This window comes from Canis aureus, chromosome 7 (genome assembly GCF_053574225.1).
Source record: "Canis aureus isolate CA01 chromosome 7, VMU_Caureus_v.1.0, whole genome shotgun sequence".
NCBI lineage: Eukaryota > Metazoa > Chordata > Mammalia > Carnivora > Canidae > Canis > Canis aureus.
The window spans coordinates 19231205-19303293 of NC_135617.1; the positions used below are offsets into that span (position 1 = coordinate 19231205).

At 33.6% G+C, this 72089-nt stretch overlaps 1 long non-coding RNA gene and 1 pseudogene across 1 annotated transcript; both read left to right on the top strand.

Annotated features, from left to right (window-relative positions):
* The first annotated feature begins 1435 nt into the window (after window positions 1–1435).
* On the top strand, window positions 1436–34801 carry LOC144316777 (uncharacterized). The gene is made up of 4 exons (XR_013382628.1): window positions 1436–1638; window positions 28573–28629; window positions 31599–31680; window positions 34583–34801. It is a non-coding gene; the product is annotated as an uncharacterized LOC144316777 (long non-coding RNA).
* LOC144317895 (5S ribosomal RNA) lies at window positions 34285–34391 on the top strand (annotated as a pseudogene).
* Window positions 34802–72089: the final 37288 nt, after the last annotated feature.

Sequence of the window (72089 nt, forward strand, 5' to 3'; positions counted from 1 at the left end):
ATACTTAGTAGTACAATTGTTGGGTTGTAGGGTAGCCCTATTTTTAACTTTTTGAGGAACCTCAATATCATGTTCTATAGTGTATTCAGCAGTTTGTATTCCCATCAGAAGAATAAGAGGGTTCCCCTTTCTCCCCATCCTCACCAACATCTGTTATTTTCTGTATTTAGTCATTCTGACCAGTGTGAAGTGGTATCTCATTGTGGTTTTGATTTGCATTTCCCTGGTAATGAGTGATGTTGAGCATTTTTTCATATATCTGTTAGCCATTTGTATGTCTTCTTTGGAGAAATGTCTACTCATATCTTCTGCCCATTTCTTGACTGGCTTTTTTGTTTGGGGGTATTGAGTGGAAGATTCATTTTAAAAATTGTACTAGAATTACCCTATATTCATAGTGTAAGCTATTCCTATTTTTAAAAAAGGAACAAAACTGATTTTCCCTAATCTGTGTTCTCCCTCCCTCCCTCCCTCCCTCCCTCCCTCCTTTCTTCTCTCTCTCTCTCTCTTTCTTTTTTTGTGATTTTTGCTTTTTCTAGCATAATAAAAAATAAATGTGGATTTATTAAATAAACAGAAAAGGGTACTGGTGTTCACTAACAGTAAAATTTTGAGAAGGAGACATCTTCTCAGAATCAGCTCTTCTAGGGCACCTCGGTGGTTCAGCTGGTTAAGTATCTGCCTTCAGTTCAGGTCATGATCCCAGGGGCCTGAGATCAAGTCCCACATCAGGCTCCTAGCTCAGCAGGGAGCCTGATTCCCTTTTCCCTGCTTGTGTGCTGTCAAATAAATAAATATATTTTTTAAATCAGCTATTCTCTATGTTTTAAATGAGGAAATAATATCTGTCCCTTTAATTATTGCAAAGATTGAGAAAATGCTCTATTTCTTTTGCCACAAAGAATCTTCGCAATAAGTTTAGTACTTATGAATAGCCTTTTCTTGTTTCTACTTCGGGAATAATCTTTGCTTTCTCCTTGTAGTATTTCTGCATGCCAAACTAAAATTAGCCACTTTTCACAAAGGTTCTTAAGAATATTGAAATTTGGATACTGTGGAAAACCAGGAAATGCCCTAAGAATCTGATTTTATTGTAAGAAATTGATTTTCAAACACTGCTTCCCTAGAGGACTGTAGATTAAAAAAAAAAGAAAAGAAAGAAAGAAAGAAAGAAAGAAAGAAAGAAAGAAAGAAAGAAAGAAAGAAGGAAATTCTTGGAAAACCTCTATGCTTATTTGTAAATGCACACACTTCACAGTTTTTTTTAAATCATTGTGACATATAAGCATACTAACATATGAAATACTCCTTTTGGCTATCTTTCATTGGTGGACACTGTGTCCAGTGATGCAAGAATTGTCATTATTACTTCCTCCTATACACCCTTTCAGGGAAGGAGTGATGTAATTACCTCCTATACACCCCTTCAGGGAAGGAGTGATGCCCACTCTGGGATTATAGAAATGGCCAGAAACATGATATCTGACATTGGATAGATAAGATACACAGAGGTTTATGAGTCACATACACTCACAGCTCAGGAAAGGAGGACACTGCACTCCAGGCAGGACCACACAAGGGTGGCAATCTGGAACATAATGAAGAACCAGGGGCTGTGGGAAGCAGACTCACAAGAGGGTAAGGTGTCTCCTGATTCCCAAAGGAGGATGTGTTGGACTTGTTTAAACTATTCTGTGGGTCGGCATGGAACTGAAGCTTGCTACTTAATTATAAGCAGAGATTTTAGCTGGTCTATTTGATGATGAAGTGGTTATTGTTGTTTGGTCTAGGGGATATTACACACAGGAGCAGAGAGAAGACATTAAGCTTTTGGTTAGGTCATTTGAGGCTTTCCTAATTTCACCAGTCAAGACTGTACATAATATTGGACCTTAATTTCAGACATTACACCTAATTTGAGAGAAAGAAAGTCTAGGGATTAATATGGTAAATCTCCATTAAGCCAAAAGTCTAAAACAGAGTTGTGTAATTCAAATAATCAGAACAGGCTCCTCTAATGCACATAAAAATGAAGGGGAGTTATTTCCTAAGATTTAAAACAGAAATCTATATTCCTGATGGTATTTGCTAGATTCAAGACACTTCAATTAATTTTGAGTGTTTTTTAATTTTTAAAATATTGGAAATTCATTATCCTTTTGTTAAAGGATTTTACACTCGACAAAGTTATACTTTTCTAAGTCATTCTCATATACCCTAAACAAGTAGTCTTTCTAGTTTAAAAAGAATATTGTAACAAATTTGTCATTTTGTCCACTTGTTCTTTCTATTGCCAGAAAATTAACAATGACTTTTAGTAAGTTTCTATCAATAAAATTAGCTTTTTTAAAATATTTTTTTAAACAAAAAGGTTCATTTTCTGTCGTCTCAAAAATAATTTAGATATACTGTTAGTGATTTGGGGTTAGTTTCAACCTCTTTGTACTTTCTCTTTCCAAGCACATATGCTAATAAGTTCCTAGCAATATTGTAAAGATAAACTGAAAGCACTTTGCATAAATGAAATGGTATATAAATGCAAATTAATAGCACTAATGTATGTTATAATTATATATAGAATCTTCCAATATGAAGCACTGTCTTAGTTAGGATACATTCCCTGGGGTAAGATAAGGATGAAAGAGTTCACAAAAGGACACGTAAGATGATTAAAGTAGAATGAAACTTACACATATACAAAAGGAAAAGTGGGGAAGTTAAGATTATTTAGCCTGGAAATGTGAAGAGATAGAGTGAATATAATTGAGTTAAGATTTTGAAGTGTATAGTAAAATTGATAAGATCCTTTTTTATATTCTATTCCATAATATAAGAAGGAGAGATCATTCAAAAACTAATGGAAGGTTAATTTAAAAGGAAGTAAAGGAAATGCTTAATCTTCAAGTAGTGTAAAGCCAAACCACGTAATTCAATACTTTAGGAGATTATGGATTAAAACACAGAGGCTACACTTTAAAAATAGAAAAAAATGGACATATTTTAGCCAAAGCAATTTTCTATATTAAATGGAGAAAAATCAAAATGTATGTCCAATGTAATTAAATGATGACCATCAGTATTAGTAATATGGTTATTCCAACCCACAATTTAGGAATGAAATTAGCAATGGACAAAACAGAATGCTGAATTTTTATCACTCTTGAATCATTTGTAATTTTATTTTCAAGGAAGAAATCATTGAACTTGTCAATGTCTCTACACCTCATCATGGCCACACTTCATCTTCATTGCACCTTCTTTTTTTCCCCCTGGTAATGACCTAGATTCCTTTTATTAATTTACAGTATTATCAATGCACATGATATAAGTAACAGATAAATTATTGGAATCACTGCCACAGAATCAAATGTTATATATTAAAGTTTGCATTTTGTAAAGATTTTATATTATATTGAAAGTTATAGAAATGAATCCAGTAAGCAGATATACTGATTTTATCATTTTCAATATTTTATACTGTTTTAATTATACGCACCAATACTTTATATACATTTCAACATGGATATTTGGAAAAGGAGGAAATATTTTAAGCTTCCATGCACTTTTATGGAAGGCAAATTTGTAAGAAATTGTTTTTTTTTAAATGTTAGAGCCTATTATTAAAAAATGAGGAAATCAAAGTAAATATATGAAGTTGAATGTAAAAAGATATTTTTAGGTACAAGTAAGGATATATATTTATTTTCTTCGATATAAGAAGTTTAAAATAGATAAACTTAATTTAACATACAAAATCTGATAAATGTGATATTAACAACTGTTTACTGTTAATGTCATTTTTATTACGAAATATAGCTTCTAAAATGTTTTGAATATAAAAGGCAGTTATATTTTTATGGGAAGAAAGACTATAATTTTACTAGAACAAACATTTGCTTTGGAAAAAAACCAATAAACAGTCACATTGACTCGTCTTTCCTACCGGAGACTGACAGCACAAGGATTTTTATTTGGTTTCCAGCTTCTTTTCTGGGAAGTCTCCTGATGTTGGAGAATTATAGGATCCAGGAACAATCCAATAGACCCTGCTTTAGTTGAAAGTTGATTTTATTTTAAAGGCTCAATATTTAGTGACTAAGGATTTTGCCTAAATGGGAATTTGAATAAATTTTCTATTGGGCAGATATTTTAGGATTTCCACACACAGTGTATGGTAGTATATGATAGCTGTGACTTATCATATATTCCAATAAGTAAAGCCAAAAGAATGAGAAACTTTGAGAATAAACTGGATGCGAATATTGAGCCCTACTTATGAAAAATGTGGGAGGAAGTTAGAAGATAAGTGAATTGGTATATATTAAGAAAGGAAGAGTATGGGCAGCCCTGATGGCCCAGCGGTTGGTGCCTGCCTTCAGCCCAGGGTATGATTCTGGAGACCTGTTATCGAGTCCAACGTCAGGCTCCCTACATGGAGCCTACTTCTCCCTCTGCCTGTGTCTCTGCCTCTCTCTCTCTCTCTGTATGTGTCTGTCATGAATAAATAAATAAAATCTTTTAAAAAAAAGGAAGAGTAAAAGTTGTTTTGCTTTTTTTGTTAAGTTTTTGCATGCTTGTTAAGTGCATGTTTTAATTATTTTTACATACTGGAGGTATTTTTTTTTTTCAAGTTAGGAAAAAGATCATTCTCATGAGGAAAATTTGTAAAAGTATGGCTATATAACCCATTTTCAAAGATTAAACCATTTTTATAGTAGATCAAGGAAGCCCTAAGCTGTGAATATGTGCTTCAACTATATTGCTAAATGTTAATATAATGAGGTTATAAAAGAAATTTAAATTTCCCAGAGCACTTCTTTACATACTGAAACTTAATTGCTCCCCCATAATATGATTAATGCCATCATATTATGATTTATATGCCAACTTATGGTTGCTTTTGTCTTATAATGATCTGAATGTTATTCAAATACATTGATGATACCCTTAGAATTTATACTAAGAAAGAAATTATATTAATTCAAGTAACTTTAATTCTAATTATTTCCTTTCTGTTAGGAATATTTTGATCAGGTCTATAAAAAATGAAAATGATAAATGATTTAATTGATAATGCTTTAAAAGTAGGGCATGATGAATACATATCCCTTTGATACAATGAATCTTTATATATTTTTTGAATAGCCACGACTTTTTAATAAGATATTCTTATTATATTTTTAAAATAACATATAAAGTGTTTATGATATAAATCACCTCAATCTTCAACCTTTGAAAGAGCATTTACACAGTGGTTATACCAATTTACATCCCCACCAAGAGTGCATGAAGTTTCCTTTTTCTCTAGATCTTTGCCAACATTTGTTGTTCCTTCTTTTTGATTCTAGTCATTTTGACAAAGGTAAAATGATAACTCATTGTGGCTTTGATTTGCATTTCTCTGATTAGTGATGCTGAGCATCTTTTCATGTATCTGTTGGCCTTCTGTATGTCTTCTTTGGAAAAATGTCAATTCAGGTCTTCTGCCCATTTTTAATTAGATAATTTGCCTTTTGTTTTGTTGTGATTTGGTGTTGAGTTGAATAAGTTCTTTTATATTTTGGATATTAATGCTTTATTGGACACATCATTTGTAAATATCTTCTCTCATTTAATAGGTTGGCACTTTGTTTTGTTGATGGTTTCATTCATGGAAAACAGTATGGAGGTTCCTCAAAAATAAAAATAGAAATACTATAGGATTCAATAATTCTGATGCTCAGTATTTACCCAAAGAAAATAAAAACAAAAATTCAAAAGATATATGCACTCCTATGTTAATAGCAGCATTATATATATTAGCCAAGATATGGAAGCAACCTAAGTGTCCATTGATAGATGAATAGATAAGGAAGATGTGAGAAATATATATAGAATAATATAGTAATAATAATATGGAATATTACATACCCATAAAAACACAAAAGGATGCGATCATGCCACGTACAATAACATGGATGGACCTAGAGAGTATTATGCTAAGTGAAATAAGTCAGACAAGGAAAGACAAATAGCATATAATTTCATTTATATGTGGAATCTAACAACAAATGAATAAACTACAAAAAGCAGAATCAGACCTATAAATACAGAGAACAAACTGATGGTTGCCAGAGGGGAGGGTGATAGGGGGATGGGCAAAGGTGAGTGGGTGATACAGGTTTCCAGTTATGGAATGAATAAGTCATGGGAATAAAAGACACAAAATAGGGAATATAGCCAATGCTATTGTAATAGGGTTGCATGATGACAGATAATATATTTGTGGTGAGCATAGTATACTGTACAGAGTTATTGAATTACTTTTTTGTATACCTGAAACTAATGTAACATTGTGGATCAACTATTCTCTCTGTCTCTCTTTCTATATATGATTTTTTTTAAAAAGAGAACATTTGTAGATCAGAAAACTGAGGCTTAGAGAATAATAATAATTATACACTTTTCCAAAAAAGCACAAATTATCTCACCATTTTTATATCTTACATACCCGTTTGAAGTAGGAAGTAATGATAATATAAATGTCAAACATCGAAAGAGGCTATTGGTAGAGATTATTATGACACACGAAAACTACAGAGATAAGTTAAAATGATACATCAAAACCAACTGTTATCTGTAATGAGAGATTCATTAGTGATTATAAGTCTAATTAGACAGCAACTGAGTAGCTAGATATCGTACAATACAACATATTGATTTATTTTTATTTTTTTATATTTTAAGGTTTTCTTGGTAATGTACATTTTCTTGTAACATAAAGAAGTAAATACTAATGTCAAAAAATTGCATTACACAGAATTAAAAAGGTAAGGGAGACTTTATTCAAGACTGTTGTAATAAGGGACAGGGTTTGAGCTCAATTCCCCAAAACAAGAAGCAGTAAGGATAAGCTAGTAGAAAAGTTCTAGAGGATATATTCAGGAGGAGATTTATAGGTATAAGATTAGGTAGGTTATCTATTTGCCAATCGATACTTGTCAAAGCAAGGTTCTATCTTCTCCCAGAGACTGGGAGGTAAAGAAGCTTTCTTCCTTTATGATTATATTTCAAATGGATGGCTCCCAGGTCCTTGAGAAAGACATGTGTGGACTGTAAAACTACAAAGAGGCTTAGAGAGAAATACATCTCAAAGGGGCAGAGAAAGAATTTACAATTGCAATTTTTCTAAAGTAAATGTTCTAGGAAAAGGGAAGTTGAAAATTATAGAAAGAAAAAAGCTCTCTAAAGATTACTCAAGCTGAGGAAAATGTAAAGGCCATCTTGGTCACTACTAAATCACTCTATTAGTTTTCCATATTTCACTAAATAAAGGAGAAGATTTGATATATATATATATATATATATTCTTAGATAGGATAACATATATGTTTATGTGTGTGTGGTGTGTGTGTGTGTGTATGATCTCCCAAATATAGGAGAATATATATAGGATTATAGAAAAATAGCTGTTGTAATTATAGTATCACAATGGCACATACAATAGTGGCAGGCTTGGAAAGTTTGAATCCACATTCCCTAGGTTCCCTGGGCCAGAAGTCATCTTGGAGAATCTTGGAGAATTAGCATATCCAATTCTCACATTTAAACAGAACTTAAGTTTATGCAGAGAAAAAAGACACATTCTCCTGCAGAATCAAAATTATGATATGAAGAATCCACTGTTATGCCTTTAACATATATAAAATATTATTTATATCATTTTGTATTTACTATCTTGCTATTTTTGGTAGTGATGTTGTTGCTCACATTAAAGGTTCACTCATGTTATTGGTCTTCTTAAATTAATTTTACTTCAGGCATTATATTTCTCAGCCAAGTTCTCTACCGATTGTATAAAACAAGCTAAACATCAAAGTTGTGAGAGACTAGTATATTTCTAATTTATGTTAATTTATCTATTTATTGATCTCTTATGTTAATGGTGTAATATTTTAAACTTATAATAAACTTTACCAAAATGATTCACTAGCATATTATTTAGTTTTCAAAAATTACTCATCTCCCTTTTAGAACTACAGTGTATCCCAAAGTTTTGTACAGTGACCATCTGCATTAGAATCACCGGAGATATTTGCAAAACTCCATTTCTTTTAGGATTTCTGCAGACCTACTATATCAGAATCTCTTAGATATACCTCAGGGATTTGTAGAACTCCCTGGACTGATATTTGAGGAATCATGAAAAGAAATGGAGAGAGGTAGATGAAAGAAAAAGAAAAAGGGAAAGAAAGGAAATACATAAAATATAGATATAAAGTAAAAAAGTGAACAAGAAAAAATATGTGGGATGGGAAATTTGCATTGTAATTAAAGTACTACAAGAGTACATGTACATAATGAAAATAGAGTGTGTATATATGATTATATGTATATATACAAACTGGAGTGCCATATTATAGCATTAAAAATAGTTTTTATTTTTTATTTATTTTTTTAGACAAATTATTATTTTTTTAATTTTTTTATGTATTTATTTATGATAGTCACAGAGAGAGAGAGAGAGAGAGAGAGAGAGGCAGAGACACAGGCCGAGGGAGAAGCAGGCTCCATGCACCGGGAGCCCGATGTGGGATTCGATCCCGGGTCTCCAGGATCGCGCCCTGGGCCAAAGGCAGGCGCTAAACCGCTGCGCCACCCAGGGATCCCTAAAAATAGTTTTTAAAGATATATAGATTGATTGGTTTTAAGAGAGAGAGAAAGCCTGTGTGAATGGAGGGAGAGGTAGAAGGAAAGGGAGAAAGGGCCTAAAGCAAACTCCCTGCTGAGTGTAGAGCCGGAATGCAGAGCTCAGTCTCACAACCCTGAAATCATAACCTCAACCAAAATCAATAATTGGATGCTCAACTGATTGAGCCATTCAGGCACCCCAGCATTACAAATATTTTTATTATGTTTTTAAAATTTGAATTTATTTTAGAATTCAGTTCAGCAAATGTATCTTCCATGTCTATTACAACTTAGCAATATGCTATATCCCAATAATACAAAGAATAAGAGAAATAGTTCTAATTCTTTTCATCAAAAGATAAATATGGTTCATAAAATATAAGGCTATGATATTTATATGCAAATATTACTGATAAAATAGTAAGGCTAGGATATGTATGTCCCCAGGGATCATTTTAACAAAATGTATAGACTTATACTCTATTTGGTACTGATGTAATACAATAAGATGAAAGTAATTAGAAGGTGGTGATAAAAATTCTATGAATTCTTTCCATTTACAATTGTTTTGGTTAGTATTCCTTACATTACGTGAGATACTTTTACATGAAAAATCATGAGCATTTTGATATACTTACTACTTACTTAGGTGTACTCATCAGAATATAAAAGTTATAATTTCATGGATATTTTTGCTTAGGAGGAGACTCCTGTAGGAATGTTTTAAAATTCCCGCTTGTTCTTATCACCTGAATTATAGAACTGGTGGTTAGGTATGTCTATGAGAGCTTCAAAACTGTTTCAACTTAATCTTCCCACATAACTATTCAGATGCTGGGCTTACAGAAATGAGGGAAGCTCAATTACATTCTTGTCTCTGAATTTCTATGCATACAGTTGTAATCTATAGGATCACATGTAGAAATAAGATATTAGTGATACATAGATATGGCAAAAACCATGATGAGCAATAATTTGATAAACACTGCATTCAACATCTGGTAGAGTCCACCATAAGTAATGTGGTCAGAGTATTTTCAATAATAAAATCTAGGAAACACTGTAGTATTTTTAAGTCTTATATATTATTTAACTAATTTATTTAACAAGAGATTCAAATCATCAAGAATTAATATTATCCAATATCACTGAACGACAATTAAAAATGTAGACAAGTTCAAAAAATGGAAATATACAAAGTAATTGTTCTTCACATAGAATTTTCTAATTGAGAACAAATAGACTGAAGGTGGAGGTATTATTTAAAAGCAAATGGGATTTTAAAATATCAAAAATATTTTTATCACTAAAGCCCTGAAAGAGCAAAAGTAGAATTTTAAAAATAATGTCTTAAGCAATTAAAAATTATTAATGAATGGGGGATCCCTGGGTGGCCCAGTGGTTTGGTGCCTGCCTTCAGCCCAGGGCGTGGTCCTGGAGTCTCCGGATCGAGTTCCACGTCTGGCTCCCTGCATGGAGCCTGCTTCTCTCTCTGCCTATGTCTCTGCCTCTCTCTCTCTCTCTCTCTCTCTGTGTCTCGTGAATAAATGAATAAAATCTTTAAAAAAATATTAATGAAATAATTTGCTAATCTTAGTGAAAACCAGGCACAGAAATTCTGACAGGTAAAAGCAACTCTGATAGAGGTGAATTGTCGATGAATGTGAAATGAGGAAGCAAAAACAAAACAAAACAAACTTTAAGAGTTTTTATACAGTATTTTGCTGTGTATTTTAGGATCTTACACAGGGATTTGGGATGAAATGCAGGGAAAACTAAGCCTCTTCGAAAGGTTAGAGACAGACATTCCATGCTCAGGGGTTGGAAGAATAAATATTGTTAAATGTCTATCTACAGATTTAATGCAATCCCTATCAAAATACCAACAGCATTTTTCACAGAACAAACAATCTTAAAATGTGTCTGAAACCAAAAAACAGATGCTGAATAGCCAAAAACAGTCTAGAAACAAACAAACAAACAAACAACAATAACTGGAGGAATCATAATCCCAGGCTTCAAGTTCTATTACAAAGCTGTAGTAATCAAAACAGTATGGCACTGACGCTGCTATCAAAATAGACACATAGATCAAGAGAACACCCAAAAATAAATGCACAATTATATGGTCAATTAATCTTCCACAAAGGAGGAAAGAAGACAATCTCTTCAACACATGGTGCTGGGAAAACGGGCCCACTACATGAAAAAGAATGAAACTGGATTAAAAACATAAATGTGAGACCTGGAACCATGAAAGTCTTAGGAAAGAGCACAGGCAGTAATGTCTCTGACCTCAACGATAGCAGCATTTTTCTAGATGTGTTTCCTCCAGCAAGGGAAATAAAAGCAAAAAATAAAGTATTGGGATGACATAAAAATAAAAAGCTTCTGCCAGCAAAGAAAGCAGTCAACAAAACTAAAAGGCAACCTGAATGGGAGAAATTATTTGCAAATGGCATATCTGATAAAAGGTTAGTGTACAAAATATATAAATAATTTATACAACTCAACACCAAAAAACCTCACAAATAACCCAATTAAAAGATAAACAAAAGACATGAACAGACATTTCTCCAAATAAGACATATACAGCCAACAGACACATGAAAAGATGTAGGCAAATGTATATCAAAACCACAATGAGATATTAACTTATGCCTGTCAGAATGGCTAAAATCAAAAGAACAAGAACAAACAAGTGTTGGTGAGGATGTAGAGAAAAAGGAACCCTTGTACACTGTTGGTGGGAATGAAAACTGGTGCAGTCACTGTAGAAAACAGCATAGAGGTCCTCAAAAAGTTGTAAGTAGAACTACCCAACTCCAGTAATTGCACTACTAGGTATTTATCAAAAAATACCAGAACACTAATTCAAAGGGGTACCTGCAGCCATATGTTTATTGCAGGATTATTTATAATAGTCAAATTATGGAAGCAGCTCAAGTGTCCATTAGTAGATGAATAGATAATGAGGTGGCATAAATAGAGGAATATCTTTCAGTCATAAAATAGAATGAAATCTACATTTGCAATGACACGGATGGAGCTAGAAAGCATAATGCTGAGCAAAATAAGTCAGTCAGAGAAAGACCAAATACCATATGATTTCACTCATATGTGGAATTTAAGAAACAAAACAAAGAAGGAAAAGAAAAGAAAAGAAGAAAAGGAGAAAAAAGAAAAGAAAGAAAAGAAAAGAAAAAGAAAAAAAGAAGAAAAAAGAAAAGAGACAAAATAAGAAACAGATTCAACTATAGAGAACAAACTGATAATAGAGGGGGGGTGGGTGAAATAGGTGATGGGGATTAAGGAGTACACTTATCATGATGAATACTGAGTAATGTACAGGACTGCTGAATCACTATATTGTACACCTGAAACTAAAATAACACTGTATGCTAACTATACTGAAATTAAAACTTAAAAATGTAAAAAAAATCCCTCACCTAAAAAAGGTTTATGGACAGGCTTAAATAATTAGTGGACTAAATTAAATTAAGTTAAATCAATATAAAAAAGTATTATAGTATTAATGCCATGGAACTTATTTATAAGAAACCTACAAAGAAAAAGTGTTGCAACATGTAATTTTTCCTTGCTTATAAATATTTTACTTTTGTGAAAGAGGGTCTTAAAAACAAATATTTTAAAGTAATTTTGCAAAACTGAACAAGTAATCATTTTACTTGTACCAGTAATTAAAACTTAATTGTGCTGTTTATGTCTATAAAAGTAATTCTGTGAATGCAATATAAAAATTGTAAGTAATTATTTTATTTTACACCAATAATTCTTCAAGTGCTGAAGCATGAGATATGAATGCTTTTCTATTAGTTTGCATAACTATAAAATGATAGTGGGTTATAAAACTTACCAGCAAATTTAAGTGTACCTTTTTAAAAATACACTATTGCATTTAGCTGTGTGCTCACTTATAGCTGTTTACTTTCACATTATAGCTGTATATGCAATTTAACAGCTCTAAAATTATTGATAATTTTTAAAATTAGGAGTAAAGAAACTTACATTTTATTACATTTAATTATTGATTGAATTCATGTGGACAATAGCAATTAGCTTTTGAAATATAGTCTTCCAACCCATAGTCTCCTATTTGTAGAATATGATCCAATTACAAGCAACTAGGACATTTTCTATATATAGATTATGCTTTGAGATGCATATACACATATAGTTCTTAAGTACAACACATAGTTTGTAATATTTTTTTATTTCACAACCAGTATATTTTCAATATTATTAGCTAGAAGTCAATGAATGATGCATTTAAGTGCAAAAAGCCTAAAGAAAAACTCTTTATCATTGTCATTATTAAAAGAGAAATAAAAAGTTTAAATGTGTATATAAGTATTATATTTATATTTGCATACAAACTCAAATCCAGTACTTGTATGCATATTTGGATTATCAGGATTAATCTAGTAATGTCTTCATTTTTTATTTTTATTTTTATTTTTTTTTCTAGTAATGTTTTTAATAACATGTTTTAAATCAATGCACTTGGGATGCCTGGGTGGCTCAGTGGTTGAGGGTCTGCCTTCGGCTCAGGGCATGATCTTGGGGTCCTGGGGTCAAGTCCCATATCAGGCTTCCTGCGAGATCCTGTTTCTCCTTCTGCCTATATCTCTGCCTTCTCTCTCTCTCATGAATAAATAAATAAAATCTTAAAAAAGTAATAAATAAATAAATATATGCTGTTTATGCTTGCCTTCCAATCACTGTATGTGAAGACCAAATGCAAGTTTTCATGAACAAGTTTCCCTTGCATTTCTTAAGAGATCATACAACAATTAAAAGAAAAAAAACCTCAAAACCTCAAAAGTGAAATAGATATATAACTTCTATATTTTAGAAAATAAGTGTGCACTGTTCAAAGATATTATCATCTATGCTATAAGACAATCATTATATTATAATTAAATATATTTATTATTAATAGTAAGATAAATATTATTTTTTTAAGAAAAGAGAGATCATGCACCTTATTACATAGTTTGTGGCAAAGATATGCTTTGAAAGAAGAAACCAAATCCACAAGTTAGGCCGCATTATTTTCACTAGACAGTGTTTTATAAAGGAAAGCCAGAGTTAAAATAAAATTTTAAAAATAAAATACCAAACATTGACATAGAAGCTCACCTACTTGAACTTTCATTCATTAACAGTAGGAATGCAAAATGGTATGGTCTCTCTAGAAAAAAGCTTGGCAATTTCCTATAAAGTTAAACTGATGTCGACTGTATTATTAAAAATAAAATTTTGTTCATATAAAACCCTGTATGAAAATGTTTATCGTAGCTTTATTTATAATTGCTGAAAATTAAAAAAAAATGTCTAACTGGTGATTGGGTAACAAACTGTGATACATCCAGATAGTGGACTACACAAGCATAAGTCACAATTAAATTTCCTTTTCTTTTTTACAAGGAATGAGAAGTTATCCCAAATAAAAACATGTAGTTATTAGTACTTCAAAGAGCAAGCTCTAATAATCTTCTCAATATGGATAAAAAATAACCTATTAAAATTTTATTGATATAATACACATGTGATATCTACTACATGTGATATTTAAATACCCATATAGACTCACATGGATTGTTATCTTGGTGCAACAATCTGTCAACTAACCTGAAATCTTAATTTTTATAGCAAAATAACTGCTTATTGAGCCTTTTGATTGTATTTTGTATCTACTATAATTTTATCATTTTTAATTTCTTTTGCCAAAAATATTTTATATCAAAAGAACAGGAAAAATTACTTTTGTTAAAGTCACTGAAGTGATAGAAAATGTATATCTACCAATTACTTATCATTTGTCTGTAAAAGTAACTCTCCAAATAGCATTTATATCATTGTAAGCTGATACAAAACCTTCCCTTCTTTAAAAATTTATTCCTTTTACTTTGAAAATATTAGCACAAACTTTTTTTTTTTTTAAGGATTTGATTTATATATTTTGACAGCGTGAGAAAGGGCAAGAAGAGGGCAGGGAGAGGGCCAAGTAGAGGGAGAGGGAGAAGCAGGCTCCCTGTGGAGTCAGATGCCAGGCTCAATCCCAGGACCCTGGGATCATAATCTAAACCGAAGGCAGATGTTTAAAATATAAAATATAACACATTAATTACGCTAAAATCAATGTTTCATTAGTCACAATCATCCCTTCTAAAGGACAACCACAAGCAATGTCCAGTTATTCTGTGACATTCAGTCTTTTATTTATTTATTTATTTAAATATTTTATGTATTTATTCATGAGAGACACACACACACAGAGGCAGGCAGAGGGAAAAGCAGGCTCTCTGCAGGGAGTCTGATGTGTGACTTAATCCCAGATCTCTGGGATCATGACTTGAGCCAAAGGCAGATGCTCAACCACTGAGCCACCCAGGTGCCCCAAGTCCAGTCTTTTATATCTGGTGTTTGGTAATCCTTGATATCAGATACAATTGTGGGTCTTCATATTTGTAACACAGAAACTAAAATTCCATTTTCCTGCCCATAAGATACTAGTTACATAATGGGAAATGAGAATAACTTAAAAAACTCTGAGTTAGTAAATTGGAAAATGAAGATTGCACAGCATTCACTACTTCAGACAAGTAATAAATTTTGCTTTTACAGAAATAGAGAGAACTGATGCCCACTTGGTGGTTTTCGTTTAGTAAGTATGAATGGCACATAATTCACACTTAAAGATAAGTGGATTTGTCATAAAACTCATGTCCAATCAATACATATTTGAAGAATGAATAAGTGAATGAGTAAGTAGGAAGGCATTTTTGGTTGGCTTGTTTTTGGTTGGACAGGAGAAGAAAAGTTTAGATTTCAATTGTATACTGCATAAAATTGGGTTTTAAAATAAAAAGCAGGCTTGTGGCAATTTAATATTTACTATTAAGTGACAATTTACAGCACATTTAGCAATTGGTAAATTAGTTTTAGACTTTTCATCTGAGATGATTTCTCTGATAATGTAAATGAAATCTTTTATGAAATAGTTTGGGACACAAAAAGCTGAAATCAAATACATTGAACAATCATTTGTGTTATATTTAAAAAGCATACATATATTCTTCATAACTGTTAGTACTATGACTCCTTTGATTCAAATAGTTACAAACTATTGTAAATATTTTTACACTCAGAGCAATAAACGTTTTTTTCTTTGGTGGAGAAAGTCAATAATCCACTAGTCATAAGTATGAATTCCACCTACCATATTTCTCTCATATAATTGCTGTGTAGTATGAACTCTAGCTTACTGTATACACTCTTAATATATATCTTTTGATAGTCTCCCCATAATGTTCTTAATATCTTTGAACATCCTTATATATTTTCATCTTTGGGTCTCTCACTCCACTCTCCCAAACTTATCAAGTAGAAAAGGAAATGAAGATATACAGACATTGTTTGCACTTTCACAAGTTGACGAATATTGCCTATTAAATAATCTATGGTTTCTTAACAGTGGAAAATTAAGTGATACATTAGATATGAAGAGCAAAGTTTCTAATTTGGTTAATTTTCTGGATAGCATTCATATCCCTAATCTTCTTTGCTGGTCATTACAGGTAGGTATTGTTTTTATTTTACTCAGCTACTTTTCTCTCCCCTTTCTATAGTTGATATCAGGAAAAATACCCATATTTCACATATATGTTGTGGTTATAGATATGTTTGTATATTAATGTGTGTCTATGTGTGTGTGTGTATTCACAAGAAAGGGAGAGACAGAGAGACCTTCCAATTTCAGCATAATTTTATATTCCTTTAGTGTGTGTTTTCTAAAACTTCACCTTTGCAAATATTTGCTAAAATTGCTTAACATTTCACCATAAGCAAATAATAAACAAAAATGCCAAATGATCATTGAAATATTATTTATTCTAGAGTAAACAACTAATATTTATCAATTATATTGGCTTTTTTTTTTGCTGTGGGTAATCTGATTCCACAGCTTCTCTAAATGCAGTTAAAGTATGATGGATTATATATTGTTTTAAAGAAAAACGTATTTGTAAGTTCTTGAGTGCTTTAAATATAATCAGCAGACAGTCTTGTCATGTGTTATTTATAATGAATAAATCCCATAGCAGTCAGGATGAACATATCTTGTAAATATAATTTCTCAAAGCAAGAATCACTCTAATGGCATTCTTTTAAAAAATTTCAAGTTATAAAAGTGGCTCAAATTTAAGCAGGAGAACTGACAACAAAAATGAAATATTCTTCTTTAATCCACAAATTCAACCTCCAAAATGTTGATAAATATAAAAATAAGAAATGGGTTTAAAGTTCCCTTATTTAGAATTACTAGAAAACATGTTAATCTGTTATTATTTAGAATTTAATATCTTCGGAATTATTCAGGTTTTAAAAATAGCTTGGAAGATGAACAATTTGCACAAATGGCCAGAACGCAGACTGATATGATCAGCAGTATCTCTCACAAATATGGAAAATAAGATAAAATAAAATAAATGTGATATGAAATAGCTTACATGCAAATATTTACTCCACACATATTTCCTTCAATGCTTTGTAGGATAATATTATGAATCAACCAATTTACAGAACCACCATGTTTATATTTTAAACACCAGACCCTGAGGATATTGAGGATTGATATTCCAACTCCAGAGAATAGTTAAGTGCTTGGAGCTTTGTAAGCATTTGCTGAGGGTTAGAGTTCTTTATTGATGAATGTTCAGTGACAGAATGTCATTTTTAAACAAAAATTTCTCATTCCTTGTGTATAGTTGTGTTTCTCATTTTAAGGTTAAGACACCACTAGCATGTTATTAATATTTTGTTTTCCAGGACACACTTGTTGGTTTCTTTAGACAATGCTTCTCAAATATAGTTACAAGAACTATCATTATGTTGGTCCACTCTCTATATGGTTGTTTGTCAATATTTATTGCCAATATTGTCACCTAAAACAAAGTATCATATTTTAGATGTTGGGGATTTTCATAGAGGAAATCACCTCGAGTATCAATGGGATAGAAATAATAATGTTTATGATTGAGACACTCTACTATTTCACTTATCTGAGAGTCACTTATTTGGAAACCTCAAATATTCACAGGAGAGACAAAAAACAGGGTGTCTCTCCAGGCTTGTCAGGGCAGCCGGGAATCCTGGCAGTCAGTTAGAGCACATGGTGTAGGCCAGGCCTTGGCAGAGTCTTATCCCAAGACATTTGGATTTAAGAATGTAGGGATGGACCAAACACAAGTCAAGTACAGGTTGGCCAGCTGAATGTATTAGAATGAACACAGAGAAGGAGGAGCATTAAGGGTGATTCTTTATGAGCTGCTATTGCTGCTTTGTTCAATCTTAAAATAATTCTCTGAATTTAAGGAAAGACAAACAGTGTTTCTAATCCTTGAAAAGAGCAGACTTAAAGGGATCTTGTTGTATTAAAGTGGAGTTGAATTCTATTCCTGAAAGACAGTATGTTTAGTTGTGTAGGCATCCATTCCTATATTTTTATGCTATTAGCTTATGCCCAGAAATCAGCATAGATTTCAAAATGTAACATGTATCTTTATGTTCTTTGATAGTGTAAATATGAGAAAATGTTAAATCATCTAATACTTCACTGAAGAGACAATAATCTGTTTCAAACTAGAAGAAAAATTTAGGTGGGATGGATTTTTTTGTGGGATGGTATATAAAAATGCAATACATGAATTCATAAAGTATTTTTTAAGATTTTGTTTATTAATCAGAAAGAGAGAGAGAGAGAGAGAGAGAGGGAGCACAAGCAGGGGGAGTAACAAGCAGAGAGAGAAGTGGGCTCCTCGCTAAGCTAGGAGCCTAATGTGGGATTCAATCCCAGGACCCTTGGATCATGACCTGAGCCAAAGTCAGATGCCTAACCAACTGAGCCACCCAGTCACCCTGATAAAGTATTTTCAAGAATAATTTTTTTATATGAGATTTTCTTTAACACTGAATTAAGAATAGAACTCCCATCTTTAATTCTACTACTATAGAATATTCAAGGAGCATAAACACACATCTAAATTGATGAATATTCAAGTTTGAAATTATGGCTTTTTTCTGTGTCTCTGAATGAAACTCAGGAGGAAAAAAGTACAGAAGATAAATATCTTTCTTATCAAAAAGACTGACTAGAACTTCTTAGTGGCCTTAGAGATTTAGCCTAGATTTTGACAGTATCCTCATCATTGATAGAGGATTATATAAACAACCACAGATTAGTCAAAATAAAAGTTACATAGTTTTGATAATATGTGTTGAATTCTTAAATAATCTATAATTAATTTAATTAGATAATTTGTTTACTTATTTATTTCTTCATTCCAATAACTTCCAGTGTTGATGAATATGTAATATGTATCATGCACAGTTCTTGACATTTTGAGAACTACAAGGAATCAGATAGCTAAATCACTTCCTTTAAGGATTCTTAACATTTTATTTTAGGAAGTAAGACAACAAACTCAACATAACCAAAGACAAATAAATAAAAAACAGTTTCAGATAAGAGTAAAATACTTGAACAAAATAAGGAGTTAGAATCTACGATCCAAGGAGGTAAATCTGGAATTTACACGAGACATGAGTGGTAACTCAACATCATGATTATTTGACCCATTAAGATAGCAAATTATAAAGTGAAATGATGGAGGGGCCTATTGTCTAACAGGGATAAGAGAAATATTCAGAGCCATATTTCCTCTAATTTCCACTGGGTGATTTATTGCTTTTACTACATACAAAGTAAAAGGGAAAAGGAAAGCTAATACATTTGGTTATCTCAGGTTTCCCCGCCCCCTTTCTTTTCTTCTAGTACCGCTGACAATTTCCCACTATAAACAGACCCATATTAGAATCATTAGCATCCTATGCTAAAAAAACACATTATATTATCTAATATTGGAGAAAGCCACATTATATAAATAATACAAATAACCAAATAAAATAAAATAATAAAATATAATCTACAAAATAAACAAGATAAAAAAAGAGTAACTAGAAAATCTGTGCTCTTTTTCCAGAAAAAAAGTATGGTGAAAAATCATAACTTTAAATGATTCCAAGTTAATTCTTTCAAAATGCAATGTTTTGGTTGGAGACTGTCTTCAGATTACCTTTTCTTAATTCGAGCTCAAAGATAAGTAGCCTTTATATTTTTGGTGACCACATATGAAGAAAAATAACTAACAAATCATCAATGTATTGATAAATATACAAAAACTTGAAATTTATTTGTCATTAATGAAGAGAAATACAAAAATTTCTAAAACCAATAATTTTTGGACAGTTTCTAAAATGCTATTGGATTTGGAGAGAGAGAGAGAGAGAGAGAGGTAAGAGAGTGCAGTAGGGGGAGTGGCAAAGGGATAGGGTGATACATTCTCAAGCTGACTTCCTGCTGAATTCAGAGCCTATCCTGGGGCTTGATCTCAGAACACTGAGATTGTGACCTGAGCAGAAATCAAGAGTCTGATGCTTAACTGATTGAGCCACCCAGGTGCTCCAATTCAGTTTCTTTTAAAAGAAACTTGATATTACAATGAGATATATTTGGAATATATTAAGAAAACACGAAGTTTGTACCCCTATAGCTTTGTTTCATGACTGGGTTTCTTCCACTTTTCTATGAATGTTTCTAACTTTTACCTGAAGCATCATAATCTGTCATCATGGAAATAGTAACATATGCCAGCATCCCACTGCTTGTGTTCAATTTGCAAACAGTATGTGAAAGTTTGTCAAATTCATGTGTTTCCAGCATGCTACTTTGTCACCGTCTAACAGGTTAAAGTGCTACCACATCTACTGCTGCAGTTTTCCCAGCAGAAAACAGGTGTGTATTGATTACATCGTCAGCAGGGAAACAACAGTTTTGTCTCTCCTGTACCATGTCATTATAATGTAAAGTAGCAGGTAAATTATGGCAACAAGCTGATATGTAGTGAACTGTAGGTAAAGTTTCCAGGTGTTTGAGAAGTTCTCAATGTGAATGGGCATAGAGGCTTGATTTTCCTCATTTAATGATAGCATTTTGGTTATTGCCTCTTTTAGGAGTGTCTACATTTTTAAAAAATATATATATTATACAGAAAAGCAGTAAAATATATTAGCAGTGGTTGGGACATGGGCATGGGATTACAGCTAATCGTTTCCCCTTTATTCATTTTTATAATACTATTTCTTCACTAAACGTATTTGAGTTGTAATTATGAGAAGGATATTAACAGCAACATAGGCTTTTTAAACATGGACACTTAGGATGCATGCTAAAGCTAACAGGAATATGTCTGTAGAATAACATACTATCTCAAAATAATTTTCTATTATTTCCTTTCCTTATGATGTGTGATGGACTTTAAGTGTATTACATATCTTACCAATTGAAAATATTATTGTACTGTGTGGTTTATTAAACATAAAATGATTCCCTATTATCAGTTGTCAAGAAAATGATTTTCTGACGAAAGATTAATTTGTAAAAAATAAATTAGAAATCTACTACATTTAGAAACATTAGATATTGGAACAATTTAAATATTTTGTATAAAACAAAATAAATTAAAACACTTATTAACCTCCATATATCAAAATTGGGAGGAATAATTAAAAGTATAAGGTGCATTAAAATTGGACAGCAACAAGCAAAAGTATGAAACTGGACCACTTTCTTATACCGTGCACAAAAAAAATTCCAAAATGGATTCAAGACCTAAATGTGAGACATGAAATCATCAAAATCCTAGAGATCACAGGCAGGAACTTCTTTGACGTTGGCCATAGCAACTTCTTTCTATATATGTCTCTGGAGGCAAGGGAAACAAAAGCAAAAATAAACTACTGGGACCTCACCAAAATAAAACAATTCTGTACTGTCAAGCAAACAATCAACAAAACTGAAAGGCAACCAATGGAATGGGAGAAGATATCTACAAATGACATATCTGATAAAGGGTTAATATCCAAAATATATAAGTAACTTATAAAACTTGACACTCCTCGGGATCCCTGGGTGGCGCAGCGGTTTGGCGCCTGCCTTTGCCCCAGGGCGCGATCCTGGAGACCCGGGATCGAATCCCACATCGGGCTCCCGGTGCGTGGAGCCTGCTTCTCCCTCTGCCTGTGTCTCTGCCTCTCTCTCTCTCTCTGTGACTATCATAAATAAATTAAAAAAAAAAAAACTTGACACCCCTCAAAATGAATAATCCAATAAAAAATAAGCAGAAGACATAAATAGATATTTTTTCTTAAGAAGACATACAGATGACTAGCAGAGACACATGAAAAGATCCTCAACATCACTGATCATTAGGGAAATACAAATCAGAAATACAATGAAATATCACCTCACACCTCTCAGAATGGCTAAAATCAACAACATGGAAATAACAGATGTTGTAAGGATGTGGAAAAATGGGAACCCTCTTGCACTGTTGGTGGGAATGGCAACTGGTACAGTCACTCTGGAAAACAGTATGGAGGTTCCAAAATTTAAAGGTAGAACTATCCTATGATCCAGCAATTGCAAGACTAAGGTATTTAACTAAAGGATGCAAAAATACTAGTTCAAAGGGACACAAGCATCTGGATATTTACAGCAACATTATCTACAATAGCCAAATTATGGAAACAGCCCAGGATCCATCACCTGATGAATGGATGAAGAAAAAGGGGTATGTTTATGTGTGTGCGTTATGCTAATATTATGCTAATATGCTAACATTATGCTAAGTGAAATAAGTCAAAGAAAGACAAATACCATAAGATTTCACTCTAAGAATCTAAGAAACAAAACAAATGAGCAAAGGGGAAAAATAATAGAAAGAAGGAGGTATACCAAGAACACACTCTTAACTATAGAGAACAAACTGGTGGATACCAGCAGGAAGGTGGTGGTAAGGGATGGGTGAAATAGATGGTGGGGATTAAGAAGTGCACTTGTGATGAGCACTGGGTATTGTATGGAAGTACTGAATCACTATATTGTATGACTGAAACTGATATTATACTTATGTTAACTAGAATTTAAATAAAAACTTAAGAGATTTTTAAGAACATAGAAATTTATATCTCAAAGTCCTTAGTGTATGCAAATTTAAAAATAAGTCATTTTAGGTAGTTAGGGATCCAGGATGGAATCCACACTAAACAAAGATTACAATTGTGTTATAAATGCACAAAATAACCTCACTGATGTAGTTAAGAGAAAGGATATTCACCTACACAGTTTTGAAAATGTCTAAAACCATTAAATGAAAGGCAAAAAAGTTGGATGTGAGCATTGTACTTTAGTTGATAAAATTGTCTTTCATGGTGTACAGGTAAACAATTCTGAAAACCACTCTACATGTATACTGACTTCAACAATTAAGTAAATAGGTAATGGATGATGGGTGCCAGGTTTCTTACAGTTGGACTGAGAAATTATAGATATGCAAGAGAAAGAGGCTATAATTATCTATATGGTAATGGATTATCATTGGAGACATTAATATGAACTCATATTTAGCTTAGCAGAGACATAGATGGTTATATGCAGACATATTAATAATAGGTATATACACATGAGTACATATACACACAAGTATCTCCTTTCTCTATCAGCTGAGATGGCCCAGAATGAGCACCTCAGTAGGAATAAACATACCTGCATCCAGATCTTGGTTTTTACTACAAAACTCCTTAAGTGAACGGGGCCAAGTTTCCTTGGAAAAATGGCAGATTATAGGAGTGAGGCAGGAAATGCAATCTAGTAATTCTCCTACTCGGTATTTAGTCAATAAAAATAATGTAATAAAAAGATAATAATATAATAACAAATGGCCAAATAATAATCTGCACATAAATGTTTATAGCAGATTAACTTATAATTGCAAAAACTTGGAAATTAACTGTTCATCTTATAATTAGATGAACAACCTTTGTTACATCTACTCATATAATAGAATGCTATTTAGCAATAAAAGGAAATGAATGAATGATACATTCAAAAAGATAGATGACATATAGAAGCATTGTCTTACGTTAAATAATTACATACTGATTGAATTTACTTGTATGACTTTCTTGAAGTTGTAACAGGAAACAGATCAGTGACTGCTAGTGGTTAGAGATGGGGGTGGGGATTGATTACAAGGGCACATGAGTGAACTTTTGATAAAAAGGATACAACTCAGAACAGCTAAATGGAAGAAATTCATAGAGAAAATTATGAGACATGGGGTGCTCTCTCACTCTTTCTTTTAGGGTTTTTTAATGGAGGTTCCATTACATAGACAAAATTGATTAAATCAGTGACCATTAATGACCGAATTCAGTGTCTCTCCTCCTTGGAAGTCTGATGATGAGGCTGAAAGTTTCAACCCTGAAAATAACATGGTTGGTTCCTCTGGTGACCAGCTCCCATCCTGAAGTTATCTGGGGGCCCACCAAGAATCATCTCATTAGCATAAAATCAGGTTTTGTTGACAGGGGCTTTTATGGATAGCAAAAGATGCTCCTTTCACCTCTACCAGGAAATCACAAGGGTTTTAGGAGCTGTGTAATAGTTAATGAGACAAATAAAATATGTATTTATCAGATCACAATATTTTAATATTATACAAAATAAGCATTAGTATAATTATTAATATCTTAGACCTTGGATAAAATATTAATATTTTGGGAAAATGTTAGTGGGGATATTTGATTTTCTACTAGAGTATGATGTGAAATCTCTTTGAGCTTCAATTTCCAATCCAAGTTATTACATATATATATTTGTGTAACAATCAAGAAGTGATGCTTATATATACAGGCAGAAAGTACCTGGGTCACAGTGACTCCAACACATGGTATATATTGTTGCTGTCTCAGCTACTGCTACTATTACTGCTGCTAAGTCTGCCATGAAAATTTATATAGATCAGTATACTTGATTAAGCATCATAGTAGATATAAGGCTTAAAGGCTTTTGGAATACAAAAAGTGAACAAAAATTGATTGATACACAAAATATAAGCTGGCTTAAGGAATTGGGGAGATGCTGGTTAGGAATGGGTTACAGGAGTGGGCAAGACAAAAACCCTGGGGTAATTTCCAAAATAATCCTCCAGATGTACTTCCATATTATTTTATATTTACCTACATTATGACACTTATTATTCCTTTTTGGAAATATTTGCTTCTATGTTTAACCCCAAGCTTACCACTTAGTAGGTACTCAAGAAGTATGAGAAGAATAAGCACATTTTTTTAAAAAGCAAATAAAAATCCATGTGCAAGATTTTTTTCCTGGTATATGGCTGTTATAACACATTGTGGCTATACTCTTATGACAGTGTGAGTATTTTAAAAAAGCATATTTGATCTCCTAAAAATAATGCTATAAATCATATTTGATCTTCCTTAAAAATAACACTAAAAACTACAATAATACTACACATCACTAAAAATATGATCTAATAAATGATACTACAAACCAGAACTTCAGTGTAATCATTTATGGGTCAAAATACCCAACGTTCTTTTTTTTTTTCTAACTTTGTACAAGTTTTTATTTAAATGCCAGCGAGTGAAGATTTTTATTTTAATGAAGCCCTGATAGTTATTTTGCTTTTGTTTCCCTTGCCTCCAGAGACATGTAGAAAGAAGTTGCTATGGCCAATGTCAAAGAGATTACTGCCTGTGTTCTCCTCTAGGATTTTTATGGTTTCGTGTCTCATATTTAAGTCTTCAATCCATTTTGAATTTATTTTTGTATATGGTGTAAGAAAGTGGTTCAGATTCATTCTTTTGCATATGTTGTTGTCCAGTTTTCCCAACATCATTTGTTGAAGAGACTGTCTTTTCCCCAATGGATATCTTTTCTGCTTTGTTGAAGATTAATTGACCATGTAGTTGTGGGATAATTTCTGTATTTTCTGTTCTGTTCTATTGATTTATGTGTCTATTTTTGTACTTGTACCAATGCTGTTTTGACAATTACAGCTTTCTTATATAACTTAAAATCCAGAATTGTGATGCCTTCAGCTTTCTTTTATTTTTCGGGATTGCTTTGGCTACTTGGAATCTTTTTGTGGTTCCATACAAATTTTAAGACTGTTTTAGTTCTGTGAAAAATGCTAGTGGTATTTTGATAGGGATTGCCTTAAGTGTGTAGATTGCTTTGGGTAATATAGACAATCTAATAATATTTGTTCTTCTAACCCATGAGCATGGAATATATTTATATTTCTTTGTGTCATCTGTAATTTCTTTCACAAGTGTTTTATAGTTTAAAGGAAAAAAGAGTAAAGATGTTTCACCTCTTTAGTTAGGTTTTATTCCTAGGTATCTTAGAGTTTTTTGTGCAATTGTAAATGGGGATTTATTACTTAATTTCTCTTTCTGCTGCTTCATTATTGGTGTATCATAATGCAACAAATTTCTGTGCATTGATTTTGTGTCCTGTGACTTTACTGAATCTGCCTATTAGTTCTAGCAATTTTTTGGTAGAGTCTTTAGGTTTTCTATATAGAGCATCATATCACCCACAAATAGTGAAAGTTTGACTTCTTCCTTATTGATTTGGATGTCTTTTATTTATTTTTGTTGTCTGACTGATGTGGCTAGGACTTCCAGTACTATGTTAAATAACAGTGGTGAGAGTGGACATCCCTGTTTTGTTCCTGATTATAGAGGAAAAGCTCTCAGTTCTTCTCCATTGAGGATGATATTAGCTGTGGAATTTTCATATATGGCCTTTATAATGTTGAGGTATGTTCCCTGTAAACCTAGTTTGTTGAGGGCTTTTATTATTAATGGATGTTGTATTTTGTTGAAAAATTTTTCCACATCTATTGAAATGATCATATGGTTCTTATTCTTTTTTTTATTAATGTTGTGATCATGTTGATTGATTTGCAAATATTGAACCACATTTGCGACCCAGGAATAAACTCCACTTGATGATGGTGAATGGTCTTTTTAAATGCATTGTTGAATTTAGTTTGCTCGTATTTTATTGAGAAGTTTTGCATCCATGTTCACCAGGGATATTGGCCTGTAGTTCTCTTTTAAATTGGAGTCCTTATCTGATTTTGGCATCAGTGTAATGCTGACATCATAGAATGAATTCTATGGATTTTGACAAGGTTTCATATATTTATCATTATAGTATCTTAAAAAGCTTGATTTAGCCTAAAATATCCTCCATGAATCAACTATTCAACTTTTCCAGCCCTCCCTGAATCCATGTCAAACACTGATATGTTCAATCTCTATTAGTTTGCCATTCCAGAAAAATGAAATGCAACTTTCCAACTGGCCTTTTAAATCTTTCAATAAGCACTTAGAATTTATACATACCTTTGCATGATTTTATAGCATATTCCTATTTATTGCTGAATGGTATTTATTATACAAATGTACTATATTTTGCCATTCACCTAGACATCTTGATTGCTTTCAGGTTTTGGTACCTATGGATAAAACTGTTACATATATCTCTGTGCAGGTTTCAGTGCTGACATAAATGTCCAAATCAATTGGGTAAACAGCTTCCTAAGATTATGATAGGCATTGCTTTGAATCTATAGGTTAAGTTGGGAAGAATTAACATCTTAAACATATTGAGTCTTCTAACTCATAATCACAGAATATTTCTGCATTTATTTACATCTTGTTTTATTGCTTTCAACAGTGCTTTTTAATTATCTGTACACAGATCCAGGGCATATTTGCATATTTTGTTATATTTATACCAAATAATTTCTGTGTGTATGTGTGTGTATGTGTGTGTGTCGGGGTGGGGGAGTTTACAATCATAAAGGGCATTGTTTTAAATTTCAAATTCCAATTATTTGTTGTAGAAATATAGGAAAATAACTGACTTTTACATATTAATCTTGTATCCTGATAATTGGCACTATATTTTTCTATTAGTTCTAGTACTTATTATATAGATTCCTTCATATTTTTATGTAGATAGTTATGAAGACTTCCCTTGAATTGGTCCATTCGCCTATGTTATCAAATTTGTGGACATATATTTGTTTGTAGACTTCATTATTATCCTTTAAATGTTCATTTCAACAGTGATGATGAAAAATTATCTTTCATTTATAATATTGGCAATTTATGTTTTCTTTTTATAAATTTTGTTTAGCCTGTCTAAAGGTTTATCAATTTTATTGCTCTTTAAAAAAAATCTTTTGGTTTAATTGATTTTAAAAAAAACATGTTGGACTATTTCTTTTAAAGATTTTATTTATTCATGAAAGACAGAGAGAGAGAGGGAGAGACATAGACAGAGGGAGAACAGGCTCCTTGCAGGAAGCCTGATGTGGGACTCGATTCTTGGACCAGGATCACACCCTGAGCCAAAGGCAGACGCTCAACTGCTGAGCCATCCAGGGATCCTATGGATTATTTTAAATTTTATTGATTTCTATCTTCATTTTACATCTTTTCTTTTCCTTGTATTAGGTAAAAAATACTCTTCTAGTTTACAAGCATGAAAGTTTGGTGTGGAGGAGCGTGAGTGCTCTATAGTCTTAAGATAATGTATTAGTCTTTTAGTAGGTCTGTGTTTCTGGACTGTGATCTTTTCCACTGTTTCTCCAGTAGTAAAGCTTTACCTCTGCCCTTTCATATCTTCCCTGGTTGCAGCACCCAGAATCTGTTTCCTAAAATCCCTCACCCATTTTAATTATGCTTGCTCTCCTTCCCTAAGGTGAGGAAGAAATGCTAGAGAGGACTAAAATGGGAAAAATGATCTTCCCCTGACTATGACAAGCCTCAAACAAAAGTGCTCTTCCTTGGAAAGTAGGACTTTTCTCATGGAGATGTCTCTAGAAATGTAACTGGAAAATAATTAGTTTTCTCTTTACCCTGTTACAGCCATGAAGACATCTTTCTCAGATCTTCATTTTGAGAAATACAATGGTGTTCTTAAAGGTAAAGACCACAAAATGTGCAGCTTCTATAAAAACGTGACCCCAGGTGTTCCTCATTGTCATCCTTTTCCACAATGAATGTCCAACTATTCAACAAAATTTTGATTTAAGTGTTCTTATCAGTTTATGGCTACAAGAGTTTCTGCTCCTGGAAAGCACACTCTGCTCTTAGCTATGACTCTAAGGATGTGTTCATCTTTACACATTTCTAGGGGTGGGTTCCCTGCAACATTAATTGTCTTAAGCATCCAAGAAAATTTATTCATTTTCAGTTTGTCCAGATTGTTTATTTTTAAAGATTTTATAAGATTTTATTTTTATTTATTTATGACAGACACAGAGACAGAGAGGCAGAGACACAAGCAGAGGGATGATCAGGCTCCATGCAGGGTGCCTGATGTGGGACTCGATCCCAGCACCCCGGGATCACAACCTGAGATGAAGTCAGATGCTCAACCACTGAGCCACTCAGGTGTCCCTTCCTTTTTTTAAATAACTATTTTATCTCTTTATTTATTAGAGACAGAAAAAGAGAATCCAAAGCAGACACCAACTGAATGTAGAGCTTGATGCAAGGGCTTGATATCACAATCACAAGATCATGACCTGAGCCAATACTAGGAGTCAGACACCTAACCGACTGAGCCACTCAGGCGTCTCTGAATTTTTCCATTTATAAGAATGGGAGTGATCATTTCCAAGATCCTTACAAGTCAGAACTGAAACTGAAAATCCTATCCCATTGCCTTCCTCACCTTCCCCACCATTTAGTATGTCTCACTTCGAGTAGTGAGTTTTCTCAGCGTGCACAAGATTTTTATTACATATATTTTCAAATACTTTCTTAGATATTATAGCACTATTCTCTAACTGCTTTTTTCAGAGCTTTTTTTAAAAATTTATTTATTTATGATAGTCACAGAGAGAGAGAGAGAGGCAGAGACACAGGCAGAGGGAGAAGCAGGCTCCATGCACCGGGAGCCCGACGTGGGATTCGATCCCGGGTCTCCAGGATCGCGCCCTGGGCCAAAGGCAGGCGCCAAACCGCTGCGCCACCCAGGGATCCCTTTTCAGAGCTTTTAAAAAATAAAATTCAAGGTTTGTTTTTGTTTTGTTTTGGTGTCATATCCAAGGACACTTTATCAAATTCCTAGATATGAATATTTTCTTCTATGATTCTTTTGAAAGGCCTTATCATTTTACTCTTTAAATTTCTGACCCATCTAAAGTTCATTTTCACATGGTGTTAAGAATGGAACAAGGTTCATTTCTGCATATTATTAACTTTTCGGATACACTTTGTCTCCTTCTATAGATCCAAATTTCTTTCTATCACTCCCTTTCTTCTTGAAGAATTTTATTCAGCAATTCCTTTAGTGTGCTTCTAAGCTCTTTCAATTTTCACACATCTGAAAAATTATTTGTCCTTTCTCTGACATATATTTTCACTTGATATGGGATTCTGAGAAGCATTTTTTTTTTTCCTTTTAGTATACTAAAAGACACTGTTTTATTCCTCAGTGTTTTCAATGGGGGATCTACTGTTGGTATGATTTTTTTTTTCTATGTGTGTAATGTCTTTTTTTCCTGTCTGCTTTTTAGATTTTTCATTTAGCACTAGTTTTGAATGATTTGATTACAATGTGTTTTGGTGTCATTTTCTTGAGAATTTTTTAACTTAAATTTCACTGAAAATCTTGGATCTGTGGATTTAGAGTACCTTCATAGTTGGAAATTTTTCAGTCATTATTTCTTTACATATTTTTGTAAAGATATGTAAAAAGATATGGCCTTCCTCCTTTGACAATTTCAGTTACATATATATTAAGACTCATGATATTGTCCCATAGTTCATTGTTTCTCTTTTCATTATTTTTGTTGTTATTTTAATAGCTTCTGTTTTAAAGAAAATTGAGACATTTTGAAAAGTGTCACCTACTATGTTTCATGTTTTCTAATCATTTCTTCCTGCAATTTTTAACTAATGTATATTTTATCCCAAATACTGTAATTATCTCTAGATATTATATTTGGGTATTTTCCTATTTCTTTGTTTCCACAGAAAGCTTTGAACAGGTGGAATATTGTTCTAATGTCCATTTTTCTAACTTCTGTGTCAGTCCTGGGTAGTTTTGATTAACTTATTTTTTTTCCCCAATCATGGATATTCTTTATCCACTTCTTTGCATGCCTGGTAATTTTTATTGGTTATCATACATTGTGTATTCTATAGTTTTACATACTATTTCTGTATTCTCTAATGCAGTTAATTTACTCAGAAGTACTTTAATTCTTTCATATCTTGCTTTTCAGGTTTATTAGGATTGAAGTAGTATTGAGCTTAAACATTCCCTACCATTAACTTTAAGATCTTTTGTGTACTTCACTCATTACTCCATGGATTATGAGATTTTCCACCATTTGCCTGATGTGGAACAGGCCCTATTTGCAACTATTTGCAAGTTCAGGCTCTACTGTCTCTGATTTTTCAAATGGTTATTTCTGTAGCCTTCAGTAATTTCGTAACATACACTCACTGATTGGTATCTTATGATCATGCAAGTAGGTCCCTTTGTAGATCTCTGGGGTTCTTTCTCACAAAGTTATGTCTTACTTTGTCTGTGCATTCACTCATCTGTTTGCCTCTTTGAGTTCTCTGAACTACCTGAAATATGAGTTATTGTCTTTCATTATTTTTGGAAAATTCTCAGCCATTTCTTCAAATATTTCTCCTAAAACATTCTTTTCTTTTTTTAAAAGATTTTATTTTTTATTTATTCATGAGAGACACAGAGTGAGAGAGAGAGAGGCAGAGACACAAGCAGAGGGAGAAGCAGGCCCCATGCAGGGAGCCCGATGTGGGACTTGATCCCGGGTCTCCAGGATCACACCCCGGGCTGCAGGCGGCACTAAACTGCTGTGCCACGGGGCCTACCCCTCCTGAAACATTCTATTCACTTCTCTTTCTAGGTTCCAATTACATACTGGCATACTTCAGAGATATTGTGCATTTGGATCCAGGCCATCACAATATGGCATTTATCATACTAAAGTGAGTAAAATGAGTTTTTGGGTTCTCAATGCATATAAAAGTTATATTTAACTATACTGTTGTCTATTAAGTATACAATAATATATCTAAAATATCAATGTACATACATTATTTAAGATGCTTCATTGCTAAAATACACCAATCATTGTCTGAGCTTTCAGCAAGTCATAATCTTTTACCTAGTGGAGGATTTCGCTTTGATGTCAATGGCCATTGACTGATTAGGGTGATGACTGCTGAAGGATGTTGTGGCTGCAGCAATTTCTTAAAATAAGACAACAATGAAGTTTGCCACATTGGTTGACTCTTCCTTTCACAAATGATTTCTGTAGCATGTGATGCTGTTCGATAGCATTTTATCCACAATAGAACTTCTTTCAAAATTGGAATCAATCCTGTAAAACCCTAAAATTGATTTATCAGTGAAGCTTATGTAATATGCAATACACTTCAACAATCTTCACAGCATCTTCACCAGGAGTAGGTTCCATCTCAAGAAACTGCTTTCTTTGAAAAAAAAAAAAAAAAGAAAGAAGAAAGAAGAAAGAAAGAAAGAAAGAAAGAAAGAGAGAAAGAAAGAAAGAAAGAAAAGAAAGAAACCATTTCTTTGCTCATCTATAAGAAGCAACTTAAATATTCACATTTGATCATGATATTGCAGTAATTCAGTTACATCTCTAAGCTCCACTTCTATTTTTAGTTCTCCTGCTATTTCCACTCCATCTGTAGTTAATTCCTCCACTGAGGACTTCAACCAATGAAAGTCATTCATCAGGGTTGGAATCAACTTCTTCAAATCTACTGTTAATGAGTTGACCTCTCCCCATGAATCACAAATGCATTTAATGGTATCTAGAATGGTAAATCCTTTCCATATGGCTTTCAGTTTACCTTGGCCAGATAAATCAGAGGAATCACTATAAATGGCAGATGGGCCTTAGAAAATGCATTTCTTAAATAATAAGACTTGAAAATCAAAATTACTCCTTGATCCATGGGCTGCTGAATAAATATATGTTACCAGGCATGAAAACAACATTATCTCCTTCAGAGCTCTTGGGTGACTAAATGCATTGTCAATAAGCAGTAATATTTTAAAATGAATCTTTTATTTCAGCAGTAGGTCTCAATAGTGGGCTTAAAGTATTCAGTAAACCATGCTATCAACAGATGTGCTGTTATCCAGGTTTTGTTGTTCCATATAGAGCACAGACAGAGTAGATACAGCATAATTCTTAAGGGCTCTAGGATTTTCAGAATAGTAAACAAATATTGGCTTCAACTTAAAGTCACTAGCTGCATTAACTAAGAGTATCAGCTAATCTTTTGAAGCTTTGAAAACAGACACTGACTTCTCCTCTCCAGCTATCAAAGTCCTAGATGGTATCTTCTTCCAGTAGAAGGCTGTTTTGTCTCTTTTGAAAGTCTGTTGTTTAGTATAACTACTCTATTTAATTATCTGAGCTAGATTTTCTGGATAACTTGCTACAGCTTCTACATCAGCACTTGCTGTCTTACCTTGCATTTTTAACGTGGTTTCTTAAACTTCATGAACCAACTTTTGCTATCTTCAAAAATTTCTTATGCAATTTCTTTTCTTTTTTTTATTTATTTTTTATTGGTGTTCAATTTACCAACATACAGAATAACCCCCAGTGCCCGTCACCCATTCACTCCCACCCCCCGCCCTCCTCCCCTTCTACCACCCCTAGTTCGTTTCCCAGAGTTAGCAGTCTTTACGTTCTGTCTCCCTTTCTGATATTTCCCACACATTTCTTCTCCCTTCCCTTATATTCCCTTTCACTATTATTTATATTCCCCACATGAATGAGAACATATAATGTTTGTCCTTCTCCGACTGACTTACTTCACTCGGCATAATACCCTCCAGTTCCATCCACGTTGAAGCAAATGGTGGGTATTTCTTCACCTCTCTCAGCCTTCATAGAATTTAAGAGTTGGAGCCTTGCTTTGTAATAAGCTTTGATTTAAGGAAATATTGTGACTGATCTGATTTATATATAGACCACTAAAACTTTCTCCATATTAGCAATAAGACTTTGCTTTCTTATCATTTGTATATTCAGTCAGTGTAATAGCACTTTTAGTGTCCTTTCAAGAACGTTCCCTTTGCATTCACAACTGTTTGGTGCAAGAGATTTAGTTAATTTTTGGCCTATCTTGGCTTTTAATATGCCTTCCTTATTAAGCTTAATCATTTCTAAATTTGATTCAAAGACAGATGTGCAACTCTTCTTTTTTACTTGAAGCTTAGAGGCTATGTAGGGTTATTAATTGGCCTAATTTCAATATTCTTGTGTCTCAAAGAATAGGGGAGCCTGAGGAGAGAGAGTAGGGAGCAGCCACTTGGTGGAGCAGTTGGAATACACACATTTATCAATTAAATTTGTCTGTCTTAAATGGACGCAATTCATAACATAACAAAACAATAATGATAGCAACATCAAAGATCACTGATCACAGATCACCACATCAAATATATTATGATATAAACTGAAGAAGTTTTTGCAATATTGCAAAAATCACCAAAATGCAACGCAGAGACACAAACTGGACAAATGTTATTGAAAAATGGTGCTGATTGTCTACGGCCATACCACCCTGAATGCGCCCGATCTCGTCTGATCTCGGAAGCTAAGCAGGGTCGGGCCTGGTTAGTACTTGGATGGGAAAAATGGTGCTGATAGACTTGCTCAATGCAGGGTTGCCATAAATTTTCCGTTCGTGAAAAATAAAAATATCTGCAAAGCGCAATAAAGCAAAACACAATAAAACAATATATGTCAGTATATATTAGACTGTTTAATATTGTTCCATGCCTTCTGCACGATTATAGTTATGAAGATAATTATAGATGATTTTTACTTTTTTTCCTTTGTAGGTCTCATTTTGAATAATAATCTTGGAACTATCTTCAAATTCACTGATTCATTCTTCAGCTACATACTTACTGTTGTAACCTGTCAAAGGAATTCCTTACACACATCTTGTAATCATGTTTGTTTTTTGTTGTTGTTTTGTTTTGCTTAATTCTCTTAACATTTGTGTCATTCATATTATATATTTTAAAAAGTATGATCTATTCAGTGTTTCTGGTACAAATGACATGAAAAACTGTAATTTTTTCAAATGTACAGAAACTCCTTATTCTAATATTACCCTGTTAAATAAAATTTCTGCAACACTGAAATGTGTAGTTTGGTGGCCACTTGCCACTTGTACCTTGATAACATGTAAATGGAACCAGCACAAATGAGGAACTGAATTTTAAATTTTACTTAGTTTCATGTTATTATTTTTTAAAGATATATTTATTCATTTTAGAATGAGAGATAGAGTGAGGGGAGAGGCAGAGGAAGAGGGAGAGGGAGAGAGAATCTCAAGCAGACTCAATGCTGAGTGTGGAGGGCACTCTCATGACCCTGTGATCATGATCTGAGCCAAACCCAGAAGTCAGATGCTCAACCAACTGTGCCACCCAGATGCCCTAAATTGTACTTAGTTTTAATTAAATTTAAGTAGTCACACCAATCTGGTGGCTACCATATTAACACAACTATAGAATTTATTAACTCTAAACATAGTCTTACTATTTTCAGTTAAAGAAATAGAATTAAGCACAAATTGTTCCACTATACAGTGGTATATCTACAAATAAAATACTGTAAATCTGTTAAGGATTAGGTGAAGGGTCAATTCAGATATATTCACAGCCAAAATTTTATCAAGCATGGCCAAAAATCTTTCTTATGCCATTCTATATGCATTATATATATTATGCTTCTCTCTCTCTATATATATATATATCCATGACTCCATGACTGCTGACAGTATTTTTTCTTAATCAAAAGGATAGATTGTATGGAGTTCAAACAATAAAAGACTTTAGTTTTCTACATTATCCCTGGAATTAGGGATCCCCAGAATACCTGGGGGATTATGGATCTTATTCTTCTCCATAATAAAGTATGTATAAATTTTAAAAAGTATGATTACTTGAAATAAAAGGATAAACATTTTATCACTGTGTTCAGTTTTGACATATTTGAAATGACGTGATGATGTAATACAGTGAGATCAAAACTGAGGATTAGAATAGTCATTTTGGCTTATTGTATACCTGTCTTAAGCATCAATTCTTCGAGCTTCATTTTCCTTTTGTGTAAATTGGAGACATAGTTGGTGAGAATGCAGAGGAGCTATATGTTTTCAAGAATTATTACATTTCTTGCTTTTCTCAGAACAATCCCCAGGATTATGACATTACAACTCAATATAAACACTAATATCATCGAATGTTTACTTTTATTTGTATATATTATGTGCATAGGACAAAATAGTATGCATTTTAATTACAAAAACTCACATCTACATGACATTACAGTTCCCAGTACATAGTCAAATCTCATTTAGACGCTTTCCTTTTTAATCATTTATCCTCAGAAAATGTAGGATATGTGATAGTGAGGTATAATTCAGATGTCCATGAACTGAATTTATCAGTTTGCAGGTTGGTCCCATTCACCCCCTACTGTTTTCCTGCATTATTTCAACTAGATGAGGTAGTGTACACACTACTGGTAATTTAGCGAGCTTATAATAGATGCATACCATTTTAACATTACAGCAGGGAGTCCTTGTCTTGCCTTTTCGGTTCACAGCATTGTTACTCAATGTAACACCAATTAACACTTAAGTGATAGAGTTTTAGTTTCTAGGTAAAAACTAGGAATCTTTCTTTTGTGCCTCTGTATTGGAGCCTGTGTAGTTATGATATTTAATCAGCTGAAAGCCCAGGGCATGCACTTGTACTTATGTTATTATTTATAATTGAGTGCAGCACTGCCGCTGTGGCATACCTTACTGGCATCATTTATATAAGGTTTAATGGTTTCTGGTACTGCTCCTAGCTCCTTACTCACCAGGCTATTCTGCTAAAATGTGGCAGAGTACTTTAAAAGGCTTATTTGTGACTGAAGTCAATGGGGGGCAGGTAAAGGGGTATAAACAGTGAAAGCTACAATGGAATAATTAATTTTCAAAAATAAACATGATTCTTCTCCAATATTAGCCAATTTTCAAATTCACAAACATGATATAAACAACTCAGAAGAAAATAAATAGTAAGGCTCAGAAGAGACTAAATAGCAATAAATAAAGTATCCATTTTGAAATTTAGAGAGACTTTAGCATCTGGTCTAATTACACACACACACACACACACACACTACAAATAAAGAAGTAAGATTTCATAATCATATTCTAGAGACCTAGTTTTCTGAGCACTAATGCGAGAAAGCTTGGCTATCTTCACAACAGGACCACTGGACTACTGCTAGCATGGAAATTGACATCACTTTTATTATAATGTACGTTTTATACAATGACACTAGTATTGTAATACAATAGCATCTGAAATAAGCCTGCACACTTTCTCTTATTAAATGTACATTAAATCCTTAGGGTACCATATATTTATGGGAACACAGAGAAAGAAAGTTTATTAGACAAAAATATAGGTTACTGTTTAGTTAAATTCACAATTATAATAACTTTATGTGCTTTTTGACTTCTTTAAATAATCTTTCCTATGACTTTCCTTTGAGTCCTAATTTTGTTATCCAAATGTGGATGTGATTATGACTTTAACAACACAAAATTTGTGGAATAGCTACTATATGCTAAACTGTAGCCACTATTTTGGGGATGCAACTTTGAACAAGATAAATTCAAATTTGTCCAAGCACATTCCACAGTTATAAGCTTCTGACTTCATGTAGTTTACATTCTATTATAAATATCCTTGTGAGGCATGCTATCATTCTACCTCGCAACAAAGAATCATTAAACTAAACCAGGGCGATTGGCATATATTTTATTTTATTTTATTTTATTTATTTTATTTTATTTTTTTTGGCATATATTTTATACATAAATGTCCTTGATCCTGAAAAGCTATGGCCAAATGACAACCTAACCTCTGTCCTTTTTGCTCACTAAATTCTTCCCAAGTTTTTAGACTGATAGCTATTGTAAGAGACCATGGGTTTTGCTACTGCAATACTTTTTCAATGAAGGAATCTACTTTACGGGCAGCCGCTGCTCACACATTGGAACAGTAATTTGGAAATAATAAATGTTTGTTCCCTTTATTTTTAAATATCACATAAACCACAACAGCAACAATCTCAATAGTATAGTTGTGAAGATTAAGCAAATTTGCATATGGAAGATACTTTTAAATATTAAGTTTGTTTCCTATATTATTACTTCTACCGGCCAGAGAATACTTTATGTGGTGGCTTACATTTCTTTATCATACCTATGATCTAGAAATTAATGGCATAGGAAAGGAGAAAAAAGGTATATTAGAAAAATCACTGGATGATGATTTAAAAGATATGAGATTAAAATTCAGATATGCTACAATTAGCAAACTTTGTTTCCATAATTCTCAAGGGTCGAGAGTAGATGAGCTAATAATTGAAGGATTATTTTATAATTTTAGAAAGAATTAATTGCAAAGTCGTTTAGTCTTCTTAGAGTACTAAGAATTATGTGATACAAATATTAGCTTTTCATTTATTTAAGTGATTAAACATATTTCCCTGTGAATTAATATGATATTAAATCTAATCTAAGATGTTTATAATTATATGCAATGTGTCTCATCCCCATCTTCATCATGAATGATGAATTAAGAAAAAGCTAACTTTGTTTTAACTAACTTGGAATTTTAGGATGGGAGTAAAAGATAAACTCTGTTAGAAATGATGAACTAAATAATCATGATAACTAACTGATGAAATCTGTTATTTATCATTAAACATGAGATAGACCAATTCTTACTATCATTGTCTTTAAATAGGAAACCAATTATAGAGCATCAATTTTAAAACAGAAAAGAAAAAGAGGTTGCTTCTGCACATATTTTATTGGGTAAACAGTAAACTTAACTTCAATGGGGCAGAGAAATGCTACCTTATCTCAGGAAGCAGAAAACTGGAAATGCTTAATATAGCATTAATAACGGCCATTTTATAATATCAAAAAATGTGTTCACTGGATTTTTAACACTTAACACTGAGTTTATTTTTATAATAATTTCCTAATGTAAATAATAATTATTAACATCATTCCTATAAATATCTATAGAATTTTTTAGCTTTGGTTTACTTTACTATTATTAAAACTCTTCAGAATATTTTATTTTATTTAATATAATAATATTTTGCCTTTTATGTTATCTGCATTTTGGTAATTTGTATATTGTTTAACAAATTATTTAAACAAATAATCATCTTAAGTATATTCCATAGTTTTAAACCTTTAAGAACTATTCTTATCTGTTTGTAAGGATTAAAGATTTTCCATGGTCTGATATAATCTTATCACACAGACTTTACTAACCATTATTTACTTTTCAAATGTTACCAACATCAGTCAATACATCCATTTTCCCAATTGTTTTATTTAATCATTTTGTGTTATATGAGTCAAGATTCTACTCCAATGGCTATAATGAAGAGAAGGAAAATAATACAGAACTGTCAGATGGTTTATGGTAGTGGTTCTCAGGTAGAGGGCATGTGTAGGGAGAAGGGGGAAGGAAAGTAGATTTTGTCCTCCAAGTAACATTTGACAGTTAGAGACATTTTTTATTATCCTTACTGGGGAGGGGTGCTACTTGCACCCAAAAATGATGCTAAACATCCTACAATGCATAGGATTGTTCTGAACAAAAAAAGGACTATCCAGTCTAAAATGTCTATTGTGTCATATGGGAAATGCCGAGATATCCAGAGGATAGCTACAGAAACCTACAGTTACCAATTCCAGGGCCTCAGGGAAAAAGGAAGGAAATGGTTACTGGTACTCAGTGAATGCTAGAATATTGGATATATGGGCCAGCTTGTGGAAGTTATTGCCACAGAGGAATGGAATGACTACCAGGAGGGAGTGGGGAACAAATAGTTTAGTTTCTGTCTCCTCCTTTAAGCCTCCTCATACTACCATTATACAAATCCAACTAAAGCTAGATATCAAGGGGATCTGGAAGATAGAGTGTCCAGAGGCCAGCCTCTTGGACTGAGAGAAACATAGAAGAGGAGAATAGAGCTGGGATAAGGGCAGATGGAGAATAAATAGCATGCCTACTAGACTTCAATGTTTTGTTTTGTTTTTTGTTTTTTTTTTTAATTTTAGTATGCTGTACATGTTAACTTGCTCTCCTAAAATAACATACAAAAATTAAAGTTGGATAAAGCTATCTCTTTTCTTTATTTCTAAAATAGTTTGTTCCCACTGATATATTTTTTACAAAATGAGCAATTTGAGAAATTCTATACTTATATTAGAACACTCTTTTTTCTTTTCATAAGAGAAAAAACATTTAACATGAAGTTCCACAGTTTAAGATATTTGAAACAGTTGCTTTCCATTCACATTTTTGTTTAATATATATTTCTCAAGAAAATGTTCTCAACTAATGGCTTATGGCAATTAAACCTGTGTGGGATCATAAGTTTTGAGAAACTTACACAATGTTATTACCTTATAATCTAACTATATTAAAAATCTGGATTGCTCATAGAGAGCTGATTTCAGTGTTTCTTTTTTGCTCTTAAAACAGGACCCCTAACTGAGGATTAAATTAAAATAAGTCTTTTCATAGATGTCTCCCACTGGAATGTAAATTACAATTCTAAGATTGCTGGTTCTCATGGCCTGTCTTTGCTATTTTTCTATTACAGTTTCTAATTTTAGTAAACATTATTACTGTATTTTAGATCTAATGAGAAAAGGATGGCCAGAAAGGATGAAGATTAAAAGGTAAATCACATGGGTTGGATCAGTTTATGTCTAGAGGCTTATTGGATAAACTCTTCATCATAGACATGTGTGGAGCTTGTCTTTTACTATTCAGAGACTACACAAATGGAATATGTTGGGGTAGTTTTTTGTTTGTCTGTTTTCCAGGTAGACTTTCAGCTTAGAAAATAAACAAATAAATGAATACAAAACAAGAAGTATTGAAGTTGGGAACAAATCTAGTTCTTTTTTATATTCTGATTAACTGTTTTGTTTTTGCTTAATTTCACCATGATATCTCAATAGTCTTAAATGTGGACTAAAGCAATGGTCTATGAAGTGTGGACCATAAAACAGCAACATTAGCATTACTTGGAGGCCTATCACAAAGGCAAAGTTAGGCCCTATCTTGGACACATTGGATCAGAATCTCTGGGGTTACCTAATAGGAATCAACATTTTAACAGACCTTCCAGATGATTTTGATTCAGGTTGAGTCTGAAAAGTACTATACTAGATGATTTATTTAAAATCAGAGAGCTTCTTTAATATGTTTTTAAAATTATAATTCTTAAAGGGATTAGAGATCTATAATTATCTTTATTTTGTTTTCTAAAGTCAAATATACTATGAACAATATAAGAAAATTGTTGGTTAGTTATGTTTAATTTTGTTATGTTTTCTGTCACTAGAAATGTTATAAGAATTCTCTGCTACTGCAAACTCTGTTCGTGAATTGCCTCTTCTCTGAAAAAAATGCAGGCTGATCACAACTTGAAAATAATAATGTAATTTAAAAATTACTTTGGAAATAAATGTTTTAAGGAAATTATTCCTCAAATTCTTCTAATCAGTTTAATAAGAAGTTATTAAAAATCAAAACTTTACTTGAGGCAAGTTCTGGTAGGAATTATCAGCCTCCATTAAAAATGTTTTATTGGTATACAATTTCAACTTGCATGCAATTCCCATACAGGGAAATAGAAAAATAATCTGTTCATATGGATAAAATTAAGTAGTAAGAACGCTACATGTGATATTATATTGAGATAATTACCCAAGTCATAAATAGTGCCAGAAAATAAGTATTTTTGGAGTAGATAAGAAAAATGTAATTTTAATGTATATTTTTATTTTGCCTTCAAAAAGAAGAAGATACAGTACTTGTTCTTATAGAGCATTTCAGAAATTTAAAATATAGACACAATAGAGTATAGATATTACTAGACCAGGCTATAAGCCTATAGGCCTTAAATTTGTTTTTATCCTCACTCTCCAAGCTATAAAAATTTGGACAAGTTACTAAGTGACTCAGACTTTAATTTTTTCATCTGTTAAACTGGAAAAATAACAGTGCTTAATTTACAGAGTTATTGTGAATATTAATCTACTTAGTATAGGTAAAACATGTAAGAATATGTCTGGTACAAAAATAAATATTAACCATCATTAGCTAAAATTTCGGGAAATGAGTACATCCGTACTTTTAGTTATTTCTTTCCCAACTCTTTTAGTCTTTTTTTTTTTTTTTTTTTAGATTTTATTTATTTATTCATGGGAGACACACAGAGAGAGGCAGAGATGTAGGCTGAGGGAGAAGCAGGCTCCATGCAGGGAGCCTGATGTGGGACGCCATCCTCATACCCTGAGCCAAAGGCAGACGCTTAATAACGCTGAGGCACCCAGGCGTCCCTATTTTAGTCTTTCATTCAATATTTGTATTATGTTTCTTTTAGTCTGCATCTGAATAAGCTCACTTACTTGGTACCAATCAAATGGCACTTCACAGATGACCATGCAAAAAACATTTAGAAAAATAATTTTTCATGAAAAATATTTGCAGAACACTTAGATTAACGAGCCATCCTAGATTCCTAAATTTGCTCTTCCTCAGCCTATTTATCCTTTCACATCACTAGTCCTTTTAATCCTTTTCTAAATATTTTGAACCCTTTCTCTATCTCCACTCCCATCACCATCAAACAATTGCTTTTTCCTTCATTTTAGTACCTTCTTGATATCTAATCTCCTTTTACCATTATATTGCAGTGATCTTTTATTTTAAAAGATTTTATGTACTTATTCATGAGAGACAGACAGAGAGAGAGAGAGAGGCAGAGACACAGGCAGAGGGAGAAGCAGGCTCCATGCAGGGAGCCAGAGGTGGGACTCGATCCCGGGACTCCAGGAGCATGCCCAGGGCCAAAGGCAGGCACTAAACGGCTGAGCCACCCAGAGATTCCCTGAAGTGATCTTTCTTAAACAGAAAGTTCAGTACCCCAGTAGAAAACAATTTAGGGAAGGAAATAGGCATTGTAGGCAGTATCACTAAAAAGAGAAATGTGAAAGATATTAAGAGACTCATACCAACAAAATTTATTTTGGGAACAATAGTGGCCCTAGCCATGTCATAGCTACTATTAATGACTATCAAGTTCAACTTGACCCTCCTCACTTTTTGTTTACTGAATGAAGGAATGAGTGAGTAGATATCACATATCACATTATTTGCCTTTTTTTTCCCCCCAAACAAGAAGTCTCATATTAGCCATTGATGAAAGGGAAGAAAAGAGGCAGTTTTTAGGTTAGTATATCTTAGCTAGATATCAAGAAAGTCCCATAATCACCTGTACCTACATTCATTGGGAACTAGAATTGACAATATGATGAAGAAAAATAAAAGCATTCAAAACTGGCAAGATTTTTAATTTCCATGGTCCCAAGCAAAGGTTGACTACTAATTGCTATTGAGAGCTAACAGTTTTGTTTTAATGCAATTCATGTCAAAATTCTATTTACTACTCCATCCTCAACATCTAACAAAATTCTAAGAGCAGGGGCTCATTCAGGTGGCTAAATAAATGGTCTGCATAAGTGTATAGATATGTGTATAAAGGCAAGCAAACCAATCATTAGGCCAAAGAGTGATTTTAGTAGCATTCCTTACCTAGGACAATTTTTTCACTGAGGGGTTGTACTAGGCTGCATTATCAGAGTTGCTTGAAGGCATAAGGACAAGTCACTTGAAACCTATGGGAAAAAGGTATTTACCAAGTGAGCAAAGGTGACTTTTTCAACACAAGCACTGAATAGACACATACATATTATCTTCTAATATATATATGTATATATATATTATTTATTTATTTATTTACTTATTTATTATTTATGAAAGAGAGAGGAGCGGGGGAGGGATGAGGGGTGGGGAGAGAGATAAGCAGACTCTGAGCTGAGTGTAGCCTCCAGGGGCTCAATCCCAGGTTCCTGAGATCATGACCTGAGCCAAAATCAAGAGTCAGATGCTGAACCGACTGAGGCACCCAGGCACCCCAGACATATGATCTTAAAATTTAAAACATATAACATAAAGTGTCTCCATATATAAGACCAACTTGGAAAAGCCTGGCTTTCATAGGACAAAATATCTACCACTGAAAATTCATGGAGGCTTTTCATAGAAATTATAATCAAATAGAACTTTGTTGGATCCTAAATTTGACCAGAAAGTCAAAATATAGACACCATGAAATATATTTTCAAATGAGGATGTAATTATGCATGTAGGGAGATGTGGATAAGGATAAAACTTTTTAAAACAAGTTTTCTGTCTGTGCTTTCATCTGAAACAACAGAGTATAATTTTGCCATCGTTGCAATATCCCAAAGTCCTGTATCTCTTGACTTGCTCAAACTTCAAGGTATTCCTAGAATCCTTTGGAAATTCAGACTATTTCTGCAATTTTCTTCCTTAAGGAGTTGCTTTGGACATATCTGAGACTGGGGAAATGCTATTTACAAACATGCTGTTTGTAACTTTAATTTTTTCTATGTTCCTTTGTGTGCCAGCTTCCTGCTCTGCTCACGGTCAATGATAGTTCTGCCCTCTCTGGGCTTGCCCAATCTGTCAATCTCTGTACTCTTTTCTGTCCTTACTTCCCGCCAGCATGGAAACTCTTTTCTGTCTCCTCATAGTTAACTTTTTCAGAAAAGTTATCCATAGCAGAGCCAATAATGGTATACTTATTTCATTTATACTGTTGTTGAGTCAGATCAAAGAACAGTTGGACATAGATGCACATTACAAGTAATATTAGTAATTTTACATTCATGCCCTGTCTTCCTTTATGGCTCAAAGAGTTATATTACTTCATTAGTATGACTTTTCCCTCATAATTTCAGTGATCTCTGCCTATTTCCAGGTCATGGGACATAGAGTTTATCAAATAGACTATTCTAATTAAAATAGTAGATCAAAATTAACACCTCTCCCAATTAAAATCAAAGGGCATCACTATATATGTCTCAAAATCCCCAACATTCCGACACTATTGATATAGACCCCAAATTTTCTGCCACTCATGAGAGTAGGCTTCAGAGAACCATACAGGAATTATTCCATATTTTTTCAAAATAAATGTAGACACATTCTGACCCAGTCAACATATTGTCATAAATAAGCCTTTTATGAAAATTGGAATTTTGAGCACTGATATAAAAATAATTAGATTTGATACTATAAGGTAAGAAGGAGATAGTCACAGTCATTTGATATTAAAAGAAAAACATCAATGAACTTTTAAATCAAAGAGGAAGGATAAAAATTGAACTATATGAAAAGTTTTCATAGATAAAAATTGTTGAAAACTGACAATTTAGTGATATTTCTGTTGAATTCTATCACAGGAAATAATTCTGAGACTATGGTTTTGTTCTTTTAGTATGCCATACTTAATTTAGGTATTTACAGTCCAACAAATCAGTATATTGACATTAAAGGCAAAATTCAACTTGTCAAGGCATTAGGACAACACTGTCCAATTATGATACAAGTCATATATGTAATTTTAAATTTTCTGTTATCCACATAAAAAGGTAAAAAAAGTAATTGATTTTAATATTTTTCAATATATCCAAAATACTATCATTTCATCATGCAATTGATAAAAAATCATGATTTTTTTTACTTATTTTTATACCAAGTCATTAAAATCCAGTATATATATTCCACTTACAAACATCTCAATTTGTACTAATAACATTTCAAATGCTCAATAGTCATATATGGTTACTGGATATTCTACTGGGGGTGCAACACTGGATTTTACAATTTTAAAAATTGGTGAATATTTTTCTATTTTAATCTCTCTCAAAAGTCAGAGTAAAAAAAAAAAAAAAAAAGTCAGAGTATCAGTTTTTTATGAAAAACTAAGTCATACACCATATATATTTCCACAATACAGCTGACCCTTAAATAACATGGGTTAAAATTGTATGGACTCATTTACATGTGGGTTTTTTCAATAAATACAGTAGAGTTCCTTAAATGTATTTTCTCTTATATTTTTTAAAATATTTTCTATAGTTTACTACAAGAATATAGTATGTAGTACATATAACATTCGAAATATGTGTTAAGTGACTGTTTATGTTATTGGTAAGGCTCCCAGTCAACAGTAAGCTATTAGTAGTTAAGTTTTTGAGGAGTCAAGTGTTATATGTAGATTTTTGACTAAACAGGGTAGATGCCCTAAATTCTGCATTGTTCAAGGGTAAACTTACATGAAAAAGAGTATCAGTGCGATGTTAGTGGCAGTATACTTTCAATTTATTTTGAAGAGAATAAATATCCTTTAGATAAACTTTCTTACGCTTTTGTGAAAAATGCATATATTTTTGGAAAAAAAAGTTTTTAAAAGATTTTATTTATTTATTCATGAGAGACACAGAGAGAGAGGCAGAGACATAGGCAGAGGGAGAAGCAGGCTCCATGCAGGAAGCTCTATGTGGGACTTGATTTTGGAACTCCGGGATCACACCCTGAGCCAAAGGCAGATGCTCAACTGCTAAGCCACCCAGGAATCTTGAAAAAAAATATATATATATATATTAAACAGACAAAATAGATTAGTGTTCTAGAATTATGAAACAATAAACATGATGAAAACTATCACATAAATAAAAACATAATTATAAAATAAATGAAAAATCCTATTAATAAATTCTGGGGGGGGATATTAATAGAGAAAAAATACCTACTTTCAATATCAAGTGGCTTAACTTTAATATGAAGAAATTTCTCATCAGTTAACTGCTTGAGTGGGAGAAGCCCTTACATTTCACATAATGCACAGGTCTCACTTGTTTGTAGTGTCCAGTCAACTTTCCTTCCCATTAATCTCTGAGAGGGTCATCAATTTTGGTAGACATGGAGGAGCATTGGACACTCCTGAGGGCTCCACTACGACAATCTTCAGAAGAATGAAAAATTTCTTCTCCTTAGTTATTTGTTTAGGAGCCCAAAATTAGTGTCCCACCCATGACAAAATGTCTTAATTTTACATTAACAAAGCCCAGATTAGCTTTGTCCTCACATATGGGAAATAATCTTGGTGGTTTTCTTGGTGTGACTATGTGTTATTGATTTTTTTTTAATTTCTGCCGGATTAGATCTAAATTCTGCAGTCATGAAGTCTCTTGAATCCTTTATGGTTTTTTCTAGAGTCACCAGTAGCTTTATAATAGTGCTTCTGAATTGGCTTTCTGACATTGAATTGTAATCCAGATTTTGTAACTCTGTGGGAGAGAGGACTGTTTCTGATTCTTTCTTTATTTTTTTTTTTAAGATTTTATTTATTTATTCATGATAGCCACACAGAGAGAGACAGAGAGGCAGAGACACAGGCAGAGGGAGAAGCAGGCTCCATGCAGGGAGCCCGATGTGGGATTCGATCCCGGGTCTCCAGGATCGCGCCCCGGGCCAAAGGCAGGCGCCAAACCGCTGTGCCACCCAGGGATCCCTGATTCTTTCTTTAGAGGTGAGTTTTTCCTTCTAGTCATTTTGCTCAGTGCAGAGTGGCCAAAGATTTTATTCACTTATTCATGAGAGAGAGAGAGAGAGAGGCGCAGAGACACAGGCAGAGGGAGAAGCAGGCTCCATGCAAGGAGCCTGATGTGGGACTCGATCTTGGGACTCCAGGATCACGCCGTGGGCCAAAGGCAGGCGCTAAACCACTGAGCCACCCAGAGATCCCTTTTATTATTAAAATATTTTCTAGTATTAGTTTATTCTGCAATATGATGAACACCAAACATAAAATAATAATCATATGCTTAAAACAGAATTATTTGTGGGTGGGGGTAAAAGTAAAGTGAATTTTGCTTATAAAGAGAGAACAAAATGACAATGCAGCTAGAGAAACAACCTAATTTAAGTTTACTTCGTCATGGGTTTGAATTACACTATTATAAAAGTCACAGTTGTGTTGTTATGTTTAATCTAGCCATGCATAAGAATTATTGGAAGGTTTTAGAAATACTAATGCTGAGATTCTGATCAACATAGTGAACTTGAAGACTTTAAATTTCTCATTTGATAAAATTCAGACAAGTTTCTTCATGAATATAGGCACAGGCACCTGTTTTTAGAACATTTACTTTAGAAACTTATAAATTACTTCTCTGCTCCTTTGTAAGTCTTCTGTAAACCAGGAGTATACTCCTCAAAGACATTGAAGCCATTACTTTGAATGAAATCATCAAGAGAGCTCACCCCAGTGTTTATACTACCTTTTATTGGAGAAGACTAGATTTCAATCTCTTCCCTATTCAAATAATTTTAAATAAAGTCTTACTGCTTAGTGGAATTTTTCTTTGATATTAGTTACCTGCACTTACATACACTCCCTCCCTTTTATCCCTTTATCTCATCAAAATGACCATGAACATATACCAAAAGAGATAGACTCAAAATGGCACTGTGAATAGTTAGAGTGGTCATGGGTGACTCCAAAACTTAAAAGAATTTCTAGAAGACAACAATGGACCAATAATACACCAAAGTATAGAAAACCATAGGTGAACATTTTGGAGAAGGTGGATGTTGGATGGGAATCCTTTCCTAATTATTTTTAATGAAGACTCTTTGGAAAGAGGCTTTTTTGTTTTGTTTTGTTTTTAATATTTTATTTATTTATTTATTTATTTATTTAGTTAGTTAGTTATGAGAGACACAGAGAGAGAGAGACAGAGACATAGATGGAGGGAGAAGCAGACTCCTGGCAGGGAGCCCACTGTGGGACTCGATCCCAGGACTGGGATCACACCCTGAGCCAAAGGCAGATGCTCAACTGCTGAGCCACCCAGGCATCCCGGGGAGAGTTTTTAAGGTAGGAGTCTATATATATTAGAAGCAAGGGGGAGAAATATAACTATAATCAGAGTAATTAGTTAGCAGTCTACATAGGAACAACCAGGTCAGTTCTCTTGCTCATATACAATTTGTGACTGCAGTCCTGGTTTCTGTGCTAACTTCAGAGATCTTTTTTCCTAGAAACTACAGAATAATCTGCCCATCAATATGATCTTGGATGTAAATGCAAACAATTTCAAGTATATGTAGTTTATAGAATATGAATGCTTATCATTTTTGAATGTTTATCTTAAATAACAAGAAGTCTAGAAGCAGGAATAGTTATAGTTTAGCCCTTAACTCTCTTCACCTTCCTTAGTTCATTGTATGGTCTTTAAAGCTATACTGTCATTATCACCAAATGGATAGGCAGACACATGAACACTGAAATAAAAATATATCTATTTTTATTGGCAGTTTTTAAAATGGAAAAAAAATTTCTATCATATTTTTTTTCTTAGTATCAAGTTGGGTAATGTCAAAATGTAAAAGTATAAAAGCCTGTTTGTGTGTATATGTATGTGTGTGAGATGAAAATGCATGCATGTATAACTGCTGAAGCTAAATACCACAGTGATCAATGTTTATCAGAAATTTTTATCATCCATCCTATGAAGAAATTATTATGCATTTTTTCAGAGAAAGTTTTCTTAGAAGAAAAAGTTATTTTTTAAACATTTTCTTTTAACTCTACTTTTATCATTATAATTATATATTTGAATAATATATTTTAATGTGCTACCTCCATGTGCATTACAGCTTTTAAACTTCAAATTTTTATTTCAAAGAGTAATCTAATTAGCTAAAACACTTTTGACCTAAACCAAGGAGGATCTTGTTCATTTATGTTCTTAATTGTATCAATTTAGGTGTTATATAATCATAACAGTTTAGATGTTATATATCCTGTTTTTATTAAATTAACACTAAGTACATGAAAAATATTTTTAAAAAATACTTTAGATATTGACATTTATTCTTCATTCATTTGACCATTTTTCACACATTCTTTCTCTAGAGTGTCTACTTTGCATCAGGGGCTATATTTGCCACTATGTAATTGACTATGCAAATTAGAAGACTACGTAAATATAATTATATATAATTATAGGTAATCTATACTACATATTACAGTTATATGCTATATGATTGTTATATTAGTTATAATTATATAATATACTATAATTATATATTATATGTATTCTATATGTATATAGAATAGACTATATGATTGTTATATTTGTTATAATTATATATTATATATTATGTTTATATATTATATATTATATATTATAATTTTATATATATATATATATATAATAGACTGACAGAGCTAACATGAAAGTATAGTCAATATTAAAGAGTGATGTCTTTGTAGGTGAGCTGGTATTTGACATGACTCTTACAAGATGAAAGTATGTAAGCCAAGTAACTTAGGGGGTGGACATTCTAGTCACTTAACAAGAGAAAGACACAAGGAAAATTTACATTATATTTGTTAAGAGCTCAGCTGAAGAGACCTGAGCTGCCAGGTATTGGGGTAGTTGATTAAGACAGAAAACCAAGATGAAAGTAACAGTCAAATCTTTGATCACTTTATGTAAAAGTCAGTATAAACAAGGTAGCAAAAAGGAAAAAGTGTCAGCTTTCCCCATGGAACAACACTGGACGGAGATCTGGTTGTTCAACGAAAAGGTGAGGGATTCTCAGTACAGAGGGAGGCTTGAACAAAAAGCTTTATAGTTTTTTGTAGAACGAGGGGCCAGGGACTAAGGGTCAAGGGAAGGGAAGGGATGATGTAGAACTGGAAAAGTACTAAATATTGAGTGTCTCAGAGTAGAGATAATATGTTTTCAAGGTCCCCAATAAGGAGACCTCCAAATGGAGGCATGTGGGCTACAAATGCAGATATGTTGAAAGCATGGCCACTGCGTGGACCTGAATTCTTGACTACAACTCTCTTCACAGCTCGCAACCCATTGGCTGTGCACCAGTCTGGTCTGGGGAGAGCAGCTTTCCTCTGTAAGGCCTGCCAGGTAAATCTTCACTAATTGCCTATGGTTGGACCTAAAAAATTACACATATGTTTTTGGCTTAGGCCTGAACTCCTCAATAGGAAATACTCATTCAGAATGATTTGGCATCAGATGGCATGATGGCATCATCTGATTTGGCATCAGATTTGCCATCAGATGGGCATGATGGAAGATAAAGCTAAATTTATGGATGGCTATGGAAGGTTTTTGAATGTCATGTTATGGAATTTTCCCTTAAATGCAGAGATTCTAAAGGATTTTTGCCTTGATCTTAGAAAGATCTTGTAGTCTTAACCATACATATATATTGAAGGTTTTAGCAAGTAGCTGAACCAATAATATTTGCAATTTAGAACTGTGATACCATCACAAAATATTACTAGGGATAGAAAGAAACGTTTCATAATAATTAAATAATGTAATTTATCAGGGAGATATAACATTGCTAATTTTGTATATTTTTAGTAATACAGTTCCTAAAATATAAGGCAAAAATGTACAAAAATGAGAGAAATTCCAAAATCAATGGGGAATATTAATACTGCTCTTGTAGAAACTGATGAAACAACAAAGAATTAGTAAGGATATCAAAAATTTGCAGGATCCATAGATACAAGGATTCAAAACGTATTAGCAAACTGATTAGGGCATATGAAGAGATAATGCATTTTAATCAAATTTTATTTTTCAGAATTATGAGTTTGGTTTAACATTTTTAAAAATTAATCAGTATAATTCTCTTTAACAGAAGAAGACAATATAGATGATTAGATCAATAGATTTTCTTAAAAAATTGTTATGATAAAACTTTAGCAAACTAGAGAGAACACTCATTAATCAATCTGGAAGGGTATAAATAGATGAATAGATGACATTTATATACAAAAATATACAAATATACAAAAATCAACTGTACATTTATTGTTTTTTATTTTCATTCTAGTATAATTAACAAATAGTATTGTTTTAGTACAGGCATACAAAATAGAGATTCAACAATTCTATTCAACAATTCTATTCTAATGAGTTCTCACTAAGAATATGAGCTTAGTGCTCATAATGATAAATATTTTCTTTAATCCCCATCATCTATTTCACCCATCCCCCACCTGCCTCCACTCTGGGAACCATCAGCTTGTTCCCTATAGTTAAGTCTGTTTCTTGGTTTGTCTCTCTCTCTCTCTCTCTCACTCTCTCCCTCTCTCTTTCTCTTTTTCCCCTTCCTTTGTTGTTTCTTAAATTCTACACGAGTGAAATCAAATGGTAATTGTCTTTCTCTGACTTATTTTGCTTACCATTAAACTCTCAGGTTCTATCCATGTCATTGCACTTGGCAAGATTTCATTATTGTTTAAAGCTGAATAATATTCAATTGTATATATATATGTATATACCACTTCTTTATCTGTTCATCTGTTGATGGACAATTAGGCTGCTTCCATAATTTGGCTATTGTAAATAATGCTGAAATAAACACAGGAGTGCATACATCCTTTTGTGTGAGTGTTTTTGTATTTTTGAGTAAATACTCAGTAGTGCCATTACTGATTATAGGGTAGTTCTTTTTTAACTTTTTGAGGAATCTCCATACTGTTTTCTACAGTGGCTACACAAGTTTGCACTCGCACCACAGAGAAACACCAGGGCTCCTTTTTCTCCACATTCTCACACTTATTTTTTTCTTGTGTTTTTTATTCGAGTCATTCCAACAGGTGTGAGGTGGTCTTCCCTTGTGGTTCTTATTTGCATTTTCCTGGTGATTAGTAATGTTGAACATCTTTTCGTGACTCTGTTGGCCTTTATCATCTTTGGAGAAATATCTGTTCATGTCTTCTGCCCATTTGTAATTGGATTACTTGTAGGGGTTTTTGATGTTGAGTTGTGGAATTTCTTTATATATTTTGGATATTAACCCATTATTAGATATGTCTTGTAAATATTTTCTCCCATCTTGTAAATTACCTTTTAGTTTTGTTGATTGTTTTCTTTGGTGTGCAGAAGCTTTTTATTTTGATATACTCCCAATAGTTTGTGTTTGCTTTTATTTCCTTTACTGCAGGAGACATATCTAGAAAAATGTTGCGATGGTCCATGTCAAATAAATTACTGCTGCTCTTTCTTCTGAAATTTTTATGGTTTCGGGTCTCACATTTAGGCCTTTAGTCCATTTTGAGTTTATATTTGGGTATGGTGTGAGAAAGTGGTCCAGTTTAATCCCTTTTCATGCAGCTGTTCAGTATTCCCAGTATCATTTGTTGAAGAGACTTTTTCCTATTGCATATTCTTGACTCTTTTGTCAAAGATTAAACAACCATATAATTGTGGGTTTGCTTCTGGGTTTTCTACACTGTACTGTTGATCTATGTGTCTATTTTTGTGCCAGTACATACTGTTTTGATTACCAAAGTTTTGCAGTACTTCTTGAAATCTGGGATTGTGATATCCCCTGTTTTGGCTTTTTTTCTCAATACATATATTTTTTTCTATTTGGTGTCCTATGTGGTTCCATACAAATTTTAGATTATTTGTTCCAGCTCTGTAAAAAATGCTTCTCATATCTTGAAAGGGACTGTATTACATCTGTATTGCTTTGGTATGGATATTTTAACAATATTTGTTCTTCCAATTCATGAGCATAGAATATCTTCCCATTCCTTTGTGTCATCTTCAATTTCTTTCATCAATGTTTTACAAGTTTTCAGAGTAGAGGTCTTTTACCTCTTTGGTTAAATTTATTCAGGTATTTTATTATTTTAATGCAACTGTAAATGGGATTGCTTTATTAATATCTTTTATTGTTGCTTCATTATTACTGTATAAAATACAATGGATTCCTATACACTGATTTTGTAACCTGCAATCTTACTGAATTCTTTTATCGGTCCTAGTACGTTTTGGTAGAGACTTTAAGGTTTTCTAAATAGAGAATCATGTCATTTGCAAATAGAGAAAGTTACTTCTTCCTTGCCAGTTTTGATGCCTTTTCTTAATTTTTCTTATGTAATTGCTGTGGCTAGGAGTACCAGCACTATGTTGAGTAAAAGTTTCTTTTTTTAATTTTTTATTTATTTATGATAGTCACAAAGAGAGAGAGCGAGAGAGCGAGAGAGAGAGAGAGAGGCAGAGACACAGGCAGAGGGAAAAGCAGGCTCCATGCACCGGGAGCCCGACGTGGGATTCGATCCTGGGTCTCCAGGATCGCGCCCTGGGCCAAAGGCAGGCGTTAAACCGCTGCACCACCCAGGGATCCCAAGTAAAAATTTTGACACTGATTGTCCTTATCTTGCTGCTGATCTTAGGGGAACAGTTCTTACTATTTTGCCATTGAATATGATGTTACCAGTGTTTTTTTTTCACATATATGACCTTAATTATGTTATGTTCTCCGTACACCTACATTGTTAAAGGTTTTTATCATGAATCACTGTTGTATTTTGTCAAATGATTTTATGTATTAGATTAAATGATCATATTGTTTTAATCTTTCTCTTATTGATGGGATGTATCAAATAATTGATTGTAAATGTTAAACCACTTTTGCATCTCAGGAATAAATCTCACTTGATCATGGTGAATGATTTTTTAAAAATGTGTTGTTGGGTTCAGTTTACTAGTACTTTGTTAAGGATCTTTGCAACTATGTGTGTTTTTTTTTAAGATTTTATTTATTTGAGAGAAAGAAAGAGTTCACAGAGAACATGAGAGAGCACAAGTGATGGGGGAGGGGGAAAGGGAGGAGAAGCAGATTCCCTACTGAGCAGGAATCCTGATGCAGGGCTCTGTCTCAGGACCCTGGGATCATGACTTGGGCTGAAGGAAGACGCTTAACTGACTGAGCCACCCAGATGCCCCATATGTTTCATCATAGATACTGGCCTATAGTTCTCTTTTTATTATAGTATCTTTATTTAGTTTTTGTATCAGGACATGCAAGTCTCATATAATGAATTTATTTTTTTCTTTTTTTTTTAATTTTTTTATTGGTGTTCAATTTACTAACATACAGAATAACCCCCAGTGCCCATCACCCATTCATTCCCTACCCCCCGCCCTACCCCCTTCCACCACCCCTAGTTCGTTTCCCAGAGTTAGCAGTCTTTACGTTCTGTCTCCCTTTCTGATATTTCCCACACATTTCTTCTCCCTTCCCTTATATTCCCTTTCACTATTATTTATATTCCCCAAATGAATGAGAACATATAATGTTTGTCCTTCTCCGACTGACTTACTTCACTCAGCATAATACCCTCCAGTTCCATCCACGTTGAAGCAAATGGTGGGTATTTGTCATTTCTAATAGCTAAGGAATATTCCATTGTATACATAAACCACATCTTCTTTATCCATCATCTTTCGATGGACACCGAGGCTCCTTCCACAGTTTGGCTATCGTGGCCATTGCTGCTATAAACATCGGGGTGCAGGTGTCCCGGCGTTTCACTGCATCTGTATCTTTGGGGTAAATCCCCAACAGTGCAATTGCTGGGTCGCAGGGCAGGTCTATTTTTAACTCTTTGAGGAACCTCCACACAGTTTTCCAGAGTGGCTGCACCAGTTCACATTCCCACCAACAGTGTATGAGGGTTCCCTTTTCTCCGCATCCTCTCCAACATTTGTTGTTTCCTGCCTTGTTAATTTGCCCCATTCTCCCTGGTGTGAGGTGGTATCTCATTGTGGTTTTGATTTGTATTTCCCTGATGGCAAGTGATGCAGAGCATTTTCTCATATGTATGTTGGCCATGTCTATGTCTTCCTCTGTGAGATTTCTCTTCATGTCTTTTGCCCATTTCATGATTGGATTGTTTGTTTCTTTGCTGTTGAGTTTAATAAGTTCTTTATAGATCTTGGAAACTAGCCCTTTATCTGATATGTCATTTGCAAATATCTTCTCCCATTCTGTAGGTTGTCTTTGAGTTTTGTTGACTGTATCCTTTGCTGTGCAAAAGCTTCTTATCTTGATGAAGTCCCAATAGTTCATTTTTGCTTTTGTTTCTTTTGCCTTCGTGGATGTATCTTGCAAGAAGTTACTGTGGCCGAGTTCAAAAAGGGTGTTGCCTGTGTTCTTCTCTAGGATTTTGATGGAATCTTGTCTCACATTTAGATCTTTCATCCATTTTGAGTTTATCTTTGTGTATGGTGAAAGAGAGTGGTCTAGTTTCATTCTTCTGCATGTGGATGTCCAATTTTCCCAGCACCATTTATTGAAGAGACTGTCTTTCTTCCAATGGATAGTCTTTCCTCCTTTATCGAATATTAGTTGACCATAAAGTTCAGGGTCCACTTCTGGATTCTCTATTCTGTTCCACTGATCTATGTGTCTGTTTTTGTGCCAGTACCACACTGTCTTGATGACCACAGCTTTGTAGTACAACCTGAAATCTGGCATTGTGATGCCCCCAGATATGGTTTTCTTTTTTAAAATTCCCCTGGCTATTCGGGGTCTTTTCTGATTCCACACAAATCTTAAAATAATTTGTTCTAACTCTCTGAAGAAAGTCCATGATATTTTGATAGGGTTTGCATTAAACGTGTATATTGCCCTGGGTAACATTGACATTTTGACAACATTAATTCTGCCAATCCATGAGCATGGAATATTTTTCCATCTCTTTGTGTCTTCCTCAATTTCTTTCAGAAGTGTTCTATAGTTTTGAGGGTATAGATCCTTTACATCTTTGGTTAGGTTTATTCCTAGGTATCTTATGCTTTTGGGTGCAATTGTAAATGGGATTGACTCCTTAATTTCTCTTTCTTCAGTCTCATTGTTAGTGTATAGAAATGCCACTGACTTCTGGGCATTGATTTTGTATCCTGCCACGCTACCGAATTGCTGTATGAGTTCTAGCAATCTTGGGGTGGAGACTTTTGGGTTTTCTATGTAGAGTATCATGTCATCGGCGAAGAGGGAGAGTTTGACTTCTTCTTTGCCAATTTGAATGCCTTTAATGTCTTTTTGTTGTCTGATTGCTGAGGCTAGGACTTCCAGTACTATGTTGAACAGCAGTGGTGAGAGTGGACATCCCTGTCTTGTTCCTGATCTTAGGGGAAAGGCTCCCAGTGCTTCCCCATTGAGAATGATATTTGCTGTGGGCTTTTCATAGATGGCTTTTAAGATGTCGAGGAATGTTCCCTCTATCCCTACACTCTGAAGAGTTTTGATCAGGAATGGATGCTGTATTTTGTCAAATGCTTTCTCTGCATCTAATGAGAGGATCATATGGTTCTTGGTTTTTCTCTTGCTGATATGATGAATCACATTGATTGTTTTACGGGTGTTGACCAGCCTTGTGTCCCAGGGATAAATCCTACTTGGTCATGGTGAATAATTTTTTTAATGTACTGTTGGATCCTATTGGCCAGTATCTTGTTGAGAATTTTTGCATCCATGTTCATCAGGGATATTGGTCTGTAATTCTCCTTTTTGGTGGGGTCTTTGTCTGGTTTTGGAATTAAGGTGATGCTGGCCTCATAGAACGAATTTGGAAGTACTCCATCTCTTTCTATCTTTCCAAACAGCTTTAGGAGAATAGGTATGGTTTCTTCTTTAAACGTTTGATAGAATTCCCCTGGGAAGCCATCTGGCCCTGGACTCCTGTGTCTTGGGAGGTTTTTGATGACTGCTTCAATTTCCTCCCTGGTTATTGGCCTGTTCAGGTTTTCTATTTCTTCCTGTTCCAGTTTTGGTAGTTTGTGGCTTTCCAGGAATGCGTCCATTTCTTCTAGATTGCCTAATTTATTGGCGTATAGCTGTTCATAATATGTTTTTAAAATCGTTTGTATTTCCTTGGTGTTGGTAGTGATCTCTCCTTTCTCATTCATGATTTTATTAATTTGAGTTTTCTCTCTCTTCTTTTTAATAAGGCTGGCTAATGGTTTATCTATCTTGTTAATTCTTTCAAAGAACCAACTCCTGGTTTTGTTGATCTGTTCCACAGTTCTTCTGGTCTCGATTTCGTTGAGTTCTGCTCAAATCTTTATTAACTCCCTTCTTCTCTTGGGTGTAGGATCTATTTGCTGTTTTTTCTCTAGCTCCTTTATGTGTAAGGTTAGCTTTTGTATTTGAGTTCTTTCCAGTTTTTGAATGGATGCTTGTATTGCGATGTATTTCCCCCTTAGGACTGCTTTTGCTGCATCCCAAAGATTTTGAACGGTTGTATCTTCATTCTCATTAGTTTCCATGAATCTTTTTAATTCTTCCTTAATTTCCTGGTTGACCCTTTTATCTTTTAGCAGGATGGTCCTTAACCTCCACGTGTTTGAGGTCCTTCCAAACTTCTTGTTGTGATTTAGTTCTAATTTCAAGGCATTATGGTCTGAGAATATTCAGGGGACAATCCCAATCTTTTGGTATCGGTTCAGACCCGATTTGTGACCCAATATGTGGTCTATTCTGGAGAAAGTTCCATGTGCGCTTGAGAAGAATGTGTATTCAGTTGAGTTTGGATGTAAAGTTCTATAGATATCTGTGAAATCCATCTGGTCCAGTGTATCATTTAAAGCTCTCGTTTCTTTGGAGATGTTGTGCTTAGAAGACCTATTGAGTATAGAAAGAGCTAGATTGAAGTCACCAAGTATAAGTGTATTATTATCTAAGTATTTCTTCACTTTGGTTAATAATTGATTTATATATTTGGCAGCTCCCACATTCGGGGCATATATATTGAGGATTGTTAAGTCCTCTTGTTGAATAGATCCTTTAAGTATGATATAGTGTCCCTCTTCATCTCTCACTACAGTCTTTGGGGTAAATTTTAGTTTATCTGATATAAGGATGGCTACCCCTGCTTTCTTTTGAGGACCATTCGAATGGTAAATGGTTCTCCAACCTTTTATTTTCAGGCTGTAGGTGTCCTTCTGTCTAAAATGAGTCTCTTGTAGACAGCAAATAGATGGGTCCTGCTTTTTTATCCAGTCTGAAACCCTGCGCCTTTTGATGGGGTCATTAAGCCCGTTCACATTCAGAGTTACTATTGAGAGATATGAGTTTAGTGTCATCATGTTATCTATTCAGTCCTTGTTTTTGTGGACTGTTCCACTGAACTTCTTCTTAAAGGGGAATTTTAAGAGTCCCCCTTAAAATTTCTTGCAGAGCTGGTTTGGAGGTCACATATTCTTTTAGTTGCTGCCTGTCTTGGAAGCTCTTTATCTCTCCTTCCATTTTGAATGAGAGCCTTGCTGGATAAAGTATTCTTGGTTGCATGTTCTTTTCATTTAGGACCCTGAATATATCCTGCCAGCCCTTTCTGGCCTGCCAGGTCTCTGTGGAGAGGTCTGCTGTTACCTTAATACTCCTCCCCATAAAAGTCAGGGGTTTCTTGTCTCTTGCTGCTTTAAGGATCATCTCTTTATCTTTGGAATTTGCAAGCCTCACTATTAAATGTCGAGGTGTTGAACGGTTTTTATTGATTTTAGGGGGGGATCTCTCTATTTCCTGGATCTGAATGCCTGTTTCCCTTCCCAGATTAGGAAAGTTTTCAGCTAGAATTTGTTCAAATACATATTCTGGCCCTCTGTCCCTTTCGGCGCCCTCGGGAACCCCAATTAAACGTAGGTTTTTCTTTCTCAGGCTGTCGTTTATTTCCCTTAATCTATCCTCATGGTCTTTTAACTGTTTGTCTCTTTTTTCCTCAGTTTCCCTCTTTGCTATCAACTTGTCTTCTAGGTCACTCACTCGTTCTTCCACCTCGTTAACCCTCGTCGTTAGGACTTCTAGTTTGGATTGCATCTCATTCAATTGATTTTTAATTTCTGCCTGATTAGCTCTAAATTCTGCAGTCATGAAGTCTCTTGAGTCTTTTATGCTTTTTTCTAGAGCCACCAGTAGCTGTATAATAGTGCTTCTGAATTGGCTTCCTGACATTGAATTGTAATCCAGATTTTGTAACTCTGTGGGAGAGAGGACTGTTTCTGATTCTTTCTTTTGAGGTGAGGTTTTCCTTCTAGTCATTTTGCTCAGTGCAGAGTGGCCAAAAGCAAGTTGTATTGGGAAAAAGAGAAAAAGAGAGGAGAGAAAGAAGGAAAGAAAAGAGAAAGAGGAAAAAAAAGGGAAGAAAAAAAAGAAAAAAAAAAGAAGAAAAAGAGAAAGAAAAAGAAAGGAGAAAAAAAAGGGTGGGGGAAGGAAACAAATCAAAAAGCAAAAAATAAAAAAAAATAAAAAATAAAAAAAAAAAGAACCACGGGGGAGTATCTTCTGATTCTGTGTACTTTAAGTCCCTTGGCTTCTCCTGGAAGTTGTCCGTCTAGCTGATCTTCTGGGGGAGGGGCCTGTTGTGCTGATTTTCAGGTGTTAGCAGTTGGGGGAGCTGCTGTGCCCCTGCCTGGTGCAGGGCTCGGTGGGGGTTGTTTACCCCGTGAGGCCGCAGGAGGAACAGCCCCAGTGGCGGGGCAGCTCTGGAAACCTGGATTCAGCTCCGGCAGGAACTCCGTCTGCAGGGCCTGGAGGCTCCGGGCGGGGCCGCTGATCTGCTCAGCTGGGGCAGGAGCGTCCTCGCTGTCCTGGGCCCTCCCGGCCTCTGCCTGTCCCGGGGGAGGCCGGATCCTGAGCTGTGTCCCGGCGCCCTGTGCTCCGGGGCCTGTGCTGGTGGATTCGCGCTCCCGGGCCGCGCAGCCCCCTCCGCGGAGCCGCCGCCCGAGCCCCTCCGAGCTGCTCCTGGAACCGCGCAGCCCCCTCCGCACGGAGCCTCTTCCTCTGCCCGAGCCCCCCGAGCTGCTCCCGCCCCGCAGCCCCCTCCGCGGAGCCGCCCCCGAGCCCCTCCGAGCTGCTCCGGGTCCCGCCGTGCGCGCTGCAGCCCTTAGGGAGCTCGGCGCACTCTCCCGGGGCGCAGGTGTCTGTTAGTGTCCCGGGGAGCCCGAGGGCACCCCCGCCCTCCTGGGTCCTGCTCCACCTCCCCGCGAGCCCCTTTCCGCCCGGGAAGGTCGGTGCAGCTCCTGCTCCTCCGGGACGGGGCTCTCCTGTCCTGGGGACACTCGCCCCGGCCTCAGCCCGGCTCCTCGCGGGGCCCCTCCCCCTTGGAGGCCTTTTGTTTCTTTACTTCTTTTTCCCCGTCTTCCTACCTTGATAGAAGCGCGAACTCTTCTCACTGTAGCATTCCAGGTGTTCTCTCTTTAATTCTCAGGCCGAATTCATAGATTTTCAGGATGATTGGAAGGTTTTCTAGGTAATTTGGTGGAGACAGGTGATTTGGAGACCCTACTCTTCCGCCGTCTTGCTCCTCCTCTTCCATATAATGAATTTAGAAGTCTTCCTTCCTCTTATATTTTTTGGAATCTTGAGAGGAATTCCACTGTACTTCTGTAATAGGTAGCCAATAATTAGAAAAGCTAAAAAACTAAAAAAATAAAATTTGAAGATATAATATTTTGAGCTAAATGTAATGAAAGATGTACAGAAAATCTTCAAGTAAAATTTAAGCATTGGCAACAACATAATGAAGACATAAAAGTGGAGGACTATGTTATATTCATGAGAGTTGTCTTAATGTTTTAATGATATGTATATTCCCCAACATACTCAACAGAAATGTCATATGTGGGCACCTGGGTGGCTCAATCAGTTAAGTATCTGACTTTGGCTCAGGTCATGGTCTCAGGGTTCTGGGATCAGGTCCAGCATTGGCTCCCTGCTTAGCAGGAAGTCTGCTTGTCCCTCTCCACAGCCCCTACCCCTACTCATGCAGGCATGAGTGCTCTCTCCCCACCCCTTGCTCTTTCAAATAAATAAATAAATAAATAAATAAATAAATAAATAAATAAATCTTAAAAAAAAAAACAAACATATGCTTTGTGGTGGCAGTGGAAATGAAAATTCCAAAATGTATCTAGCAATGCAAAGGATCAAAGATGCTTCATATATACCTTAAGAGGTAGAGCAAAGTGGGAAGAAATTCTTAAACAGATATCAAGATTCATATTAAAGTAGTACTAATTAGGAGAGAGTAGAAAATGATCAAACATGGAAACCAGAAGTAACATCCTGCACTGGTTTATTTCCTGCTTAAGATAGTGTAGTTTTTATTTGTTTGTTTGTTTTTGTCTTTGTTTTTGATTGAAAGAGATCAGAGAGTTGGGGCAGAAGGAGAGAGAGTTTCTTAAGACGACTGCAAGGCCGGCACAGAGCCTGATGCAGGGCTTGATCTAATCACCCAAGCGGACCTAAACAGACCTCATGACCTAAGTGGAAATCAAGAGTTGGACACTTAACCAACTGAGCCACTCAGGCACCCCAAATTATAGTATTTTTAATAATTTATGCTAGGTCAACTGAATATATATCTATATGGACAAATAAAAAGTAGTAATAAGTAAACAATTCTTACAATATACCCTACATAGAAAATAATTCTAGGCAACTTGTGGAAATAACAAAACAATAGAACTTCTAGAAGGGTACATAAAAGTGTAACTTAATAACATTCAAACAAACAATGATTTCTTAAAAATCATCATTAAAGAATTAAAAGCTGCTCAACTACACTACATTAATTTTTTTTTAAAGTTGTCTATTAAATGACATTGTAAGATAGTGGAGGGAAGCTATGGAGTTAGAGAAAATATCTAAGACACAAAATTCACATTAGAATTATATAAAGAAAAATAATTCAGTGAGAAATTACAGACAAGGAAAAGAAAAATAAGCACAATATTTGAACAAGTACTATACAAGAAGATTATCCAAATGGCCAAAATACTTTTTAAAAGCATATTGATTATAAGGTGATACCTAGCTGTATGTTTAAATTTAAGATTGACAATCCCAAGTGGTAAGGATAGGAATGAAAATTAGAAAAAAGTCAAAAGTCTTTGCAAAGGGGTTTATCTAAAACTCATGTAATGGTTTATGAATGCAGCAATGAAGAAAGCACTGGAGAGGAAGATACAATATCATAAAAAATTATTATGACTTGTGTGTGCATATGCGTGTTGTGGGAGACTTAGAAAGAAAGGGAGAGAGACAAGACAATATGACTGGTAATACAAACATAATGATATTTAAAAAACAATGAGAAAAGTCTAAGTTGATAAAAATTGGTATTTCTGTTGAAATAATAAAATCGATATAGAAATAAAACAGAAATATTTATTTTCTTCTTTATTGCATATATTTTAAAATATTATAAGATGAGAATATTTTGTATGGTTATACTTTTTATATTAAAAACAAAAAAATAATGAATAGGGAAATATAATTTTTTAATTATCATTTCATCTCATTTCATATGAGAATACTGCTACTAGCCTTTTCTCTTACCCCTGTGACACCCTCTGCCAGATCATACACACACACACACACACACACACACACACACACACTCATTCCACATTCTCCCAAAGAAACAGCAAATTATTTGATTGGGGCTTTAAGAAAAGAGACTGCAAATTGTTGCTCAGCTCTTCACCTTCCTCTCCCTCTTTTGTTATCTTTTGTCTTCTATGTCTGAGTCCTATGTGGCCACAGCCATGCCATGAGCTCAAAGGAGCAGGCACTGCCCTATGCTGGGCACTAGGCTTGCAAGTTTTAGCTCTGTCAATGGCCATGTGAATAAAAGAGCTTTATTCTTGGGTAAAATATGGATAAGTCACTGTAACCATCACAGATCTAAGCAAATTATTTCATTACTAGTCAGTAATAAAACTCAAATACCCATCTCCATCTCTCTGTCTCCTCTATGTTTTCATTTGATCTCAAGTTGAGCAGCAAATATAGTGTTATTTGTTGGACTGCCTACAATACCAAGAAAAAAAAAAACAACAATAGAATAAATGACATCATGCCCATCTTTTTAGCCTTTTTATTTCCTTTAAGATATTAATCTCTTTGGACTTTTAATATGTATTGAAAGTTGCATCACATAATATATGTTTACTATATTGCCTCAGTTGTCCAGTTACCCTGAAGATGGCAGAGTAAAATATTTCTGTGTCTAGGATTGGTTTGCAAAGAAGCAAAATAACAGTTACCCTCATTTAGGCAAAAATTAAAGTTGTAGAAGACAAGAGGAAAGAGATGAATTGGAACCCAGGGAATGGAAAATCACAAAGAACATTTCTAAAATGTAATCCTTCTTCATGATAATGTCCAATGTAATATCTCTGCATTAATCTGTGGCTCATTTAATTTAAATTAATGAGATTTGGAGATTGGTATTTCAAAGAATAGGCACTAGAATTAAATTCTTTGGGTTGAAATCCCAGATCTAGTGCTTACTGGATCTGTACTTAATTCTTTTATGGCTGAGTTTTACAGTCTGTGGAATAGGATAATGACTAAATCTACATCATAGAGTTGTATGGAATATGTGACAAAAATGTATATAAAGCATTTTGTACAATATCTGTATGATGACCCCATAAATGTGAGATATATTAAAGTTGCTGTTTATATTGTTAGCATTACCAGGCTAACATGGAACATTTGTCATTTGTATTTTAAAGACAAAATTACTTAATATTCAATTTTAGCCAACCATAAAACTCACTTTTTTATTAAAAACGTTCTTCGGTTTGCAGCTTCTTCGGAATTCTCTTCTGTGCAAAAACCCTCCCAAGAGCCACTGAAAAGTAGAAAAGAATCACTTGGATTTATTATTTTGATCTTACACGAATCCACATCATCTTCTTCTTGTTTAGTAGACTGAAAATTTGTGGTAGAAATGAGTTAACGCACTAGTAGTCCAACACTATTAAACTTTCCGGTAGCTTAAGATAAAGTGACTTTGCTTTTTTCCACAGCTTTGCCACTAACAGGCCCCAAAGCCCCACTTGATAGTCAAGCTATCAGACCACTGTGGAGAGCCACAATAAATGTATTCAAATCTCTTTCTTTCTGCCATTATTTCCATGGTCTATAAGTCAATAAGAATATGCCAAATGCCTTTAGAGTGTTGTTACTTGGTACTTTGAGGGGTGGGCTCAGATGATCATTCATATTCTTTATGCTACATATTAAATCAGTTATGCTATGGAAGACACCTTTCCTAAATAGTGTTGGCAATTCCTGGCTGCTTTACAAATTTCATTCATTCCTTCCTACCTTTTTTCCTCCTTCTCCCCCTCCCTTCTGGCTTCTCCTCTCCTCTCTTTCTGTCTTTACCTCTTTTTTTTTTTTTTTTAATTTTTATTTATTTATGATAGGCACACAGTGAGAGAGAGAGAGAGGCAGAGACACAGGCAGAGGGAGAAGCAGGCTCCATGCACCGGAAGCCTGACGTGGGATTTGATCCTGGGTCTCCAGGATCGCGCCCTGGGCCAAAGGCAGGCGCTAAACCGCTGCGCCACCCAGGGATCCCTGTCTTTACCTCTTTTTGGCTTTCTTGCTGCTCTTACTCCCTTTCCCCTCCCCCTCTTCCTTCTCCCCTCATCCTTCATTCTCTCTCTCTCTGTTTCTCTTCCTTTTATCCTCAATCCTCTCTCAGTTTCTTTTTCTTTTTTCCTTTAGAAATGACTGTAAGATCTCAAATGCAATTAGTTTTATTACATTCTGTCTACAAATATTTCTTCTTTTAAAAAAGGTTTTATTTATTTATTCATGAGAGAGGCAGACATAGACAGAGGAAGCAGCTGACTCCTCACCAGAAGCCTGATGCAGGACTCAATACCAGGACCTCAGAATCACGACCTGAGCCAAAGGCAGATACTGAACTACTGAGCCACCCAAGATATATAAAGATTTCTTAATGTAATAAATATTTTCAAGTCAGAGGTATATTTTTAAAACATTCACTTTGGAATAATTAGTTAAGTGTCTTAAAAATACACAAATGTGATTGATTCAGTGGTTATATCTGGGAAATGAATGCTAAAGCTTTGTTCAATAGGTTGATCTGTATGTTTTACAAATTTTTGTTCAAAGAACTACCACAGTATAACAAAAAAGGAAATAAAGCTGCAAAACAAAATATTATATATAAAAGTACTTGGTAAATTTTTAAAACGTTATATAAATGTAAGGGAGTATTATAATTTATATATCCCATCAGAGAATATTCAAATTACATCTTCCAAATCATATTTCATTTCAGAAATAAGAATATTTTCTGTTTACACAAAACACTTTGAAGTGCCTTTCAAACACTATTCTATCAACATTCACCACATTTCTTTGACGTTATTAGTATTTTTTAACTTCATAACAGAAAATAAATGTAGTTATCTAAGGTCATAAAATAGCTCTACAAAGTAGGTCAGGTGCTCACACTTAATTTCTTACTTAAATATTATTACCTTCAAAATGCTATTTGGGGAGGAAATGGATTTTTACAATACTGAGAAAGTTCTCATATAATCATTCACATACCAAATAAATATATATACATGCCAAGATTTAAAAGATAAATTTAAAAAGAACAAATTTACACAAGTTGATAAAATTAATTTCGTTTTCTTAAATGCACAGAGAGATTACATTTTTAGAGTACACTAAAGAATAAATAGAAAAACAAATACAATATACATACAGTAAGACTACAAGTAAGAATCACATAAAGCAGTGTATCAATGCATAGAGGTATAAACAAATTCTGTAAGTGTATACATATATCCTCTTCTTGAAACCAGTTTCTTAGAATATCTGAAATTAACAGGAAAAAGATTCCTTAACCATCGGGATAAAATTTGAGAACAGAATTATATTTAGGGAAAAACAAAACATGAAAATATGTGGATGAACATACAGCTTTTGGTGTCATATTAACAAAACAAATGGGCAAGCTATTATAGCATAATATTTGAGAAATCACTTAATCAAATATAGAAATCAATATTTATCCCATTAACTTGGGGAAACACCAGCCACAAAGTGCTATAATTTCCTTTCCTTCTTCACAGTGTAGATTTTAAATTCTGGATAATGCAACTGCCCTAAAAGACGTTCACTTACTTTAAAGGTTCACAGGTAAAGCATGTTTATTGTTGGTCACACAGATAATGTCTGCTACGACTTAAATTGTTCTTCCCCAGTGAAGTGAAACAGATAAGTTGCAGTGAGATTGTAGAAAAAATCCATTAAAAGGATAAATAAGCATTATTAAAATAAATAACATGTCTCTCAATTGAGTACCTACAATAGGTAATATTTGCATCCATCTCTCTTTGGTGAGACCCAAGTAAAAGATGGAGGTGTCTCTCTTTATGAAAGGAAAAATTACTACTTCATCTTATGATTCATGTTTTTTCATTGTACTGATTTCTACCATTTGGTCATGCAAAATGCTAGTTATTCTTTATGTAACTACACTGGCATATATATCAGTGCTTTTCTAAAATATATGCTTAAAGTAGAATTCTTAGATTCGGTAGAATTTCTAAGTAGGCCTTAAAATATGTGCCTTATAAATTGCATTAGATACTGTCAAATTGTATTCCAAATTGGTTATAATAATTTGTACTCTCATAGCAATATATACATTTAATTTTCCATAAGCTTTAAACAACTCATTTGTTTAATGTTTGCAAGTGGGATTTTTAATCATATCTAAATTTTTTATTTTTCTCTAGCTGCATATACCATTATTTCCCCTTACTAATTTGTTTTTTTTTTGCACTTTATATTTTGTTTGAGAAATATAATATGCAAAAGTCATAAAATTATTTGCCTTTAATTATTTTAAAGTTTTGGCTTATTTATATTTAAATATTTAATCTACTTGCAATTAATTTTTTTATCATGAAGCATATGAAATAAACATTAAAAGTCAATGAATTTTCCTAATACCCTTTATCAGTTAGATTGTTTTGCTGATTATCGCTCTTTAATAATAAAATAGCTTTTAGAGTATAATTCCATTTTTATAAAGAGTGGCAAATTAAATATACATATGTATATATATTTGCATTGATGACAGGATCAAGTTTATATTTATATTTAAAATTAAATATATGTTACATATGCATTTATAAATGCAATTAGTAATAATTTTCTCAACTACTTTTCCTGACATTTTATATATAACCATAAAAAAAACAAAATAAAAAAATAAAAAAAAACTGATTATACACAGGGATTTTTAAATAATAGTTATAAAAATAATGATTAACACTGGAAGAGAAATATATAATTATTTATAACAAAATAGTATCATAATATATATCAAAATGGATATATTGTATTTAAAATTGTTGAAGGATAAATTTTCTTTCTATTAAGCAAGAGACCATATGAATCAAGTTTTTTGACTTTTTACTCTGATAATTTCATTCCTAGACGCCAATCTTAATAAATAATCAATACCCACTACTAACACTTTGCATCATATTCCTCATTGTCACTGTTTATACAATAAAAATTAGAAATGCTCTTAATTTCAAAGCTTTAATAATCAAAGATCATCAATGAAGATAAAACTATATAGCCCATCAAAATCAAGTTTCTAAATATATCACTCATATGAGGAAATAATAAATATTAACACTCTATATGAGAAAATAACTTTGAACAAAATGACACTCTTGCAAGCTATAATGTGTACAATATGGTATTATAAGGAGAAATTCCTGACTAGTATTTATTTGTGCATTCTTGCATTGATTTATAAAAACAGAAGTACATGTGGAAAAGTTAACAGTGAATGCTAGTTTTTCTTTTTTTCCATGGAGCTTCTATTAAAGAGAAGGGGAAATGGTAAGCAGAGGTGGCTCAATAGGTTAAGCATCCAACTCTTGGTTTCAACTCTGGTTATGATCTCAAGGTCATTGGATTCAGCCTTGGGTTAGGCTTTGCACTCCGTATAGTGTCTGGCTGGAGATTATCTCTCTCTCCTTCTCTCTCCCTCCCTGCTCCACCTACCACTGGCACACACACTTTCTCTCTCTAAAATAAATAAATAGGGGACACGTGGGTGGCTCAGTGGTTGAGCTTGATTATCTGTCCTCAGCTCAGGGTGTGATCCTGGTCTGTGGATGAAGTCTTGCATATGACTCCCTTCAAGGAGCTTGCTCCTCCCTCTGTTTATGTCTCTGCCTCTCTCTCTGTGTGTCTCCAATAAAAAAAATAATAATAATAATAAATAAATAAATTAATTAATTAATTAAATAAATACATCTTTAAAAAGAGAGAAAAGGGGGAATTATTAACTTTTATTATTTCTTTATATTATTTATTATTTATTTGTTACAAGTATGTGTTAAGGAAAACAAATATGTATAGTGTTATGCCAATCTTTAAAACTATAAAAAATGTATACACAAACATACATCAGTAGAAAACATGGAACAATTTGCCACAAAAATATTAATAATCATTCCTTAGTTTTCTTTATTTTCAAATTTTCGCTAGTTTCCCAATTATTATGTATTTTTCATAAAAATATGCTAATTTACCAAAATGATTCCAAAAAGATTTTAATTTATTTACACATCCATTTGCAACTTCCAGGATAAAAGACTAAGAAATAACACTTAATATTTAAAGTTGTTATTTTATGTCAAGGATACAGATAATTTATATACATTTTCTATAAGAAATGTTTTTATACACTTAGCCATTATTAATTTTATAAGCAGAATTCAATTTATTTTCATTTTAAAAGTAACTGATTATGGATAAAACAGAAACGCAGTTATGAATACCTAAAAGTGTAACACTTAGTTGTACTTTTCAAGAGCAAAAGGGGCGAGAGATCTATCATAAAGCACATGTTGCTCCTTTTGCCTGAAAAACCAGTATACAAATTTACAACAATAAGCAAATGTCACTCATGCCACAACCAGATCAAAGTTGACAGACAAGCCCTAGAGCAGGTGGATTGCTTCAATTATTTGCCAGCTATGATGAATACAAAATAAGTTCCAAAAGCTTTCTGGAGATCTGTAGGATGCTGGCGATAGCTCAGAGCAATATGACATTGATGATGAAGCTTGGGAAAGATAAAAGTTTCAAAAAAATAAATAAATAAAAGACAAGGCATTGTTTTTCGTGGCCTTTACTTTGGCAATAATTTAACTATAAATGCAACAGCTGGCCACTGAAAGGATGGTATCAGGACTGGTTGAAGGGTGCTGAGATATCATGCTATTGGCAGGTCTCCTATGTATTTGAGATGAAATAAGCCTAGCAACTGGAGGTTTTAGCAGCTGGCCAGACAAAAGATATTGTTCAGATATTTAACAGCTGATAATTGAGCACTCTAGCAATATTGTCGAAAAAGAGGTGGTTACCAAGTGGGCTGGCAAATGTTTGGAGACAATCAATATTCTAAATTTGATAGAAGTATTTATGGGAAGATAAGCCAAGAAGCATGAGATTGTCATTATTTCAACTCATTTAGGAAGACTTTCAGAAAGATTAGACTAGAGATTCCATCGTATAAATGAAATGGGGATCATGTTTAACCTCCAACATTGTATAGTCATTTTATATACTTTGACTTTATCTTCATTGCAAACCAATCATTTTGCCATAATATAATCTATTTCTTCTTTATTGCAACCTCACTTTTTCCTACACTGATAATACTATATAATATACCTCTTTAAACATTCCTTCTGTAATCATAAATGAAAAGTATGTCTATTTCTTATTAACTAATATATTTAACGATTTAATAAGTCTACTTAGTGAAAAACATATGAAATACTTGAAAGGCCATTCATTCAGAATAAAACAAAAACATTATACATTTTATTGGCAGTAAAGATGAAGTTATTTAAACATAGAACAAAGATGTGGCAGTTTAAAATATTTCTGCAATTTTAATTTTCAAAACTTAAATTATACCTTATAATTTTTACATAATTTAGAAAGTTTTGGTATGATACAATGAATATTTACTTTCAAATTAAGAATTCTCATTATATATATTTGCAGTGGGTTATAAAGCCAAGGGTTATATAAAATAACATTAAATTTAGATTCTCCTGCATTTGTTTTTATATACCAAGTTATCAAATATTCCCTAATTGCAAAACCACTTTTGACTTAAACTGAGTACTTTAAAGTTGTCCTCTAACATCCATCAATGTACTTTTCTTCACAGAAATGTTCTATAAAAGTGTAATTGTTTAAAGAATAGGGTAAAATTTGATTACAGCAATTTTCACTGATTTAACTTGAAGAAACTTCTGGCTTCTCTCTGAACTGAATCCTTATTGATCTCCTCAGACATGATGCCAAATGAAATATACTATATAAAGTTAAAAGGCAAATAAAGAAACATCTCATCTTATCTCACTTTATCTGTTATATGCATCATACTGAAAACAAGGATCAGAACGTGAGGGAAGAATTATCTATTACTCTAAAAGGACATATGAGCAAAACAATGAATGTAAAGACATTAACCAGAAAAGGAGTTCAAATCCACAAAATGGTGACTTGAGCTCTTTAGGGTTTAATGAGCATTGGAAAGAGTTTATAAGCTTTGCTCAAGTGGGGTCATGTTTCAGTATAAAATTCATACTGGTCAACAAAAGAAGGAAACAAAAAACCTTTCTTGCCTTAAAAAAATCCATTAACCTTAAAATACCTCAATATTTGTGAGAAATGGAAAGTTTTCAAAGATAAAGGTTCTGTTTTCAATACTCTTCTCAAAATCATAGAACTTAGAATAAATTTCCAAACATCTTAAAGATAAACCCTTAATAGTTTTCTCCATTTTACAGAAACCATATAGATTATATTAAAACACACACACAATAAGAATGTGTGTTTTTGTGCTTGAATACTTAGCCATACGTAAATCTATGTATATCTGCATATGTATGTATTTATATACTTGCCTTTCTGCTTTCAGAATGGTTTGATTTGGTTAGGCATTCAGTATTCTTAAGATGTCCAACCATTATGTGTTTTATAAAAATTGTTAGAAATTTATCATTCTTTAATCTTTTAAATATTTTCTTGATATTAATATAAATAATGATTAGTAAAGGCAAAATTTATGAAGAGTTGTTTTTTATCATCTCTTTCCATTATTGTATTTTGATATCCTCAGAACACAAGCTAGTGTAACAACTTCAGCGTAATCATTATTTTACCACTTCCTCTTGTTTGTTTTTATAAAGATTTTATTTATTTATTCATGAGAGACACTGAGAGAGAGGCAGAGACACAGACAGGGAGAAGCAGACTCCTCTTAGGGAGCCTGATGTGGGACTCCATCCCTGAATCTGAGATCACGCACCCAGCCCAAGGCAGAGGCTCAATCATTGAGCCAACCAGGCTTCCCCCTCTTGGTTTTTATTTTTATTTTTTATTTTTTTTAATTTTTCCCCCCTCTTGGTTTTCAAAACAACTGTCCTATAACCTTACAAATGGTATTCTCATTCTCCAAGTGACTCCTGTGTGTAAAATATGATACTATTTATGGTTAACTTGGAAAAATAAATATTGAACAGCTATCCTACTTCTTCAAAGAAAATAT